Source organism: Phalangium opilio, unplaced genomic scaffold (genome assembly GCF_054372755.1).
Source record: "Phalangium opilio isolate 3A_F unplaced genomic scaffold, DU_Popi_V2 ptg000246l_1, whole genome shotgun sequence".
Lineage (NCBI taxonomy): Eukaryota > Metazoa > Arthropoda > Arachnida > Opiliones > Phalangiidae > Phalangium > Phalangium opilio.
The window spans coordinates 6,304,843-6,376,931 of NW_028324225.1; the positions used below are offsets into that span (position 1 = coordinate 6,304,843).

At 36.8% G+C, this 72,089-nt stretch overlaps 6 protein-coding genes and 1 pseudogene across 6 annotated transcripts; 2 read left to right on the top strand and 5 right to left on the bottom strand.

Moving 5' to 3' along the window:
• Positions 1-22,338: 22,338 nt before the first annotated feature.
• Positions 22,339-23,115, bottom strand: LOC149612294 (uncharacterized). Its single transcript, XM_089858567.1, has one exon. It carries the CDS (start codon positions 23,113-23,115, stop codon positions 22,339-22,341), a length of 777 nt encoding a protein of 258 aa, XP_089714693.1.
• Positions 23,116-24,211: 1,096 nt separating this feature from the next.
• Positions 24,212-25,677, top strand: LOC149612295 (uncharacterized). Its single transcript, XM_089858568.1, has 3 exons — positions 24,212-24,483; positions 24,627-24,709; positions 25,585-25,677. The coding sequence occupies exons 1-3, from the start codon at positions 24,249-24,251 to the stop codon at positions 25,675-25,677; spliced, it is 411 nt and encodes a 136-aa protein (XP_089714694.1). The 5' UTR covers positions 24,212-24,248.
• Positions 25,678-26,459: 782 nt separating this feature from the next.
• LOC149612296 (uncharacterized) lies at positions 26,460-27,017 on the top strand (annotated as a pseudogene).
• Positions 27,018-28,269: 1,252 nt separating this feature from the next.
• LOC149612297 (uncharacterized) lies at positions 28,270-29,574 on the bottom strand. The gene has a single exon (XM_089858569.1). It carries the CDS (start codon positions 29,572-29,574, stop codon positions 28,270-28,272), a length of 1,305 nt encoding a protein of 434 aa, XP_089714695.1.
• Positions 29,575-35,085: 5,511 nt separating this feature from the next.
• Positions 35,086-35,677, bottom strand: LOC149612298 (uncharacterized). The gene is made up of 2 exons (XM_089858570.1): positions 35,434-35,677; positions 35,086-35,368 (listed from the first exon to the last, which is right to left on the bottom strand). The coding sequence occupies exons 1-2, from the start codon at positions 35,675-35,677 to the stop codon at positions 35,109-35,111; spliced, it is 504 nt and encodes a 167-aa protein (XP_089714696.1). The 3' UTR covers positions 35,086-35,108.
• A 260-nt stretch (positions 35,678-35,937) lies between these two features.
• On the bottom strand, positions 35,938-37,117 carry LOC149612299 (uncharacterized). The gene is made up of 3 exons (XM_089858571.1): positions 36,561-37,117; positions 36,339-36,506; positions 35,938-36,166 (listed from the first exon to the last, which is right to left on the bottom strand). The coding sequence occupies exons 1-3, from the start codon at positions 37,115-37,117 to the stop codon at positions 35,938-35,940; spliced, it is 954 nt and encodes a 317-aa protein (XP_089714697.1).
• A 2,625-nt stretch (positions 37,118-39,742) lies between these two features.
• On the bottom strand, positions 39,743-40,318 carry LOC149612300 (uncharacterized). The gene is made up of 2 exons (XM_089858572.1): positions 40,098-40,318; positions 39,743-40,037 (listed from the first exon to the last, which is right to left on the bottom strand). The coding sequence occupies exons 1-2, from the start codon at positions 40,316-40,318 to the stop codon at positions 39,743-39,745; spliced, it is 516 nt and encodes a 171-aa protein (XP_089714698.1).
• Between the last annotated feature and the right edge of the window lie 31,771 nt (positions 40,319-72,089).

Below are 72,089 nucleotides of genomic sequence, written 5' to 3' on the forward strand. Positions count from 1 at the left end.
CCATAGACCCGTCTGCGCGTGGTTACGTATAAATAAAAAGCCGATGGAATGTCTTAACACGTTTGTGTGAGTCATAACTCAATCTAAATACAGATTCCATTGATAACAATACAAATGGTGTACCCTCGCCCCCTTTTAAGGTCCTAAACCACCTGGCCAATAAAGGGCAATAAAAAAAAGAAAAGCATCAGTCAATATACCCTCAGGCTAATTATCAACCCCGCACTCAAGAAAATCACGCAATAAAGATCATTCAGCCCTCAGCTTTTAACCCGTAAAGACCTCTCGTAAGAATGCCCACCAAGATCAGAGATTACCGCGTGAACGCCCGTGTAAGACTAAGTAAGAATGTTATGCCGTTTTCGGGGTCAATGGTTACGAGCCAAGCCTACTTTTGACAAAGAAGGATGGAACAATTCTCACCATCTCGGAAGACGTTTTGAAGGAATTTATGGAGGAGTGGACGGAGATCTATTCAGCTATGGAAACGGGCGACTGGGGTAATTATCGTTACCTAACTTGAAAATAAAAATAACCGTTATGGAGGGGAATATAGTATTCGACGATGGCAGCGTATTCACTCTAACAAAGGCCGAAGCAGGGAAACTGAACGAGAAATTTAGTTATATGAGATTTCACTTCAAGCTTTTAAACGATCAAGCCGAAGTTATTAAATGCATGTATGAAGCTATTGTAAAACGCATGAATGATATATATCAAAAATATTATGTAAGTCGCGGTACTATGTCTCACAATGATTACGACCGTGTAAAAAATTTCCTAGCAGCGTGTATAGTTCCTTCGAGCATTTTCGAAGATTTTTGTAACTTGGTTCGTGACAAAAACTTGACGCGTAAACTACAATTATATAATTTATTCTACATTTGCTTAAATAACGACGCGTACATTCGCGAATTAATTGGAATTGATTGTGTTCATTAAACGTTTTTGACTAAAATTCTGATTCATAATTATAATAAGCCTAGAATAACCAAGCATAAGCCTATCTTTCAGAATCTACAATACCATAAGCCTAGCATAAGCCTATCCCTACAAGTACCAGCCACGTGACGTCATAAAAAATTTGCCATGACGTCATGCCAATACACTAAAAATAAATTCAAATTTCCCGCCAACACCATCACGTGACGTCATCAATTTCCTCCCCCCCCAACACCACGTGACATCATCAATTCCCCCCAACCCATGGTATTATAAGGCCACCCTTACTCTCTCATTAGGCTAAAATAAAGCCATACCATTATTATACATGGAAGCTAAGCCTTTGCCACATAGCGCAAAAATGTGGTGTTTTGGACATGACCTGTAATAATTTTGACAAATCTCTAGCATCCTTACTCTGCAACGTAACCAAGAGTTAAGAGAACAAAGGATAATAAACATGAAAAATCAGAATTATGTTTACAAAGGTCTTCACAATTATGCGCCGCTTCCCGAATCCCCAGTGAAGGTGAAAAGCTACTATACAGTGGTCTAGAGCTCCCTACATTCTCCTATTTCCAAACAACCAATGAATCAAGAAACATTAGCAACGTCACTGTGTGAAAAACAAGTTGGGCGATATTTCGCGGCTAGTTTGAATTTCAAAATATCTAGCGTACTTTTCTTAATTTTAAACGTTTTAATTCGATTTTTTTAGCACACATAATTTTAGGCACATTTTTTACCTAAAACTGCCCTCATCTTGTACTAGTCAGAAAACATTGATTCTATCCCTTTAATTAAGTATAATTAACGTGAAATTGAACCAAAAAATATACATTTTTCTCGATAAAAACTGAAATAACTTTTAAATAAACTTTTTAAATAAGATTAAAACTACCGAAGCCGTTGGTAAAGCCAAATGTTTTCTATTTCACGCTTAAATTAATTTAAATTTTAATTAAAGTACTTTATTAAGCGTGAAATCCAAAAGTTTAGGGTAAAATAGATAAAGTTCGGCAAGAATCAAAAACGACACCAAACATTTCAGCCTGTTAAGAGTTAAATACCGCCTTAAGACTGAAGTGACAGATATTATACAAAAATGTCTTGGTTTGAACCAAGGCCGAAAAACAAACGATATTAGTGAGGTTTATCAATTGACCGAAGTTCAGATATTGCAATTTTTCTTTAATTAGTAGTATTATTGATTTAATCCTTAATCACAATTTATTTCTATCAACTGATTTTACTGTTAGTCGATCTATTCCATATCTACGCTTTTTCAAGAACAATTCCATTTTTCGAAAATATTTTATCATGAAATTATTTTGAAGGGATTTCGTGCCGGTGTTCACTAACATGTAAGCACCTTGCCGAACATAGTTTTAAATGTTATTGGCTTGACAATTAATCTTCAAGTGTGCACCACTAGTAGATTTTTCAACGGTTAAAATTTGCAGAGAAGACGGATATTCGATAAAATATGATAAGGAGAATTTATTTTGCACGGACTAATTAATTAAATATTGCCGTTTACTTAAGACATAGGAACAACGTTTGTCCCTTGTGCATTCTTTTAGTAGGTAGCGCTTCTTTCATAGACTGGAAAAATATTATATAGGCATAACCAAGGTTAGGGTAAAGATTCCATAAAAAGGAAAACGTCTCAGTACCAATCATATTTATATTCTTTTCCTTCGGAATTAATACACAAACCACTCCAGTCTAAACGAGTTATGCGAAGGAGGGCACACTAAAGCTCGCCCCTTACAAAATTTTCTTAGTATATAAAATTTTGCAATTATCAGTGCTTGCAGTGTATGGGTCATCAGAGCCGTCTCAAAACACGCGGTCAGATCCAAATCTTTCCACAATGTAAACGGTACGTGACTCTCTGGACTTTCCTGCCAACCTTAATAATCTATGACTACAAATTGTTTGCTCTTTTTAGGGAGTCAGCAGAATATTTCAAATATTCATTATTGATCCCTCAATACGTATTCCCTTCAAAATATTTAATTTCATGATAAAATATTTTCGGAAAATGCAATTGTTCTTGAAAAAGCGTAGATATGCAATTTTTTGAATAAATTTACAGGGAATAAAGCGATTAACAGTAAAATCAGTTGATAGAAATAAATTGTGATTAAGGATTAAATTAATAATACTGATAATTAATTGCAATATCTAAACTTCAGTCTACTAATAAACTTCACTCATATCGTCTGTTTTTCGGCCTTGGTTCAAAGCAAGACATTTTTTTATAATTAAGTGGATAAGATTCCTTTAGTTACTCACTTTACAAACCATTGTTGCACAATTTACCAAATAACAGAAGTTACGTGTGACAGATATCTTCCTGTCGTACTCCTGGAATATTGTATTGCCAAGGAACTTCTCCATCCTTACTGTTGAAATAGTTTGTAAATATCTCCCTAACATTTGCTGCTTCCAAACCCAAGTTTTTAGCATTTGTTGGAGTTAAGTTTCTCATTGCGGTAGAGGGTTGATTTTAGAGTTCTTCGCGCCATATTCCATTTGTAATAGTGCCTCTTTCGTCGCAAATATCAGCAAAATGAGGCGGGCAATAAATTATCCTGTTACCTTCTTCTGAAGCTTCTTCATTAAGTAGGAAGTTGTGTAAAACAATAGTCGCTTTGAAAACATTTTGTGCATTTTCAGGCTTCATGCAAATGGACTTTGTAAAAACTCGCCATCTGGCCGCAAGAATGCCAAAGGCATTTTCGCTGCATCGCCTTAATTTAAATTTAACGTTACTATAAATACCTTTATTAAAAATGCGCGAGCCAACCAGCAAGAAGCTTGTACCCCCAACGGCAGGTATCAAATCCCAGATATTTCCAACTCCCAACGGAAGGTATCAAATCCCAGATATTTCGAGCCACCAACGGCAGGTATCAAATCCCAGATATTTTCAGCCCCCAACGGCAAGTGATCAAATCCCAGATATTAGAAGCCACCAACAGTAAGTGATCAAATCCCAGATATTAGAAGCCACCAACGGCAGGTATCAAATCCCAGATATTGCCAGCCCCCAACGGCAAGTTTCAAATCCCAGATATTCCTAGCCCCAACGGCAAGTTTCATATCCAAGATATTAGCAGCTCCCAACGGCAGGTGATCAAATCCCAGATATTCGAAGCCACCAACAGCAGGTGATCAAATCCCAGATATTAGAAACCCCCAACGGCAGGTGATAAAATCCCAGATTTTAGAAGACACTAACGGAAGGTTTCAATTCTTAGATATTAGCAGCCCCCAACGGCAGGTGATCAAATCTCAGATATTAGTAGCCACCAACGGCAGGTGATCAAATCCCAGATATTAGAAACCCCCAACAACGGGTGATCATATCCAAGAATTATTAAGCCCCCAACGGCAGGTATCAAATTCCAGATATTTCCAGCCCCCAACGGCAAGTTTCAAATCCCAGATATTCCTATACCCCTATGGCAAGTTTCATATATAAGATATTAGCAGCCCCCAACGGCAGGTATCAAATCCCAGATATTTTCAGCCCCCAACGGCAAGTGATCAAATCCCAGATATTCGAAGCCACCAACAGCAAGTGATCAAATCCCAGATATTAGAAGCCACCAACGGCAGGTGATCAAATCCCAGATATTAGAAGCCCCAAACAACGGCAGGTATCAAATCCAAGATATTAGAAGCCCCCAACGGCAGGTATCAAATCCCAGATATTTCCAGCCCCCAACGGAAAGTTTCAAATCCCAGATATTCCTATACCCCAACGGCAAGTTTCATATATAAGATATTCGAAGCCACCAACAGCAAGTGATCAAATCCCAGATATTAGAAGCCACCAATGGCAGGTGATCAAATCCCAGATATTAGAAGCCCCCAACAACGGCAGGTATCAAATCCAAGATATTCGAAGCCACCAACAGCAAGTGATCAAATCCCAGATATTAGAAGCCACCAACGGCAGGTGATCAAATCCCAGATATTAGAAGCCCCAAACAACGGCAGGTATCAAATCCAAGATATTAGAAGCCCCCAACGGCAGGTATCAAATCCCAGATATTTCCAGCCCCCAACGGAAAGTTTCAAATCCCAGATATTCCTATACCCCAACGGCAAGTTTCATATATAAGATATTCGAAGCCACCAACAGCAAGTGATCAAATCCCAGATATTAGAAGCCACCAATGGCAGGTGGTCAAATCCCAGATATTAGAAGCCCCCAACAACGGCAGGTATCAAATCCAAGATATTCGAAGCCACCAACAGCAAGTGATCAAATCCCAGATATTAGAAGCCACCAACGGCAGGTGATCAAATCCCAGATATTAGAAGCCCCAAACAACGGCAGGTATCAAATCCAAGATATTAGAAGCCCCCAACGGCAGGTATCAAATCCCAGATATTTCCAGCCCCCAACGGAAAGTTTCAAATCCCAGATATTCCTATACCCCAACGGCAAGTTTCATATATAAGATATTCGAAGCCACCAACAGCAAGTGATCAAATCCCAGATATTAGAAGCCACCAATGGCAGGTGATCAAATCCCAGATATTAGAAGCCCCCAACAACGGCAGGTATCAAATCCAAGATATTCGAAGCCACCAACAGCAAGTGATCAAATCCCAGATATTAGAAGCCACCAATGGCAGGTGATCAAATCCCAGACATTAGAAGGCCCCAACAACGGCAGGTATCAAATCCAAGATATTAGAAGCCCCCAACGGCAGGTATCAAATCCCAGATATTTCCAGCTCCCAACGGCAGGTATCAAATTCCAGATATTTCCAGCCCCCAACGGCACGTGATCAAATCCCAGATATTCACAGCCCCCAACGGTACGTTTCAAGCCTCAGATATTCACAGCCCCTATCGACAGGTTTCAAATCCCAGATATTCACAGCCCCCATCGACAGGTTTCAAATCCCAGATATTAGAAGCCCCCAACAATTATTCAGCCCCCAACGGCGGGTATCAAATCCCAGATATTTCCAGCTCCCAACGGCAGGTATCAAATCCCAGATATTAGAAGCCCCCAACGGCAGGTGATCAAATCCCAGATATTAGAAGCCCCCAACGGCAGGTGATCAAATCCCAGATATTAGAAGCCCCCAACGGGAGGTGATCAAATCCCAGATTTTAGAAGCCCCCAACGGCAGGTGATCAAATCCTGGATATTCCCCTCCAACAACGGCAGGTATCAAATCCCAGATATTCACAGCCCCCAACGGTACGTTTCAAGCCTCAGATATTCACAGCCCCCATCGACAGGTTTCAAATCCCAGATACTAGAAGCCACCAACGGCAGGTGATCAAATCCCAGATGTTAGAAGCCACCAACTCCTCGTGATCAAATCCCAGATATTAGAAGCCCCCAACGGCAGGTATCAAATCCCAGATATTCCTAGCCCCCAACGGCAAGTTTCAATTCTTAGATATTAGCAGCCCCCAACGGCAGGTGATCAAATCTTAGATATTAGAAGCCACCAACGGCAGGTGATTAAATCTCAGATCTTAGTAGCAACCAACGGCAGGTGATCAAATCCCAGATATTAAAAGCCCCCAAACACTGGTGATCAAATCCCATATATTTCCAGCTCCCAACGGCAGGTATCAAATCCCAGATATTAGCAGCCCCCAACGGCAGGTTTCAAATCTAAGATATTAGCAGCCCCCAACGGCAGATATCAAATCCCAGATATTCACAGCCCCCAACGGCACGATTCAAGTCTCAGATATTCTCAGCCCCCAACGACATGTTTCAAATCCCAGATATTCGTAGCCCCCAACGGCAAGTTTCAAATCCCAGCTATTAGATGCCACCAACGTCAGGTGATCAAATCCCAGCTATTAGAAGCCACCAACGGCAGGTGATCAAATTACAGATATTAGAAAGCCCCATCGGCAGGTGATAAAATCCCAGATATTAGAAAGCCCCAACGGCAGGTGATAAAATCCTAGATATTAGAAGCCACAAACGGCAGGTGATAAAATCCCAGATATTAAAAGCCCGCAACAACGGGTGATCATATCCAAGATAAATGAAGCCCCCAACGGCAGATATCCAAAACCAGATATTTCCAGCCCCCAACGGCAGGTATGAAATTCTAGATATTTCCAGCCCCCAACGGCAAGTTTCAAATCCCAGATATTCCTATACCCCTACGGCAAGTTTCATATCCAAGATATTAGCAGCCCCCAACGTCAGGTTTCAATTCTAAGATATTAGCAGCCCCCAACTGCAGGTGATAAAATCCAAGATCTTAGAAGACACCAACGGCAGGTGATAAAATCCCAGATATTAAAAGCCCCCAACAACGGGTGATCATATCCAAGATATATGAAGTTCTCAATGGCAGTATCAAATTCCAGATATTTCCAGCCCCAACGGCAGTTATCAAATTCCAGATATTTCCAGCCCTCTACGGCAAGTTTCAAATCTAAGATATTAGCAGCCCTCAACGGCGCGTGATCAAATCCCAGGTATCAAATCCCAGCTATTAGAAGTCACCAACGGCAGGTGATCAAATCCCAGCCATTAGAAGCCACCAACGGGAGGTGATCAAATCCCAGATATTAGAAGCCCCTAACGGCAGGTGATCAAATCCCAGTGGGTGCTAGCGATCCGGTGTCAGGCGCAGAGGGTGCTGGCGATCCGGTGGCAGGCGAAGAGGGTGCTGGCGATCCGGTGGCAGGCGAAGAGGGTGCTGGCGATCCGGTGGCAGGCGTGGAGGCTGCTGGCGATCATTAGTAATTATTAGTAATTTTTAACAATGTTCGAGGTTGCTATACGAAATACTTCTTACAATTCGACCGCGGTGAAGTCTTCAAATTGGTTGAAGCTAGTCACAAGTACCATGGAAATACCAATTTAACAATAATTTAAAAATAATGCAACAAATTTCTTAACTGGCCGCGTATCATTGGCTTCGACACGCGGATGCGGCTTAGGCTTAAAGCGAGTAATATGGTGAAGTATGGTTTTTATAAATTTAGGAATAATTCGAGACACAGAAAGGATGTACGCTTTTATCCTGTGCCTAAACCAGGAAGGAAATATGTTAACATCGATGTATGCAAAAGATGAGTTCCAGTAATTAATAGATAAACAACAACTTAAGAAGTTAAAACCTCATCACTATGTTTGCAACTTGCATTTCATTGATAAACAAGGGCCTACGAAGGAAAATCCATATCCTTTAGTAGATGAAAAAAATTTATGAAACCAGCTGGCCTAAAAGCTCTTATGGAACTTGAAGTCAACAAAGTCAACAAATTTCGAAGTAAAAGTTTTTCAAAAGAGTTGATTGCGACTGATAAATCCTTTAAAATGGATTTAAATTTTACGTCATTGACAGACGCAAAACTTTTTTATTTTGCTATTTAGAACCAGTAAATAATGTTATGTTTAAGGATAATATTCCACAGCATGATTGCCAAAACCGTACTGATGAGTTAAGTTATTCCGAAGCCTTAAACTCTTTCCCTGGTCAAGAATCTGTGAATGAAAACGGTGGTGTTAGCAATGAATTACCCCTAGATTTCATGAACACTGCTGATGACATAACAAATTGTGAAGTAGTCGATTTGAACTCTTGCTTGGGTCAAGTAACTATGGATGGGAAATGAGATATAGCTGATTTGCCTTTAAATTTCAAAGATTCAAGGTCAATTTTTCTGAATACCAAGAAAGCGAGAGACAATTTTCGTGGTCAGTTTCATTTGAATCTGACAAACTAATTTTATACAAACGTCGTCTGATTATTCCCATAGTTAGACTGGAAATTTTTTAAACAACAACATTATTGTTTTTGACAGGGAATTGTAAACCCAACATTCCTTTTATGCCAATTATGGTACAAGAATTTGTACTTTTAACGGGTTGAAAAACATACTAAACGAGTTTGATTTGAGATATCGCGTATACTAGGGTATATGTGGTCCACAATTTGAACCATACTTTCATTCTAGCCCAATCAATCAAACAGCCTCCGTTCAAATAATTGTATAGTTTTGAACGAGAAAGCTAAAGACGTGTCCAAGGTGGAATTTGGTACGAATTCAATTTTTGAGGCGTGTCAAACGCAAGAAACCTAACGTCATTATGGCGAAAAAACAACCCTACGTAATTGGATAGGGAGCAAATAAGTGCTAAGCAAGCAGCTTTAAATATAAAGAACAAAGTTCTAAATCTTAAAAAATCAATCATTGTTGAGGAAAATTAACGGCTCTATTCAAAAAAAAATGGTGTTGAATTAAGCGCTGAAGAGAATGAAGAAATAATAGAAACAATAGCGGAAAATCCTTTTAAAACTCCTTGAAAGTGCCAAAGATTTTTCCTTCAACAGCAGCTCCTCTTTCCTAGATCCAAAAGCTCCAAACCCAAAAAGTGGCACCCATTTATTATTCATTGATGCATTTTTCTTAAAAGTAAATCAGCCAGTGCATACGAGTCGTTACGAGAGGTAGTAAGATTCCAGCTCGAAGGACCTTATACAACTATTCAAAAGATCTAAGAGCTGACAGTGGAATTAAGAAAGAGACCATTCAAGAAATGAGAGACGCAATGAAGTATGAAACACATAAAGACCACCAAAAATACTCTCGATTATGATCGATGAAATGAGTATTAAACAGGACCTTATTTATCGTGTTAGCACAGGAGAGATTGTTGTCTTACTAATTCCAAGGAAAAGCACCAAAATTAGCCACGCACGTTATGTAAATAGTGATTAGAAGTTTAACTGGGAACTTCAAGTATCCTTAAGCATATTTATGTTCTGATACAATGAAAGCTCATGAGATATATAGTATCTTATGGGAAGCTATAGAAAACTTGGAGCTTGGAGGCTTGAAAATTCTAAGTGTAGTCTGTGACAAAGCGGGCATTAACCAAAAGTTAGTCAAAATGGCCAGCTGCTCCAGTGATGAAAACCCTTCCGAAATTGGGTACAAGACCAAAAATCTTTATTCAAAAGGTGACTACATATATTTCTACTCCGATGTCCTACACCTCTTGAAAACTTTGCGAAACGGACTGGAAACAAGACAACTTTAACTCCAAAAATACAAGGCTGCTTAAAAAAATGGAAAACATTTACTATGGTCGCACGTACAAAATACATTTAAAAGAGATACCGAGTTATACTCTGGATTGAAACTTGCCCCAAAAAGATAATTATGATCACGTGTTTCTATCATCATTTTCAAGAATGAAAGTTAATTGTGCTGCTCAAATTTTAAGCAAGACAATGAATGTGGCCATGAGAGGCTTGTTGGTGAAGAAGCCTCTGAAACCGTAAAATTCATAGAACTGGTAAATAATTTCTTTTACGCTGTTAATGCCCGGTCCGTGACATTTAGGCGCCGCCACTTAGGCGCTGGTTATTTAGGCGCCGCCATTTAGCCGCCAAGACAATTAGGCGCCGTGACATTTAATCGTCGCGACATTTAGGCGCCGTGACATTTAGGCTCCGCGACATTTAGGCGTCGAGACATTTACGTGCCAATAATTTTTCCATTATTTCTTCTAAAAATCCGTAATGACCTCTCAATTTGGCAACCCGTGTGCGTCACTGCATGACTATGTTCGCAATCCCCATTAAAGGACACGAAACCTTACTTGTTTTTACAAAACAATCCTAAAATAATAAAAAAACATAACCTAACCTAACCTGAGTTGGGAAGTCAATAAAATAAACAACAATATTTTGGAAAAGGCAAATTATTTTGATAAGTCAAAGACGATAAACAATAATTTGGAAAAGGCATATTATTTTGGGAAGTCAATGAAGATAAACATCAACATGGTTGAACTCTGATGTCAGTTGAGTAAAAAGAATATAAGCCTAAAAGTACTTGTCTTGTTCCTTTATAAAATATCTCAAATCTTTCACGAAAATTTTACGGCAATGTCGCGGCGCCTAATTGTTTCGGCGCCTAAATGTCTCGGTGCCAAATTGTCGCGGAGCCTAAATGTCTTGGTGCCAAATTGTCGCGGAGCCTAAATGTCGCGGCGCCTAAATGTCCCGTTCCGGTTAATGTCAGAAATTTGACTGAAGGAAAACATAACAGGGACAGCTTCCAGGATCCCTATGCAAGTGTCAATGATTGGAGATTTCAATAGCTAAAAGAAACCTTCTTACCATATTTTATGAGTGGGAGGCTGATGTTAAAGCTTTGGTACTGGTAAAAAGTTTGTTTAGTTGAGAAGGGTTTGATTTTTTAGCTTGGTTTCCAGGAAGAATTGTAGGTTATATATATTTTTCTACCACCATCCTTTTTCAACAACATTTTTAAATTTTTTTTTTGCAATTTCGTTGCTAATTAGCCTACTATTAAGGTGCATTTTCATGCTCACTAGTAGCGGATAGATTTAGCGCAAGCGTTCAAATTGCACGGGTTTTTTCTAGCCAGAATATTTAAGTTTCCCTTCCGCTAAGCTCTGTTTGAATTTCATACCTAGGAGGATATAGGGGTGAAGGAGTCTTCGACTGCCCGTTCTTAGAGCTCAGGTTTCAGCCTCTCCCATGTGAGATTCGTTCACGCGCACCTAGTGACCTTGGTGACGCGCATCACGTGACCACGCAAATCCCAATTCAAAAAAGAGCAGGTTTTTCATTCAAGCTTAGGCCTTAGAAGCAACGCCGCCTATATGTAAGCGGCGTTATAAAAAGTAAGAGATTTGGGGAAAGAATGATATTTTTTAATGTTATCGGGTGTTAACTCTACTCTCCCACAGGCTTTAATCCACCTTAAACACTTTTTTACTTAAGTTTTTGGTTTAGGGATAGAGTAAAAAGCGTTCCCTCTACAACAGTTTTATCAAAGAACCATAATTTACAATTAATAAAAAATTAAATAATGATAAATGTTCCGTTAAAGCACTAAAAAATGCTGCCTTTACCAAAAATGAAATCAAAAGAAAAGAAGACGCCCGATGACGATGTGCGCGGAACTAGTTGCGAGGCTATAAATCTCCCAGAACGAATGAAAACGCGGGAAACCACGGCCGATTATCTGTAAGCGCGTTTCAATGGGAAATCGGGCAGTCGAAGACTCCTTCACCCCTATATCCTCCTAGTTCATACTTGCTGACACAGCAGACAGTGCGGAGAGGCACTCGGAATTTTCAGTGTCTCTTTAGAAATGACGGTGGCACCAAATTGCTTGCTAAGCGGACGCGAACAAGGCTTAAGCCTCCTCTATTTTCTGCTCTTCCTCCAAACATTCATTTGCGGAAAGTACAACCCTTTCCTTAAATGGTAATGCTCTTTTCCTGCTTTGCTTAGGCTGTGGCTCAGCTATAAGAAAGTTTACACGTGTTATTAATCCGACACAAAGCAAGGCCGTGCATACAGTAACAATAGCAATAAAGGATGAAATATAGAAAAAACTTAAGTAAAGAATGAAAAGGTAACGGCAGAGATAATGCAGAAAGTCTGAAAGGATATCAAACCATGAACAGTAAGTGGTGGATGGCTCGCGTTTCGGCTCGTGCTGATGAATACATTTAAAATTTTACTACCACGACGTTAACTTTGACAATCTTGTTGTTTTTAGAAGAACGAACGTAATCGCGACACAACACCGCTTTTTATTCAAGGTTTGATAAGACCCCAGAGTAATTGTGTATTAACACCAAGCTCTGCCATAACATTATTCTGCCGTTTAAGCGACACTAATTACATGATAACTCACTAAAAACCTTACAAAATTTGCCCCATATCCGTTATGGTTTGTTATATGATGACTTACATTTTAGGGACAGATGATGGACCATCCAAAGGTACCCTAAACTGAGATGCACCGAAATCGAAGCCTTCCATCGACATCCCTTCGGAATCAAAGAGGCAACCTTCAACTCATTGGTGTCAATGGCTGCATATTATTTGTCCCCCACCAGTTTTACGGGACTCCCCTTTAATGGTTGCCACCTTCTTTATAACTTCACCCTTTATGGTGCTGCATTTTTTTTTATTCTTCGGGAGTTCTGTTTTGCTGGTGGACTTCACTTACCCTATTAGTTATTTGGTGCCACATCGTTCTCCTCTCTTCGGGCGTCTTTCCAAAGTCGCTCAGTACCAATGAACGTGCGGACTCCAACTGAGTCAGTAAGGTTTCTATCTTATCTTGAGAATATGGCGCCTTTTTCAGTTTTTTTAACTGGAAAAATACTTACAAAATTAAGAAACCGACTAAAACCAAATATTGTGGAAAACGTTGCATTTTTGAAGGGAAATGTTAAATTGTGGGAATAAATAAATTTTGTGTTATTGGTTTCAATTAGTATTGATTGATTACCTTATATATTGTCATGTTTCTGCCGGAAATATCGGTTTACATTAAGCCGATATTGGCCGATATATCGGTGCATCCCTAGCCGATACCGATATGAAAAAGATAGGCCGATGTATCGGTGCATCCCTATCCCTGGCCATTTTTTGATAGTAATAATAGTAATTCGACAGTTACCGTGCAAAAGTATCACCTGTGCCCAACCGGGCACATCTTGTTCGAGAATAATTCACGGCTTCCGCAGCCGTTTTTCGAGGGCCTAAAAGCATAAAACTTTGCATTACCAAAGTAGGAAATCCATGGGCACTTTTATACTTTTATGGTTTCTTTTTTACCTTAATTAGTCAAGTAATTAATTAGAAATTAGTAATTCTTACTAATTAGTTTGATAAATAGATGCCTAATTTCTAATTGAATTTAATTAGTTTCTATGTCTAATTGTTAATTGGCTAATTAATTAGTTCGTAAATATTTATCTATTTGCTCATTAGCACAGCTTTGCATGAAGGTAAAACAATACGGAAGATTTTATGGGTAATTTCTAAAACATCCGTGTTACTGAAACCATAAAAAATAATTTGAAATCAAGGTTTTTCCAAAGAAGAATTAACTGTTGTTTAACTTACCATGTTCATTGCGGTGCTTTTTCTACAACTAAAGATAAAATCAAATTTAGCTCCATAAAACTATTGTTTACAGCCATATCTAAACTTTGTGGAAGCTTGGAATCGGATTTGAAACAGTCTGGATCTACCATTTCATTACGAGTCTTTGGAATAGTCTTGATAATTGACAAGATATTCCAAACAGCTAGATTCACCTTGGAATATGTTAATGTGAATTGGCGCTTTAGTTTTTCAGTGCGAGCAAACTTGGAACATGTTCTATAAACTTTGGCGCACTGATTCAAATCTCTGGCCCAATAAATTTTGGAATATTATCTTTATAACTGGAGGGGTGGAGGAAAGGAATGATCCAATCTGTTCATCTACTACAGGAAGATTATATTGCTCTTCCTCTGTTTCTCCTTTGGAAATTTTATCAATAAAAGCAAACCAAGAGGGTCGACTTAATGCTTTGGCCTATTATAAACGATTTTCAAAACGCGACCTTGGTGCCCCTTTTTTTCGTACGGAAAAATGGGTGGTATTAAGACTGGAGAATCTAGTCTCTCGGCCCTCCGCAAATCTAATTATGTTCCGTAAGAAAACTTAAGGACGCTAGCACTAGCTTCTGCGACGCTTCTGCCATGCCTCTACCCACATCCTACTCGCTCTACCGGACGGTAACGGAAACTGTCAGAGTCGATACTCCTGGTTTGCTCTTTTCGTTTCTTTTTCGGTTTCGCTTACGAATTAGGGCTATCCAGCCATAACAGCTCTGTTGGGTAGGAAAAAATAATGGATTATTAAATTGACATAGTCGTCAAGTGATTTTTCAGCTTAAATTTAAAAACTTTCATGGAGGAAGAATGAATTACGTCTGAGGGTATGATGTTCCAAAGGGAAACTACCGATAAAAAATGAGTTTTTTACCACATTTAGTCGTGGTCGCCTAGCAAAGAATTTGAGCCAATGGCTACGCCTGAAGGAAAGGTTAGCTTTGAAATAGGTCTGGACGGGATCAGACAAGATATTGTAGAGAAATACAAGATGGACTATGGCCCAGTGGCAGGATAAAGTAGGGCCTAAATCTTTCTCAAGGAAGGGAGAATCTAAGTTGTACGGGATTCTAACGACACTAGGGGCGAAAAGTCTTTGATTTGATACGGCCGCCATATACTCGAGGAATATTATAGAATGGGTCGAAAATATTGGTTTTAGTGCTAGTCTCTTATTGTCTAAAAACTTTAAAATTCGGCGAAGAGCCCCGACAACACTACTGGCGCGGGAAGCAATATTTTCGCAATGCTTGGAGGATGAATGATTTAAGGAAATTATAAGCTTAAGATTTCGATGCTCAGAAATCGTGAACCTTCCAAGAAGAACGGCGAAAGCTGATCAGTTGAGGATTTCGACGAAGGAGAGAGTTCTAAATGTTATGATTTTATGGCGTTGAAAGGCAGACCATTCAGGGAAGCCCACTCGCGAAGCCGATTAAGATCAGCCTGCAATGCTTTTACACTCTCATAAGTTTTGATCACCTTGAACAGATTAACATCATCGGCGTAGAGGGCTATAGAATAAAGTACCTCCCTGATGTAAGTTGAAAAAGTAGAAGTGAGGCGTTTTAAGAGGAGACGGATCTCAGATCTTGAAGGAGGGCTGAAAACAAATTGCTCGGAGGGAATTCCGGAAAATTGGAAGAGGGTGTGCAGAGATAAATTATTGTAAATATTTAAGGAATCGAGAGCTAAATATATTCGCGGATTCAGCTGAAGATGGAACAGAGCCGTATGGTAGTTTAAAAGCAGGGAAAGTATAAGGGGGTTTGATACAGTGATATATAAATTTTTAGAAGAATGCTGGATTGGAGCAGACTTGTTTTAATTGTTTAATCTTCGGTTATCGTGTCGACGATTAGATTTGAGAATTTCGGCGGTTTTCTTGGAATAATGTGGTACACCTAGAAAATTTGCCTAATCTTGAAAGAGCGCCATTTTATGTTTCGTCTACGTATAATCTCAGGATTCGCGGAGCTATTTCCTCTAAGCTCGGTACGGACTATACGGAAAGTATGCTCTCATCGGGAACACTTCGTCGGCTATACCAAGGAGAATGAATAAGAGGGGAGGCTCGTTCTGGAAAGGGGGAGGTAAAAGAAACGAGGCAGATACCACATACACTTGTAAGCAACTTTGACGCGCTGGCCGTTAGTAGAGACGCACGTCAGGTGATCGTTTTTGAAAACGAGGGATATTTAAAATTATTAACAAGCTTATGCAAGGAGCCGTGCCGAGACCAGCTGGCTAACAGCTCTTAAAGTTATAATGGTGTACCACCAGAAGTGTTGTTATGACAACTGTACCAGCAACACCAGATATACAAGCGCAGAAGTAAAGCTTATAGCATTACCTAAACTTAAATCTAAATTGGAGGAATATAAATGATGGATTGTTGTTTGTGGAAGAAGTGATTTAACCCCTGAAAAAAATCAAAGAATCACAATACGTTTGAGGCGTGCATTTTTTGGGTGGAAATGGGCCAACAGTATCGAACGCGACGCCACTTCCCAACTTCGGCATTCCAAATTTCCTGGTATAAAAATTTAATTATATTTTTGATATTTATTGGTTTAAATTACTTGGTTAAGGGTTATTATGACTACCAAAGCGAATGTCCGTTGACTTGTCGAGACAACTAACACAACCTCGCGTAAAAAAAGAAAAACCCAAGCTATTTTACGCTCAAAAATTTAAATCTGCAAATCAGTGTTATAATAATTTAATATTGTTATTATTTTTAATAATTATTCCAAACCTTATCATAAATTTAGATTTTAATTCAAAGTTTTTCCTGGAGCATGGGATACAAATCTCAGAGGCAGTCTCAAAATTAATGGCTAATGTAAAATTTGATGAACAAATAGATTCAACTTTGATGCTAGTCATAAATAATCATTTCCAAAACCCCCAAAAATTATCTTGAGCCCGGCTTCACTTAATATTCTTTCTAAATTAAGTGGAAATATAATATTTAAGATCGAGCTACACTCGCAATCGATAGCAGAGTTTTAAGATCATCGATGATCCTTCGAAACTAAGCTGGAAGTCATGAACAGTTTAAAATTGGCAGAAAGGTAAAGCATCTTCGATAATTTTGGACAAGAATTGATTGCTAATGATTGGATGAGGTGCTTTATGGATGAAGTTTTCTTAATGTGGGTGAATTTGAAAGCAGACATTTCAGTTCCTGAACGCAAAGAAGCTAGAAAATTCCTTACACCATTAGAAGAATCTGCCAAAGTTCAAAAGGTGATGCATCATATTGATGGTTTTATAATAAGGAAACTGATTAACAAGTTCGAAAGACCGAAATTATTTGAAAACTGTATTTTGAAAATTGGAACTAATCAGTCTAAAATCAAATATAAATCCGAAGCATACGTTAGTTGGTCTGATAAAATAAGCAGAGGCGGGCTTATAACTTTAACACCGAATGGTTTTGAGTTTTTCAAACATAAATACAACCACACTGAACACATTTTCAAGCAAACGGTCTTAATTTACAATGCAATTAGGAAACAATTGAATCTAAAAAGGCTTCGTGAGGTTGGTGAACTTCAGAAATGGGATGCGTTATGGGAAGTAGGTAACACAGAGCAACAGAGCTTCACGTGTACCTTCGCTAATTGTAGAGGCATAGACCTCCGTTCATTTAATCAAAGGAAATACAATGACTTTAAACTCAAGGACTGTGGTAAACGCATGGGTTGGCAATCCATGAAAAATAGTTGCTCAGATAGCATCTTCTATGACAAAAAGTGATGTATTAATGTGATAATGTTGCAATATTTAATGGTTTGAAATATATCTATTTGTACCTGTTTTTTTGATAGTAATTCAAAACTTACTACCTGGTTTTTTAAACGACCTCTGACAATAGTAGTTAATGGAATATTTATTGGAAAATAAAGTTCCTCATGTTGTAGAAATAATTTTAGAAAAAAAATTTACTACAATTTATTTTTATGTTTTAATTAAGTTTTTTGGACAAATTTTTTTCAACACTTTAAATTTTGAAGTGATACCATTTTTTGGCCCTTTTACTAAGGCCGTCAATATTTTTTATATCCATTCATTATACCCATAAATAATTAGATCAGGGTTTTCGTGGCATCCAACACCTCGCTTGTGTTTGCCAAAATGATGTTCAAGGGGATCTTGATTGAACTTTTCAGTTAATACAAATTTGGCACCTATACTTAAAAGGAATTGAACGGCTCCTATTATGGAATAAACTAAAAAAATTTAAAATTTGTTTAAGTTTTGAAATGGCGTTTAACTTTCGTTAAATTTGAATTTATTTTCAAATACCAATTGTATGAATGCCTTCTAAAGTTTCTCTGCTTAGTTGCATCTTATTTCTGCCCTCTGGCGATGCATTTGCATCTGTTTGTGCTTGAATTTTCCACTCTTTGAGGTAGCCCAAACGGACATCTTCACTGTTAGAAAAAACCGACCAGAACTCATCCAAGTTTGGGCTTTTTCGACCAAAGGTGGCCAGATCCCAAAATGGTCTGCCAAGTTTGAAAGAGTCTTACCAAATTTGCACATATCCCAAAATGGCATACAAAGTTTGCACGTCTTTGACCTAGGTTGCACAAATCCCAAAATGCCATACCAAGTTTACACGCTTTTGACCCAAGTTGCACAAATCATAAATTAACAAGCCAAATTTGCACACTACTGACAAATTTTGGCCAGGGAAGAAAATGACCTGCCAAGTTTGCTATAAAATTGCACAGATCGTGATACACTCTAAGAAAAAAGCATTCAATGGGTATTCAAACTTGAAAGCAATAGTTCATTCTTGAACAGTTTGGAAATATTATAAGAGAAAAATGTTCCGCTGAACTATTTTTCACTAAAGCCCTTCAAAACGGCCACTCTAAGCTTTTCAAGTTGTCATTTATACCATGCAAAATTGACACATTATGTGTGTCAAATTGTCGACTATACTGTTCAATTTTGCATCCCTGAGAAGAAATCCTACCACACACAGTGTTCAACAATGAGCATGAAAATGCTCAACCTAGCACACCGTTTTGGTGTTCAATTTTGGTACCTGTATTTACTATTCAAAACTGAACGCAAAAGTGTGCTCCCAGTGTGTTGAGGCTTTCCGCAATTATTTGTTCAGGTTGGAACAAATATTTCTTAGAGTGTAGGTTTTTGCATTCTCTATCATTCATGTGATATTAAACCGCAAAAATGTCTACAAACCAAAATATTTCTTCGTAAGTAAATTCGTTAAAATATATTTAGTTCAGAACTAAAATTCATTGTATTTTTGACAAAAATGTCATCGGTCAATTCGGAGACTTTTTTCCCGCAAATCTAAATTCAATATATGTCGCCACCCGCTTACTATTGTTTATCAAACTACCGAATGATAAAACAAAGCGGTTTCCTATTCAACAGAGTAGTATCACAACTACCCATAAGCCAAAGGCAGGGAGACGAAATTACTCTATTATTGTGCCACCTAAAATGTTATAATTTTAAACAATTCAATTTTATCTTGACTATTTGTTAAAGGGCGAGAGTGTGTTGAAAGTTGGTTTTTCGTAATATTGAAAATCAACAACGAAAGCATACATTTAGAACTTATTTAAAGAACTGGTGAGGTGCAAGGCAAAGGCCTATGCAATAATATATCATAATTCTTAATAAGCCTCTAGATTCTACTCCTTATTTCATACTCCCTTCTTGTTTTTACCTTGTGCTGGTATGAAAAGAACTCTTTCAAAACCATAAAATTTACGTTTTGCAAAATATTAAATGAAGATATTGTCAATATGCTTCAGCATTACGATTCTTTTAGTGGTTTTGTAGCTATAAATTTCTCATTCATTTCGATATTCCAAGAAAAACTTTTGATATTAGTATTTTAAATGGGGTGTTTACGTTCTAATTTAGCTTTACTACATTTATATAACGTGTAAACATAGATTTCAACTTCCCAAGAAACAATGGTAAATAATTCTTAACTTTAGTTTTCCATGAGGTGTTATATCGGTTTTATTGAATGCACCGAAGGACGAAGCCAAAATAGTTGTTGCTTCGCGACCTTTCTGAGGAGGTCCTAACGGTTCAGAGTGAACCGAAAGTTAAATACACATTTAAGCCATTCCTTTATATGCACCATGAAGACTGTGCCCTAATGCATAAAGCAATATCTCACCAAATTGTCCTATTGTCTGATTTATTTTTGTTTAAAAAGTATAATAATTGGTTAAAAATGTTGTCTGCTTTACTATATATCCTTCATAGAGGTGGGGAGTGATATAAACGTGGCCATCGTCGATATTCCATGCAAAAATTGTCGGTCTTCCAATTTAAGATATTCGAAGTATAAGCCGTCGATGGTCGGTTGTCCGATCCAAGATGATCGATATTCTGTTCAAATATGGCCGATATTCTGTTCAAATATGGTCCGTATTCCGTTCAAATATGGTCGTATTTCCAGTCTAAAGTGGTCGATGATCGTGCCGTTGATGGTCGAATGTGCGTTCAAAGATCGTTGATTTTCCTGCCGTTTATTGTCGGTAGTCCGTTCAACGATGGTCGGTTGTCGGCTCAAACCTGGCCGTGTTTCTGTGTAACTTCGCGCAATCAAATTAAAGTGCACATTAGCACATGATTTAATCTGTGCTGTCTCAGAGTCACTACTCTGCACATGATTTTGTCCAAGATTGAACAGTTTTTTTTAACAGTGTACCTACGACGCGCGGCGTTTTGCCAGTGGTTTCTGCCTCAGATAAACACCATTGATTTCCCGCGTAGTCTGTTAGTCACAGACGAAGTTAACCTTTCGCGAGATGGTATTATTAACCTGCATAATAAGCATCAATGGTCCCAAAGAAACCCTCAGGCAACGTTCGTTAAATCTCACCAGGTACAATTTAGTTTAAACGTGTAGCGGTATTGTAGGTGACAATTTAATTGGACCTTATTTTCTACTGCCCAGGTTAAACGGAGAGGCGTACCTACAATTCTTACAAGACGTTATACCGGAATTACTTGACGACGTGCCCTTAGGTTTGGTGCACAGAATGTGGTTCATGCATGACAGTGCACCACCACATTTCAGTCTCGCTGTCAGGGCTCACCTAAACGCGACGTTCCCTTTACGGTGGATAGGTCGAGGTGGACCCGTGGAATGGCCTTCTCGATCACCCGACCTTAACCCGTGCGATTTCTTCCTTTGGGGGCACTTGAAGGACACAGTTTATCAGAGTGAAGTACCTGATGTGGACGAGCTTCGTCGACGAATCGTTAATGCCTGTCAAACTATTCGCGATACTCCAGGCATTTTGCAACGTGTTAGGGAATCGTTTGTAAGGCGTGTTCAAGTTTGCCTTAACGCGGGTGGTGAACACTTTGAACAATTCTTGTAGTAGTTATTTGTTACAGATTAAGAATAAAGAACTAATTAAAAATACATTTACATTTGGATCATATCATGGCGTTTTCTCTGTGACACATCAAACACTAACGTAATGAACAAACTCAACCTTTTTTTTTTACTGGGTGCTGAGAAATCTTAAAACACTATGACACTTGGTATTAGCTTTACATTACCGCCGTACGCGTACTTCTACCCATTTATACCCTTCTGCTATCTAAAGTTACAGTAGTGTTTCTCAATTTCAAGGCTATTGAAATTGTCTATGACTTTGAATCAAGTTGGGTAATGACAATAACCCCTACTCCACATTTTGGGATATTTTCTCGTTTTCGGGGCAAATGTTTGGGGGGCCATATCTCCGAAACTAATTGTTGTAGATCCCATGTTCGTTGATACGTTTCACTCAGTTTGGTCCAATAAACACGCTCCTTAATTTGTGATGGACCTTTCAAAAACACCCTGTATATGGCATCACTAAACCTAGGAGAACAATGGCGGGGACAATTCCATATTCAGTTTCCTAGTATTATAACTGAAGTTCCTTAAAATAACCAACTAACTAATATCATTTTCGAGCCGAGCCGAGCCGCCATTTTTTGGACTCGAGCCGAGTCGAGCTTTTAAAAAGCTCGCGCAGCTCGGCTCGTGAACAGTCCTACCCATTGGACCGAAACCGCTTTTTGGTTTTTTATGGTGAATATATTTAAATTTCCAGCCCAATGGCGGGTTTCTGCTGAAAGGGAATTTATTTGAAAGAATTAGTTAATTAAATGTCTGTGAGGATTTCGAATCACCGCAGCAGCATGGTTGAATATCAGGCTTTTAATTCCGAGGCTCGGGTTCAAACCCAGAGAAGGAAATTGTAAGTTTGGTTAGGTTAGGTCAGGTCAGGTTAGGTTAGGTCAGGTTAGGTTAGGTAAGGTTTTTGCGCTTTACAACGATAAATAATAATGTTAACCAATTCTTCAGTGCTGTGTTAATTTCCAAAACATTTTAAGTTACAAAAGCAAATAATTTTTTTTATATTGTAATGTGAAAATTCGTAGCAACGGCATCAAGTAGAGCCAGAGCGATTTCAACTTTTGATAAATGTGCGTTTTTCAAGGATTCGTTGAAGATTATAATGGAATTTGAACATCTCAAATTGAATTCTGCATATTTTTTCATGGGTGGTTTTAAAGGCTTTCCTACGTCTCGATCCAATTTGCATCCATGATATTCAACTTGTAGATCCTGAATTGCTTGAAGAAATGGGTAAAGCGAAGGCTTGGAGTTGAATTTCTGATTAAGCTTGTGATGAAATCCTTCCAGATGATTGTTTGTTCTTAATTGGAAATTGGAAAAGTGGTTCCACATATTTCGGGTATGCTGTTTGCTATCCAACCACGTTTCCACGAAATAATTGAGGAACCTTTCCACGTTCGGCTTCTTTGTTGGAAAATCATTTTGAATAAGTAGCCAGAGATCATCCTGGTCGTCTAGTGGAACTAGTGCAAATGCCATCAACCGTTTTACCATTCTTCGTACGTCCTCATCGCTCTTGTAAAGGGTGGATAGGCCTTTAGAATTAATAACTCGCCCCACGGCCTGAGTGAAATGGAAATAACAACCATTGATAGTAGCACCGGCGAATTTTTCGGTAACACTTCCAATCATGGCGCTTTCGAAGTCTATCTGGAATTTCTTTGGGTTGAATGTAAGGCGACGTTTAGTTGTTTCTTGAGATATAATATCAAATAGCCTATTAAACACGTTCTTGGTGTGTCCAGGTAGAAGGGCATAAACCAAAAGAAGCATAATTTGGTTGTAGGATTTCAACTAGAATATTAATTTTCGAAAATCAAAAATTTCACTTTCAACAAGATGATTTTTAAAGTTACGCAGTGATAATGCGGAGCGTTTCATCTTTTTCAACATTAAGTTTCATAAAATTCCTCCTTCATGTACGTAACCAGGAAAGGTTCGGCTCATCGAACATGGATTTATCGTGCAAGATATTAATCGTAACATCGTTCCAAGACCCTCAATAGAAGACGAGATCTAACGGATAAAATATATAAAACCGCAGTATTAACATATAAAATTCATTCATGTCGTAATAATAACACTATCAAGTAGATATTTAAAATTTGGGAGTATTATATATTTTTCATTGGGTCATTAAATTTATGGAAAATTGGTATTCAATTGCTTTTGGAGAGACAAAATAAATTGATTTGAGGAATTTTTCCGCTATAAAATGTCGGAAACCTCGTCGTCAGACGATGATATCAAAGAAATCTATACATCTACTGAATTTCGACTAGAGCTATGCTATACGATAGATAAAACATCAAACCGTATATCTAGAAAATATAAATACGTTTTAACCGAATATAAGGTTAAATTCCGTAACTTAGAAGAACTTAAATTAATAAATATTCACGATCCACTTTCCCAAATTTTGAATTCTCTAATAAGTCATGTTACGCGAAATACTGAAGAATATAATTGAATAAGATTCGCACTAGCCTCTGACGCTTTGGAGAACCCTATCGATTTAAGATTCTTGGCTATAAATGAATTATTTTCTGATCGGTTACTAGCTACTGTTGAAAAGGTGGTGCAGTCTAAGCGTAATCTTATACTAGAGGGTTCTCCAAAAATTGATGTCAATATTCTAAAATGTAATCTTCCAATGGCAGGTATCTTCCATATTTAGTTTTTGGTCTTATTTGTTATGGATATTTAAGCTATCAACATAATTTGATGAACGGCGGTATTTCATTGAACTGACTTTTAAGAAATGACTTCAACGTTATAAGGTATTTATCCAAGAGAGGTTTAAGTGATAAAAAGAGCCGACAGGTGTTAATTAAACAGGTAGGAGGATGCTGGCCAGCGTTGCTTTTAATGGTTATACCAACAATAGCTTCGGCTTTTATTAGCTAATGAAAATGTGCGTTTTAGTACCAGCAGCTTTATTGATGGACAATCAAAAGGAAGTTAACAGTTTAGACAACGCCATTAAAGAGATACTGAGAAAACCTGGTTTTGCCGAGGATAAATTGGAGTACCATTTAACTCTACAAAAGTTTTTATCTTTAAAGAGTTTAGCAGAGCTACCAAGTGTTTCAATCTTGCCACCTATAACGAACTCGTCGTTTCCAGCACCCGCAGTGTCGAGTAAAATATCGCTTCTAAGTCCTTCATCCTCTCCTTGGATTCGTCCATCGTGGCCTACCTCTACCCTGAATATATCTATTAATAACTACTTCTTCCCAGAATATATCTTTGCGACCCTATCTTCTAATTTCGCTACCCCACAGCCCATACTGAACAGTACAACAATGGGTCTAACACCGGCGATGTCGTTTCTCTCGCCATCGTCTCTCTCTCTCTCGAATTACCAGTATGCCAGTTTTAACACCCATGGTTCCGAATAAGCCCGTGGCGTCTCGAATTCAACGGATCTTTTCAACGTAAGGGTCTTCTGGATGAATGTTCCGAAAACTTAATCCTAAGGATGCGGCTTGGTCGAAAAAAATGACTCGAGAAAAATCCATCTACGAAATTAAAACCCTACCTACACAAGCCAAAATAAAATAGATCGTGCTAGTTTGAAAGAGTTTCAAGCTAATATCGCGTGGGTAAGTTGTAGACAGCTTATATATAAAAGCCTGTTTCTGATTATATATAAAAGCCTGTTTCTGATTATATATAAAAGCCTGTTTCTGATTATATATAAAAGAACGTATCTGACTATAACAATATTTCCAATTAATAAATACTTTTATTCTCGTAGTCAAAACACATGTCTCTGATTATTAAATATTAATTACAACTTAAGAAAATATTTTATTGATTACATTTTTCATATCTATGTCTGAACAAGTGCAGATATCTCTATAGAGATATGAAGTCGTTAATTTCCGTTTTGTTTTCATTAATTTTCATAACGTTTTTAACCAATTTTCTATACTTCTTTGAATTAGAAAAAATATACAATGAACAGCGTTGGCAAGTTTTAAACAAATTGTTCTAAACAGCCATTAAAAAGACCAATTTGTTTAAAACGTTTTAAAAAAGTTTAAAACGTGTTTTTTTGTGGAGAGAAATTTCGAACTCTTTTTATTTGAAAATGAGCGAAGTGAATAAATAACAGAAATACAAAGCTTCATTCAAAACCTTCCAACAATTCGACTGTTTCATATGTGTGTTTAATTGTTTGGAAACCCTACCAGTTCTTTTTCGGTTTGGGTCGCCATGCCGCGCGGTTTGGCTCAGTTTGCTGCGGTGTCCGGCACTGTCAAAAAGAAACGTAAGAAAAAGCCCGTCTTAGGGCCAGCATCGAAACAGCATCAAGAAAGAAACAGATAGTAGAACTTCTTGCCCAAGCCAGTGTTAGCGACGGAGTAGTGAGAAAAGGGGGGTTCTAGACCAGGAACCACCATGTTAAACCTATGGAGTTTTTCACAGTACCACCATGTTATTTCCCATAGGGAACCCATAGGGAACCCATACTAGGTTCTAGACCAGGAACCACCATGTTAAACCTATGGAGTTTTCCAGAGTACCACCATGTTATTTCCCATAGGGAACCCATACTATGTATTTTCTATGACGTCCCCGTTTTTTTTTATGACGTAAAGATCGGGGGGGGGGGTAAAATGGACACGTTTGATTTCCTGACCTATAAAAACCAAAATGCGGGTTATTTAAGTATTAGAGGAGGGAGGGGATGTGATTTAAAAAGAATTTTTTTTTACGACGTAAAGATCAGGGGGTGGTGTGAATATGTTGTGTCTGGACAGTTCGATTTCCTGACCTATAAAAACTAAAATGCGGATTATTTTTTAAAGTATTAGAGGAAGAGGGGATGTGATTTAAAAAGAATTTTTTTTACGACGTAAAGATCAGGAGGTGGTGTTAGTGGTAAAAAATTAGTTGAATATGTCATGTCTGGACAGTTCGATTTCCTGGTCTATAAAAACTAAAATGTAGATTATTTTTTAAAGTATTAGAGGAAGAGGGGATGTGATTTAAAAAGAAAAAACCCCTCTGGGAATACGAGACATAAGAAAATTTATCTCGCGATTATGTATAAATACCATCCTACTCGAGAAAATGGGAAAATTTGTATTTAAACTACAAACGTTGAAATGAATACGTTGGAAGTTGTTAAGCTCTCTCAAGAAGCGATTATTCCAACTAGAGGGTCTGAAAATTCAGCCGGACTTGATTTGTATTCTCCTCGAAATTATGAAATTCCTGCTCAATCAACTATGTTGATAGAAACAGATCTTCAAATACGTGCTCCTTCAAATTGCTACGTCCGCATTGGTATGGTTTTAATTCCCGAACCATCATCCTAAAAAGGGGTGTATTTTTAAAGTTAATTAAATTTTTCAGCTGGACGTTCGGGTTTAGCGTTGAAAAACTCAATTTCCATCGGAGGTGGAGTTATAGATCGAGATTATACTGGTAACGTTGGGGTTATCTTATTTAATCATTCAAACGAGATGTTTATCGTTGAGAAGGGAGATCGTATTGCTCAACTCATTTGTGAAGTTATTGTGTCCCCTGTTTTGTTAGTATGTGAGGTAAAACTACTCGTTTTGAAAACAACTCGATATTGGAGTATAACCTTATTTTCTTCCCTCAAGTCTCTCGAAATGACTGCCAGAGGGATGAACGGTTTCGGCTCAACTGGAAAATAACGAATTTAAATTCATACGAGAATCGAATAAAAAAGCGTCCCCCGTTTTTTTTTTATGATGTAAAGATCGGAGGGGGGGGGTGTTAGTGGTAAAAAAAACTTTATGGACCACTTAATATTAATTATCTGCAAAACTTGTAATGTGTTAAATAAAGACAAAAATATTTCAACCAAATTTGTTTATTTTGGAATATGAATTACAAATTTGTTTTTACTTTAAAACTAAAGATAAATGTTCGTGGTAAAAGCTGTCCGGGGTTTTAATATCATTCATTTGTCGCATCACCCAAAGTAAGTAATTAGCCACGTGCAATTTCGCCTTTTCCTCCAGAAGTTGCGACGGGCTGGGCATTTTGAGGGTTTCAGCTATGGTTGCATTAAGTCCATGACCCAAACGAGTGAAGATTTCTCCATCTCTGATATTTTCGAGAATGATGGTACTTGCGGGGTGAATAATTTTTCCAATTATTTCTTCCTGGTCTCCGTACTCAAAATCCCTCGTCCGAATCATCTTCTCATCAAATGGAGGTCTTTGTTTCGTTATTCGAGCAATTTTTCCTTTCTCACTCGTTTCATGTTCGAAGTAAATGGTAAACATACATGGCATTTGAAGACAATAGATTACCATGTACTGGAATTCATTTCTCCCCTCAAAACGTGTGTATGTAACGATGTAATGCATTTTTCCCGAATGAATTCGAAGCGATAGAGTAGATGGTTCTTATAACAAAATCTAGTAATCAACGACGCTTTACGGTATTTTTTTTAAAACATTTAAAACTTTTTAGTATTTTATAAACGTAATAACAAACTAGAATATCGTTTAAAACAGGATATGTTGTATAGGATTTAATAATCCGTTTCAGACTCCACCCTTTGTGCATTTTATGAATGAAATCAATTGAGTATAGTCCGCATGTTGAAGATCTAAAGTCTTGAATTTGTTTATTTTGTATTTGAAACTGACGCGCTAGATGATGTATTTTCAAATTGTACGATTCGGGTCTTAACCCAAAACTATCGAAAAAAATCGCTTTTCCCCCTTTTTTATTAGCTTTGACACCCAAGCTAATCCAATGTTGTCCAGGCTGATCACTCGTTTGATTGTTAAAAACTATATAGTAATCACCTTTCCTTTTTTTAGCGATGAAATTGGAAGGGAAAACCCCGTAAAATTTTCTACCGCAAATTTTGGAAAGAATAGATTCCAACTGTAAGGTATCCATTTTCTTTCCTCGGTTATGAGGGGTTGTCTAATTATACGTAATACCTCTGTCTCTGGATATTTTCAATGTTGATTCGAATTCGGAAAATAAAATGACTGTTATATTGTCAGTTAAAGCCGCTTTAAATTTTAAAAGTAACTGTAAAGATCCCGTCTTAATCGGCTCTAAATGTTCTAAACCCCCTAGTTCATCGGCGGTTAGAGGGATGACGAAAAATGAATTTCCACTAACGTATTCGTCATATGTTATATTCGATCCGGAATTAATATTATAATTATTAGATCCCGTGAATAAGCTGAGATATTCTCTATGATATCTTTTCTCAGCGAAGTTCGGGGTAAATGCGGGGGAAGGATACCGACGAGTATCTATTATACACTCTAAGTGAGTGAGACCGAAATGTTCGAATGTGTAAGGCGATGTGTGTATATTACCATTAAAATTAGTGGACTTACACATTGCGACAATTAATCTGTTGGGTAGGGTACCATTAAACACCATGTCTCTGTACGTTTCGATAGTCCCCTGAGGTAGAGTGAAAAATTTGACCTCACTGCGGTTTAGGTTATAGACAGCCGGTCTATGTTCTAACGTTAACATGTGCCCGAGAACCAAATCAGGGTTTAATTTCCATTTTTTAACATATAGACTACTATCTACAATTTCGATTTTATATTGATCGTTATTGGTCGAGGGTGTCATTAAAACAAACTCATCGGGGTTTCGATTAAATTTTAATCGAAGCGAAACCCCATTTAATAGGGCTTTATTCATATTGAACAGTTCATGATAAATTGGGCCGAAGACAGTTACAATTTTCGACTGAGATATAGTTTGCATTCTCCTTTTTAAACCGTTTGAGGTGGTAGAGTTAAAAAGGTTATCAATATCTAAACCTTCATTTTCATGCGTATATAATCTAGTCGACATTTGAGTTCGTTTGGTTTCTCTATTGAAATTGAGATGATCTGTTATGTATCCTTTATAACTATACGTCGGTAGACCGCTACTCAAACTGACCTCATTCAAGGCTACATCTAAATTAGAAAATAAAGCGGATAGACAATTGTTAACAGTGACCACTTTAGCATCGTTAGGAAGGTTATCACCGTCGGCTTTAACTACCTTAAAGCTTACTGATAATAAAGTATCATCTAATTTTAGATAATGATCGGCTGAACCATGAACGAAGAATTCTAACGGAACTCCGGCGGTAAATGAATTACTCAATGGTTTTATTAAAACGCATTCACTCGCGTCCAAACAATTATTTGTAGCCGGTTCGGAAAAAAAATCGAGCGAGCTCATGAGTAACGTGGTATTATTGACCATTTTTGTTTTTTAATCCAAGTAGTCTGGAAGACGTCTGGTTCTTTTTCTCTTAGGATTAGATGTGGTGCTACGACGTTTTTCTTTCTTTTATATACACCCTTCCCCGATTGAAGATTATTTATAACATTCATCGCTGATTCTTTCAATCGTTTAACAGCGGCTTCTTTGAAGTTAGCGCCTTCGGCCAAATCTCCTAACACATTCGAAGTAGCACGTAGCGCCTCATTTTTTAAAACTCGACCAATAGGTTTGTATATGGGTTTTAAAAATGAAAATAGTGATCGAAAAACCGAACCAAACGAACCACCGTGTTGATAATACGGTACGGAACTAAAATATGGTAAATCCCCTCCAGTCTGGTTATTATTATGGTATCGTGAAAAGTATATTATATAAGGATTGTCGCTAGAATCCATTACGATTTTTATGTACCGAACACACTATGAGTCATTCATGAATTAAATAGGTTTATGGAAAGACAAGCCTTTTTATATTCAAGAGGAAGGTTTTCTTCTTATGTGGAGTTTGAGAATGGTTTTGCCCTTTAAGAATTTTAGAAAGTCACCGTAACTAGTTCTAATATTGATTTCTATAGCTTCGAAAGAATTACATTTTAAGGGATAATAATCGGGGAAATCGTAACTTTTCACTAAAACCTCCTCCCTTTCGAGATTTCGCGGGACGGGAACGGTTCGTAAAATTGGAGCCATGGTGGAGGCGTATAAGCTTTCTTCGACTAGAGATGAGTAAATTAGGAAATTTTGAATACCGGATCGCACATCATGTACCTGGTTTGATCGAATTAGACCTTCGAGTTTCACGTTAATCTGATCCGAACTGAAACCTAAAATGTACGCCAAATTAGGGTGTGATTCGGGGAATTTTATAGAGACGGGTTCGCTATTAGCTATCCGTGTTTTCCCATCATACCATTTAGATATTGTTACTTTATTTCTAAATTCGCGGGGAATTACCTGGATCATGGAGTTATAAATCTCTTCTATACTAACATAGTAGCCGGGTGTGATATTGAGTTCGAGAGATTCGTCTATGTGGGAAATTTTCTGCGTTTCGCAAATTAATGACGTTTCGGAGTTTATAATTACCCCCGGTTCCATGTCCTCAACATGCGGTAATTCATCAGACCTAACTATCCCCCGAAACACGACCCAACCCTCATTATCCTCTTTACTCTTAAACCGTAATAATTTAGCCAATTCAGGACTAAATTTAACCAAAACCCCATTTGAAACTTCAATTTCAGCGTACATTTTCATTATAGTTTTAATCTCTTTAGAATTCGAATCTGTAGTAAATCTTTTACTTTCAAAAAGTCTAAAATTGAATCGTCCATCGGAATTACTGTAGCCGAGATTGTGAAGCCATTCCTCTAAAGTCTGTATAATTCATACCCCCCGCGGACCGTTTACCTTTCCCAAATTTTTCCCAGTCCATGACGTTTGTTGAGGAATTTTCAATAACTTTTTCAGATGAAACTAAGTGAAAATGGGTACAGTCATCCGGGACATTTTCATATTGCAAAGGCATTATCAACTCTTTCAACCCACATTCATAGTTCCCGTGTAAATGTATTTCTTTTAGTAATAAAATCTTAAACTTACTACTAGAATTGTCATTGAAAACATCCAAAGACGCGGTTGATATACAATGAATATAAAATGCGTCCATTATGATGAGAGTCGTATCATCTTATGATCAGGATAAATAAAAAGAGTCGTCATATATAGATTTCAATATGTTTTGATATAAAACAGACACCAAAATTTTTCCACAAGGGGAATCATGATTAAAAAACCTAAATAAGAACCGATATTTTTCCCCGAATTGCAAATGTAATATCAAAAATATAATTACGTTGTTATAAAACCAACAAACTTACAAAACACAATTAAAAATTTAAAATGGTAATTAATACTTAATTTCAGTTTTATAACTAGTGAAGAAGCGAGAAGAAATTTTAACTTGATTATTTTTTTGATTCATGAGGTCGGTTTTAAAGTGTTGTAACTTTAACAAAATATTAATAATGTCGATAGTTTCTTGAGCGTTTCCGGGGGCGCGTCTTAAAACTCTTTGGTTAAATTTAATACTTCGCTCATCTGTAAATTTTGAACGGCCTGATCATAGAACGAAGAAACCCTACCACTCCAATCTAGGGTCACACACAGATGGCACAGTTGGTTTTCGTAAGAGTTTTGACAACCAACACATGAAGTCTCCGCTATTTTATTTATTTCCCTTATGAGAAGATACGCCAACGTTTGTTGGGCTTCAAAGTCTTCCGTCAATTTAGGTGGGAAAAATATGAAATGTATAGTTGGAATTAAATATTTTAAATAATTCCATTCGTCAGGGGTCATCATTATCCCGGTTATACTACACGATTTTTTTTTCTGACGTGTTATAGCGACATTATGTTCAACACCCGCGTTTAAAACAGTTAACCACGCTCCATCGTTATTATGGTCCGACAGTGGGTATATTAATTGAGCGGGTGTCAAAAGTAAATTGTTATGACCTCTAAATGATTTAGAAAGTCTGATATTTTCTTTCGCTTCATTAAATTTCGCGATGTGTGCTTCGGTCAAAACTACACCATCATGTGTTGGTAACCATCTTCCGATTTCGGACGAATAACGGAAAGAGCGTATGTTTAAGAACATATTCCCATTGTTGTTTTTTCTGGAAATAGTAGCGTATTTGACCAAAGTTCCATCTTTCTTTCTATATGTTGATCCTAATGGCGCTTTAAACAATATGTCAAAGCCATTTTATTGTCATGAAACACGGGATCGGCTACGTCCATGTTGTAAAAATCGGGGCTGTAATTGGACGTCAAATCATTAACACTATAAAAAGCTATATAAATATAAGAGATTATTCGGTAAAATGAAAAAACATCCAATTACCAAATTAGAGAGTCTCTAGCCGTTTTTAGCGTTGTTCGCGCGTTGAATAATTGTAAAAGACTGAAAGCTTCTAACCGCAACCTTTCCTCTTATGTGATTTTAGTTTCGATTTACTGGACTCTCAAACTTTTTTTTTTTTTAAAAATCGGACCCAACTTCGAATTCGTGGTGGAAATAAGCTGCTTAAATCTTACAACATTGTATAAGATCCGGGCTGTAATTGGAAGCAAATCATTAACACTATATAAAGCTATATAAATATAACAGAATATTCGGTAAAATGAAAAACATCCAATTATCAAAATAGTGATTCTTGAGTCATTTTTAGCGTTGTTCACGCGTTGACTAATTGAAGAAGAATGAAAGCTTCTAACCGCAACCTTTCCTCTTATGTGATTTCAGTTCCGATTTCCTGGACTCTCAAACTTTTTTTTAAATCGGACCCAATTTCGAATTCATGACGGAAATAAGATGCTTAAATCTTACGACATTGTATAAGAAATAGTTTATTCTATTTTCACGTTCAATATAATATATTACGGATATATTGTCGAAACGAACTTTTTTCATTTTAATAAACGTCAAAACTACATGCGAGGACGTGTTTTCGAATTAATCGTTGCGGGTGAATTAATAATGGATAGTTATTTCTTCGGTTTTTAATGTATATCAGATATTTTATGAAGTCAAGTCCTACATGATCTACCATAGAAACTAAATATCCTATTTGACCCACATACGAAACTAGTTCGAAGTGGGATTATCTAGTGATAAAAAAGTTCCATCGTAACTAAAATACATCAATAAGGATTATAGGTATTGTCGTGGGTGAGTTTGAATTCTTCCAGATTGTATATGTATTATACTATACTAATTTATTCGTTCCGGTGATAGTGTATAAAAGTATCGGTCCTTCCTTCTAGAACCATCATTCTCGAATACTATTTTCAGAGATAAGCAGCATTTAGGAAACAGAAAATTTCGGAGAATCAACCGCATTTGAGAATAGAAAATGTCTGCGGGTCTACTTGCTATTGGTGAAGACGTTAGAGCGATCTTGCGATACACGGCCGTTCTAGGGCCAATACCTGGACGAGATGAGCTCCCAGAATTTACCTTCAGAGATTTAGAGGTAAGAATTTAACAAATTGATTCATTTTTATGTTAAAAATAAAATATCACGACAACGTTTTTATTCATTTGTTTAAGGTTTTGATGCGATCCATACACATTGGATTCGTCATCCGGTTTGATCTGAGACCGGAGATATCGTCCATAGATGTCTCCGTGTCGTATCATCCAAATCTGGAACGTCTCGTGCGAAAAGTAGGGGGCGAAAAAAGCTTCGTGCAGGTATGTTTTCTCTCTCTTTCTCTCCCCCGCTTAATGACATCATTATTCCATGTTTCTTTTATTTCTTCACTAGGTGAGGAAGTTGGAGACGTTCATACTGCCCCACGAACGGGCCAGGGCTTTAATTTTTAAAGACTTTTTCGAGAGTCAGAAAAGCAGCAACGGAACGTAACAAAAACAAATTAAAATTAAAAAAAAATATAAATATAATCCTTGAAATAAAAATTAAAAAAATATATATATATAAAATAAATTGAATATTGAAATAAATTAAATATTAAAAAGCAATAGAAAGTCTCTATTTTTTTACAATATTTTATTTTTAAAAATCTTCATCGTCCCAATCAATTAAAATTGGAGGTGAAGATATTGCAACTTTTTTTTCTGTTTTCTTATTAACCATAGTCGGGGGTTTCTTCTTCTTTTCCAATAACTCCGTCTGGCTTCTAGTTATAATCGGTTCTTGACCGGTATTTCTATTCAATTTACCCGAGACGTTATATTTTCTTGATTTTTTTAAGATTGGTTTTGCGTTAGTGGGAGTAAAAGTCGAAGCTGCGGGGGTTTGAACTGCGTTAGTTTGAAATGTTTGGGTTTGAAGGGGAGGAGTTGGAGGTGGTGTATAGGTGGAAGGGTTAGAATGAATAATTATAGGTGACGATTGTATATTCGGTGGGGTTGATGGTAGATTGCTAACGCTAACCGTTTTCGGAACAATGTGTTTTTTAGAAAACTGATACTTTTGAAGCAATTCTTGATACCGTCGAGTTTTTTCTCTCGATGTAAGACCTTTTGTTCGAATTACCGCGAACATTTCCCGGTCAAGGCCCGTCATTTCATTGTTAATTAGATCTTGATTTGATCGGATTTGATCATATGGGACGAGAATTAATTTTTGAAGAGTATTCATTGTCCGAGTAATGTTGAAATGCCACTGATAATGCTCGGTAGAAGCGTCGAGATTAATGGAAAAAAATCTCCGTGTTGTTTCAATTTCAGAAGCGACTTCTTTCTTTTTAACGAAATATTTTTATCAGCTAGTTTACGTATCAAATTCCTGTACTTGACTAATTTTCTCCTTGTTTTATTATCTATGATAACATTTCCTTTTTTTAAGTTGCTTGATAGTTGGCATATGAATTTAAGTTGCGGATCGTTTACACAATTTACCCCTCTTAGAGGAAGGCCGTTTAGACTACTAAATCTCTTCAAAGTTCTCGACATAATGATGAAATTAATTGTTAAATATAGCTATTTATAAAATATCATCGGTAGATCTTCCAAAATTCCGTGTCCTCTTAACCTCAAATCATCGGGGCAATCCACTCTGAGATCCAGAATTAGATACGCGTACGGCGATAAACTAGTCGCATCCTCATACGCCAACAGTAATTTATTGGGTTTTTTGGGAAAGACCTGTCTCGAAAGCGTAGCAATCTGATTCTTATCACGCATCATTCGCTTCAAAATTAAATAATGCGTGTTCAGGCTGATATCTCTCATTACAGAACCTTTAAAAATTAGACATATTCAAAGTACGGTAAAAAAATATATGCAAATAAAATCCATACACAACCTTGCTTGTACATATTTTGACTTAATAATATGCAGCTGGCGTTTTTATGGTGCGCATTTTTAATGAATAAATTTCCGACAGTTTTATTGTCTTTCAATTCGTTTAGAAGGTCATCGATAATAATCAAGTTATTTACATTACAGTCTAGTAAATTTTCAAGATCATGGGGGATTCCCTTAACAAATTCCAAAATTGGAAGTTCCTTTAGTAACTTTTCAAACTCGGTTTGATACGAACCGTACATATAAATTATTCTCTGTATTTTCGGAGTTATGCAAAACTCGTGATTACGTAGTAATTTAAAAACAAACCTGCTTTTACCTGAAATAAAGTTTTAAAGTTAATAACTATCGTATTAAATATAAAAACAACGAAATTGATGTAACCTGATAAAGTGGGTCCGTAAATAGCGTAGTTGCTAGGGTGACGAAACTTCAGATAGCACGAGTTCATTTTTAACAATGGATGGAATGATGTTCCGTATCTGATATTTATACATGATTATTATTTTTTCTTTATTAAATCGATTTCGCTAATCCAAGAGTTGAAGGATTCGTCATACGAATACCATTTAACGTAATGTTCTTTAGTACCATCGGATTTTTTACGCGTTTTTAAAATTTTTTCAAGACGGAAAACGCAATCATTCAAATCTTTCCCCACGATTTGCATTTCCGGTTGAAAGAAAGTGCCCTCGATCAACCGGGAATTCAGATCTTCAATCTTATAGGTCCTTGGTTGTGTATTCAAAACCTCAAGCACTCTAAATAGTTCATCACTCCATCTTGGCTTGAATTTTTTATTAAACACGTTTGTTTGTTTGGAAATTCTAATAATGTTTCCCACGTATATATCTTCTGAATCTAAAGGGGGGGCTGAAATCGATTTTACCAAATATTCTATACCAAACTTCTGCCGAGTTTTCGCTGTTGACTTCATTGGGATTCATTCCGATTGTTCTATGGAAACTGTCGTTATAAGCCTTTACCAAATTCGGTAATACATTATTGTAGTTAAACGTGTTATTCGCTGTCATATACTGGTAAATTCGATGTTTCATAGTTTGTATAAATCTATATAAAAAAACCCAAGTTAGACGCTTCCTTCCATTTAATAAAAAGCCTCACCTTTCGCATATGGACGATTTCATTTCCGAAAACGTTGTATAATATTTTATACCCTTACTTTTTAAATATATCTGGAAACGAGGACCGAATTCCGAAGCTCTATCGCTAGTAACTAATTTAGGTTTGTGTCGATTGCTTTTTAATAGGATATGTTTAAAAGCTTGAATCACCGTCTCCACCCTCTTATTTTTAATCGGAACTAACGAACCCCATTTTGAAAAATAATCCACGCAAGCTAAAATATATCTGACCCCTTTATTATACCTTTTTAAGCTTTGCATATCAATTAAATCCAAACCCCAAATTTGATCAATACCAAATGAAATAACTCGCGGTCTCAAATAATTAATTCTAGCTGGTCTGTGTAGAGTATAAACATTTTGTTGTTTGAGAAATTCTTTAACATCCCGTACCCTATAACCAAACTTCCTCGCTTCCCTAAAGAGAGCAGCGACACTAGCGTAGGAACCTGGGCTTTTACTATTATAATAAATGCTTCGAATTTTCCCCCAATCTTTCCCCTTGTTTCGTGTCTCCTCTGCTCTACGCTTTTTCATCTCGTATCCTTTTCACAACCTAAAAAAAATCGCCGCCTAAACTTTCACCTTTCTTGGTCTATTCACTCTCTTTACTGTCTTTCTCAAATGTTTATTCGCATTCCAAAACCTTTTCCCCCGTCTAACTACCCTCCTACCTGATAGAAGTTTCCGAAAACCTTAGACGGGACTATTATAATTCTCTTACGTAACATCATGGATCCAAATTCTGAAGAAGTATGGTTTATTCATACACTTGTTATTTATAGGAAAATAACGCAACTAGGAATAATAAACATCTTAGTAATATTTTTTTATTATCACACATTACAAAATAGCGTTATTTTTCCGCTATATCCTTATTCCCGTAAGGTAATGAAGTAACACCATCTTCCAAAATATACCGTTTATCATCCTAACACGATAACGCGGCTTTCTGAACTTTCAAGGTATAAAGTTCATGATTCTCAGACTGGAATCGATACATGGTCTCCGACGTACGTTTCCTTTTGAAAAGACAATTTTTATAGTCATCGTGTCTTATTTTGTTTTTCACAACAGTTTTACAAATCCCTTTCAACGTTTTTTTTTCTTCCGTTTCACTCAACAAAAGACTATAAATTTTACTACGGAGCCCTACGTATTCGTGAATGGGCTTCCCCGAAGTTTCATCTTTGAACTTCCCCAACGCCTTTTTATTGACCTCATTGTAGAGAAAATGGTTCTTAGGATAATTGCTAAAGTCAAATTTATCACCGTGTCTTTCCAAATCTTTATACACGTTTTCCGTTTGAACTTCAATACAGAATGAATCAGTGTCGGTGAATAACAATTTCACACGATCATTATATACTTGCTTTAAGAAATTGAAGTAAAAATCGAACATGAGATGTTTTGATAATTCAAGAACAGAAAACCCTATGTAAATTGGTCTATTTAAAGTAATTTTTTTGGGGCGCATGGAAACACCCACTAAATCTTTGTTAAATACCGTCACACTTTTAAACGAGGGTTGACTAACTTTCTTTAACAATGTTTTTTTCGTGTGAGCTAAATGAAATACTATTCTTTTCCTTAAATTTTCCATTGATTTACCAAATAACGAATTGACAATTAGCTTGAACAATGATTGTGTAAATTCGTCGGGCGCTAGCTTCCGCTGTTCGGTATTGAATTCGATAAACGGTCTAAGCCAACGCTCTTGTCTGAATTCTAACGCTCTATGTATTTTAGTTAAGACCATACCTTGTTGTAAGTAAAGTTTTAGATTTCTATAATGGAGAACATACTTCGTTTTAGACATTTGGTTGGGAATTAATTTTGGGTTTGATTCTTTAGGAGGTATGTTAAATTCTGCTAACACATCTTGACAATATGGTGAAAGTTGGGAAACCTGAACGCTCAACCTTTTAGGAGCCAAAGGGAAATCCAAAGTAAAAGCATGAATTTCCGGGGGGTAAAGAAGGTCGCATTCGATGATGTATCCTAGATTATTATCATCAGGTATTTTGGGGATTTTTGTCATTAAACTATTTAATTCCGATTCGGGGACCCACTTAAAACCATCAATTGGTAAATAATCGCTTAAACTTGTCCCATATCTGAAATGATAGACTAACATTATCCCCTTGTAATTATTTTTAAAAATCGACAAGTAACTCACAGATTAATACAATCCAGATAGAGAATGTAACTCGTTGGTTTATCATTAACATACGTTTGAGGAATAAGCGGGTTATTGGCAGCGGCGTATCGGTGCATTATCATAGAAACTCCTCCACGGATTTCCGATTCTAGGAAGAGATACTGGTCGATGTCTAATAATAACTCTAGTTTCACCCCAGTTTTGAAAAGCATCGCTTGCCAGGCGTAACCTGGTACTGTTGAAATATTACTTTCTAGTATTTAAGAACTACATTAACAACACCTTACGTGTGAACGAATGTAGAACATCGAGGTTGTAAAATTGAAAACATTTGTCTCTAAACTCGTTAAAAACATCACATAATTGAACACAGTCGGTAAGCACGTATAGATCATGGAGGTCACCTAGATATTTAAATGAATCCTTTAAAAACTTCAGCCTTTAGATTTTCTTGTTAGAAATAAAAAGCTATTACCCATATTTTTCAATTGGAATGTATTCCAAATTAATTTCACGTGTTCATAATCCTCTTCATCAATACTTTTATCCGATAGAGTACTGAAAAACGCTTCTTTATCCGGAAGCGCTGTCTCATCGAAAACCTTCAAGGAAGTTACGTATTCGTATGGATACGGTAATTTTTTTAATAGCAATTTCGCTTTGTCCTCTTCAAATAGGTTATTAAGAACCTTAAATTTCCCCGCCCCTTCTTTACCCAAATTCATCACGAGATTGGATAATGAAGTGTTTAGAAATCTAAAAACCATTACTATAATCACTTTTACCGGAGTAAAATAATGAAATATCTTACCTAAATGAGTCAATAAATCGGATATTACTAAACGTAAACGAAATGTAACGTTCCGTGTTTGAGGGGATGCAGGACAGTTTTTCATTTTTGAAAGATCCAGCCTTTTGAAGAATTAAATGTAAATCATAGCTGAAAAAATAGTGTTATGTTTTTAATCCTATTTTAGAATTTCATATTCAAACTATTACTTTTAGAGATTATGAAAAATACATGGTAGATATTTAGGGGGTTTGATTTTCCAATGACACGACGAATGCGCCGCTCCACGAAACTGACCAGTTAAATGACAATGATCACGTACTGGTCGGTCATCATCATCATCATCGGTGAAATTCTTCTTACAAACCCTACAGTGACTTGAAAATTGAAACTCTTTCTCCTGTTTATCCGTCATAATTAGTGGAATATTTATAGAGAGCATGTAACTATTAATGTCAGCCTCTATTAGCATTCGTTTGAGAAAAACACTAACAGCGTCCAATCCTCTGTTTAAAGGGGGCTTCAATTAGAACCGGTTAAAAGTAATTGGAAATTAAAAAATGTACCTGTAAACAAACGGTTTTGATGTTGTACCATCGCTATTCATAACGATGTATGCAAAACCGCAAGTGATATGTTGATTAATTTTATGCGTGTGCGAAACTTTGTTATCTTGTTCGGGGCCCGCAATCGGAGATAGAATAGATTCGAAATCGGCAACAACGTATCTCGGTATTTTTTCCCTCATTTCATAATTCTTAAAAGTAAATTCTTGTTCTTCCGGCATTTCTATTAATGTCGGCGCGTGTTTTTACAGCCGTCGATGTGTTTATCCCTTAATGTTTGTTTCGAAAATCTGTGTAGACATCTCCGACAATAAAATGCCGCGGCTTTCTTTTTAGTTAAATTAGAAAGAAGTCTCGATAAACTTTTAATCAGACAGAAATGTTTCTTTCTTCCTTTAGAAATTAGCAACAGGTCTATTTGACGCCGTTCTTCACATTCGTATTCACTGATGAACAAAGGGTAGAAAAACTTTTCGAATCCAAAAATATTGATACTTAAATTGTTACGCTTTTCGAAGGAAATAAGCTCACTCGGTGAAACTTTGAATGGACTTTTAATATTTCCCATGTCTATTTCATCTAAATATCTCGCGTAGTTACTAACTCTTTCAATGTGTAATTTAGCAGGATGTAATTTTGCTAGAATAGACTATTCGAAACATCTCTCATCCTTATTTCGAATATTTAGCAACGCTTTTTTCGATTTCAAAAACGGTGGTAGCTCGAAATATGACGCTGGTCTTAGCGGATGATATGATACGATATTTACTTGTAAAAACAGAATTTTGTTCAAAACCCAGTTGCTACCACCTGTCTGGAATTGTTCCAAAGAGTTCATAATTTTCTGAACACTTCTCTCTATTTGTTCATAAATCTCATCCTCGCTTAAAGTTGTATTTGTATAACCACGAAAGAAGGGAAACTCTAAGACTTCCTGCGTTGAATTAACTAATTGTCGACTAAACTGGACATTAACCACAATGTACCATTTAATACCTCGTCTTTCAGTCAAATGTTTCTTCAAATACACATATATCGCTTCTCTATGTCTGCTAGTAAACGTTAAAATATCAACTTCATTTTCATTCGCCTCTATCCGTGTCGTTACTAGAGCGTTACGTAAAATCGGAACTTCATTCGACTCTAAGTCATTAACTCCGGATTGATTTAAATTCCTTTCACTCGATGTGTTAGCACGTGAAGTACTAGGTTGATTCAAATTATCACGTGAAGTACTCGGTTGATTAGTTTTGCTAGATGGGTCCGCATCATCCTTCCCTCGATCGGGGTAATTCTTTCTCAGTTGTTTTAATCGTTTTTAAATGGTTAAATGTTTTTCTAATCTATAACAGCGGGAAAATGTCGCGCCACAAACTTTACAAGTTAATTTGTTTCTTTGATGAGCTTCACGTATATGTCTATTTAACGTTTTCTTATAACTAAACTCTCGATTACAATCCGGACAGATGAAATTCATGATGATGACTGAAACTTAAAGTGTGGGTCTTTTCTCGAGTAGGATGGTATTTATACATAATCATGAGATAAATTTTCTTATGTCTTGTATTCCCAGAGGGTTTTTTTCTTTTTAAATCGCATCCCCTCTTCCTCTAATACTTTAAGAAATAATCCACATTTTAGTTTTTATAGGTCAGGAAACCGAACTGTCCAGACACGATATATTCGACTAATTTTTTTACCGCTAACACCACCCCCCGATCATTACATCGTAAAAAACCTTAAACTTTACACAAACGTGGGTACCCTATACATTGGATTCTCATAACCGTATTGTATTCCTAGAGGGGTTTTTTCTTTTTAAATCACATCCCCTCCCTCCTCTAATACTTAAATAACCCGCATTTCAGTTTTTATAGGTCAGGAAATCAAACGTGTCCATTTTACCCCCCCCCCGATCTTTACGTCATAAAAAAAACGGGGACGTCATAGAAAATACATAGTATGGGTTCCCTATGGGAAATAACATGGTGGTACTCTGGAAAACTCCATAGGTTTAACATGGTGGTTCCTGGTCTAGAACCTAGTATGGGTTCCCTATGGGAAATAACATGGTGGTACTGTGAAAAACTCCATAGGTTTAACATGGTGGTTCCTGGTCTAGAACCCCCCTTTTCTCACTACTCAGGTTGCTAGTGACCGATAACGCAACTTGCTTTACCAGCCAAGAATTTGCGGATTTCACAAGAAGCAACGGCATTCAACACACAACAACTGCCCCTTATCACCCAGCCTCCAACGGTCAAGCGGAGAGAGGGGTACGGACGGTTTGAAGATGTCCTTAGAAAAATAGCTGGTCAATTTGGTTCCCTGGACGAACGAATCGCACGCATTTTAATACAGTATCGTCGGGCTCCCACCAGTTCCAGAAAGTCACCAGCAGAATTAATGCACGGAAGACAGATCACGACACACTTAGATTTATACCATCCAGTGATCTTTGCCAAAGACGCCAAACCCCGACACGAGCCGTTATAAGAAATAGGGGACTCCGTCTATGTTCACAACTACGGAAGAGGAAATAGGTTGCTCCACGGAGTCGTCACCGCACACGTAGGTCAGATGATGTATGTCATAGCAACTGACCCTGGAGAAATTCGCCGTCATCAGTACCAAATGAGGATCCGTTGAACCGAGGACGTATCTAAGCCCATAGCTGTGCCGGACGACGATTACTTACTATGGGAAAACACACTCAGAGACCCTCTTCCAGCGCATTGCACATCCGTTGAGCCTCTCGAAGCCGTTCCTACACTCAGACCTCAACGCCAGAGGAGACCTCCGGAACGATAAGGAATCGACTAGTTTAACGAACGTCATACGAACGAGATAACTCAAATTTAGGCTTAGCGTAATCATGAAAATAAATTATGGGATTTTAAAATTTTAATGTCATGAAAAATGTAAATTACGTTTTGGATTTTAAAATTATAATGTATGAAAATTTATGCATTTCGATTCCTTGGAGATATGTAATGTAATTGGAAAAAAGTTTTACGGGAGAGTATTGTTACGTACATAAAACAAATAGACCAAATGTTTTAATAGGCAACCGGATAAGAAAAACAATGTAGTCTATTTTACATCTACTAGATATCTATCGTTATCTCCCACCAACCGAGTCAACCTAGAGATTACCCCTCGGGTCGATAGGCATTCCAGTTCCACTCCTCGGCCCGAACACAACTATTGTACGCGAATACTGTCTCGAATATTCATATAATAAACTGTTCGTTTTAGTTAAATCTGTTGGTTCATTTATTACACAAGAACTCAACAAGTGGGAAAGAGTACGGCAAACCGGGAAAGGTCTCGGTTTGTCCTATTATTTATTCCTTTCAAAGAAAAGGTCTTTGATACCCTCGTGCTGACAGGCAACACCAACTTTAAAAATTCTTCAGGGTGTGCCTGGGCCTAAACTCAAGTCCACGCCCCAAGAAATATCCCTAAACCAAAATATAAAACAGCGACCATGGTGCCACCGATTATTTCATCACCAAAAAATAGTTTTCCGTGAATATATAATTAAGAAATAAATATAACTCTATAGTTGCAAGAAACGAATGTATTTAGACTAGATAATTTTAAATTTTAGTTTTGAAAACTGGTTCACTGGAAACGAAATTAAATTGGAACTGAGTCTCCTTTAATTATAGTTAATAAAATAATTTTAACTAATTAACTGAACCAAGTCCAATTCTCAATTTTATATTGGGAACAAGCTAAGGTTTCACTAAAAATTATCGAGGTAACGGTTTGTCGATAGCTTCTTTACTTTTGAAATAAAATGGGAACTAGTTTGCTCTTTTTTGGAGTACAATCGGGAACTTCTATCTTAAGGCCTTTTAACGGGAACGAGGGCTTATGAAATTTCTGAATCAAAAGTAGCCGCGCTTGATGGTATGTAAATTTAATTTGATTTTTGAATTAAGATGGTTATACGATTTTAACGAATTCATTTTGTATAGTCTTATGTTCAAAAAATGAACAGCAATAAATAGACTTGGAACAAAAATAGACAACGTTTGATTAAAAGGAATGATTTGACATAAATATGAAAAGTTTGAACAATAATATGAAACATTTGAGCCATAATATGAAACGTTTGAATAAAAATATGAAAAGTTTGAACAGTGATATAAAACGTTAGAACAGCAATATGAAAAAATCAGAAATGACAAAAGTTTGAACAGTAATATGAAAAGTACAGATATAAGAAAAGTTTCAACATCAGTGTGAAGAGTCAAGAAATTACAAAAGTTTGGTCAGAAATAAGAAATCTTTCAGAAGAAATGAGAACGGTTCGAACAGTAATTAAGAAACATTTCAAATTGTAAAAGTTCGAGCTATAATAATAAAATTAAGAAGAAATAGCAAACGTTGGAACAATAATAATAGAAGTTGGAGCATAATACCAAATTTTGAGTAGTAGTAGGAAATTTTTGTACAATAACAAGAAAGGTTTGAGCAATAACAACAAACTTCTTAACAATCATTGCAATAATTTGCACTTTAATAAGGAAAATGTTGTACAAAAAGGAAAATTTTGTACAAAAGATGAGAGGTTTATACAGAAATAGTAAAATTTTGAACATGAATTAGAAATGATTGTACCGAAGTGGGAAAAGTTAAAAAAATTATGAAAGTTTCAACAGAAATAAAAAAGTTTGGATAATAATAGACTTTGAACAAAAATAAGAAAAGTTTTTATAATAATAGACTTTGAACAAAAATAAGAAAAATTTTAACAGTAATATGAAATGAAGAGCTTTAACATTAACATGGGAAGTTTCAGCAGGACTAAAAATTAGAAACGACTCGGCAGAAAATAGAAACGACTCGGCAGAAAATAGAAACGACTCGGCAGAAAATAGAAACGACTCGGCAGAAAATAGAAACGACTCGGCAGAAATAAGATACGTTTCAGCAGAAATAAGATACGTTTCAGCAGAAATAAGATACGTTTCAGCAGAAATAAGATACGTTTCAGCAGAAATAAGATACGTTTCAGCAGAAATAAGATACGTTTCAGCAGAAATAAGATACGATTCAGCAGAAATAAGATACGATTCAGCAGAAATAAGATACGATTCAGTTCAAAAGAAGAAACGATTCAGCACAAAATAAGAAACGTTTCAGCAGGAAAGAGAAAAGTTTCATCAGAAAAAAGAAACGATTCAGCAGAAATAAGATCATAAGTGCTTCCAATTTCTGTACCGAGTTCAAGGCTTACAGAAATTTAGAAAATCTATATCGCAAAAGGTTAGCTATTTCACCTAAGTCCAAGGTATACATTTTCTGACCATTATACCATCATTAGTATAGTTTTCCCTCCAATCCACATAGACGCCAATCAGTATTTTTTATCCTCGAATATTTACCCACGAAGTTGTAATAGTCAGTTATAAAAAAATCTTTTCACTGAAGGCAAACCTTGAAGCACATTCAAATCTCCATCTTAGCATTTCAACAATAACAGACCATAAAACAAAGCTGCATTCCCAAGACCAAATTGAAATCCAAATTTTCGCAAACCGTTTTTTCATAATATTCGTCCAGCTGACAATCAACATATACAAAAACCCAGTTCAGAAGCTAACTGGTAACTTCTCATTTCTCATATTGGAGGGTGGAACTTATTTTCCTTGTTTAAATATAATTATTCCTCTCCATGTGGCGATGTCGTCAGGGAGAGGCACGCTGGACGTGTTTGTGTCACCGCGTTCGCAGTTGGCCAATCGGAGTTAACATCCTCACAATTTCTGTACCGCGCTCGCACTTCGAAAATTCTACTTCATTATGTCATCTATTTCATATCAGTTCCGCGTGTTAACTAGCCATTATCCCTTCATCGGCAAACTATCCGCCAAATCTTTCAAAATTTTCCATCTATACCACATACATACCAATGTGCGCATACTGGCTTCTAACAACAGGATCATGCAATAGTCTTTCGTGCATACCACATATACATTAATCTGTATTTATTGACTTCTAACACCACCATCTCCTGCTCTTTAGTCTAAACTACATATACACCAATCTGAAGTTATTGGCGTCTAACAAAACCATTTACTGGTCTTCCATTCATAACAAATAGAATCCATCCTGAAATATTTGTTTCTACTTTATTATCATCGTTACTGTTAAGATATACGCGGCGATTAGCTAGGGTTATGAGAAACATGTAGCCTCCCAATGGTAGGGCTTCCACCAAAGATTCTCGCAATTGCGGTTTTTCTAATCGCTTTCTATGAATCAAGCGCTTTATATAGCCTTAATTTATAAAACTTGTGAAAAGGGTGTTCTCTTGAAATAAAAAGAACAATAGCGAAGTTTAATATGATTTAGGAATAACGTTTCTTATAGCTACTTAACTTAAATTAATTTAAAATACTGACGTTTAAGAGAATTTATGTAAATTACATTTATTTAGTTGTTGAATAAAAACTCTTTCTTCCGAACGGCACCGGTCAAAGTTTCTAGAGTAATGAAGATTGCATCTGAAGTCAAAACACTATAGGCATTTCATAGTTAACATGAAGCGAATAATTAAATCATGAAAACTCAAATAAAAGTTAGTTTTTATTAACAAAAAGTTAATAAAAATAGAGAAGGGAAGTCGATTTAGGATAACTCTATTTATCCGTAATAACAAGGATGTAATTGATATACCCATTCGGGAATGAAGATTCCCTACAATAGTATTTTTCAGTTTTTGCTATATTTCGATTAATTAAAATTATTGATATCAGTGTTCTATTGATCTAGTACGAAGTTGAAATATTTTTTAAAAATATTGCATTTTATTTTCAGAAATTGCGTCATAAGATTTTGCTTATCAAACAAACCTTTCTATTTATGGACAAATATACGTTTAAAATCTCAGGCGATGTGTTTGAAATTTTAGTTAAATTTCAGAAAAATGTTTAAAATTAGCAAAAACTAAATCTCAATCTAGTTTCGGTCTACGTTATAACACATAGCTCAAATCAATTTTAGAACATAGACATGCATTGGATGTAGAAAGATGGGCGTTACCATTACAGAGAATTTAATACGTACTTTTATCCGAGTTATTTCCATTCCGTAAAGATCGTCAGCTTCTTCGAAACCCGAACAGGAAATAAAAAAAGTATCACAACTTTTAGAAATGCATGGCAATGTAAGCTTAAAAACAAATTGGATGACTAATATGAATGATAGAAATATTCCCTTTCAATTTTTAATTTAATTGTAGAGCGTATTTCTCTTGGTGGCTTCCATTTTCATCATTTCTTTTTGTTTGTCGCTAAGAAAATCCGTCCACTTGTATTTGTATAATTCAAAACGACGAAGACCAAAATTTCCAAATGTTATCACGAAAATCTTCACTAATTCTTTCGACAATGTCTGGAACTTGATATCAACATTATTCTATGAACGTAAAGTATTGTTATTTAAAAATATTTATAGCCTCTGGAGAGATCAAACGCGATATTTCATCGGTGTATTATGTATAAATTTGAAAATTGGTGGAAAGCTTTTAGTAGAAACGAGATCGTAGGTTTTTGACAAAGTGGCGTAATCCGGTAATTTAAAACTTTTTAAGCCATTTATGGCGTTATGCAAATAAGTAGAGTTTTTTGGGATTGAATCCCTTCAGTTACTTGAAAGCAAAACGCTTCTTCCTGTTCTTTCTTCGAGAGCTGACTAAGATCTAAACGTAAAAATTTAACATTGAAGCTCATTTCCTCCGAACGTCTCTCACTCCAACAAATGATTCTATATTACCATGAAACAAGAAAATTACAATTTTGCAAACTAACTTCACAATATTTTTCAGCTTTTCCGAGGAAAAAACAAGGCAAACCGTTTGAAGAAATAACTCTGGCAGTTTGGTTATTAGCCTCTACAGTTATCCTGGCATATGTTGGCGCCACCATGCGAGGTCAATTTTCTGAAGTAAACTACATAACCCTGGATAAGTTTACTGATATTTTTGCTAAAGATGGAACTGGACCGAAACTTCAAGGTTATATCACTGACCGATCATTTGAACACGGTTACTACCGGCAATGGGTGAAGATTTATACTATTTAAGTTCTCTCTTTTCCTTTATTTTCAATATTCGCTCATTGGAACAGGTAAAGGAAAACCCCTTGCTTAAAGGGGTTCGAGATGCGATATTAATTCCTTTTAATAGCAAATGTGTTGTGAAATTATTGAACGAAGAGCGTGGTGCTTGCCTCATCAAAGAAGGCGACCTAAAATCAAACATGGAAATGAAATCATTCATAGCGAACTATCGCAACAAATGGATTTACTCCGAGTCAATTCACATTAAAGAATAACCACCGTACTCTGAATTCAGATACATACCGCTTTCGAGTCAGAAGAACGACACCGCCAAGATGGAACTTCTTCGAAAAGTGTTAGTTCCGCTATTCTCAATTGATTCAGTTTTTTTAAAAATGTATTAACCAATTTTCAGATTGTTATTTAACACGGAACACCGATTCTTTCGCTGGACGAAGCCTCAAACAATCGCGATGTTGAACCTCATTACCTGGAAAAAACCCGAACCGAAAGTGAAGTCGTTAAACTTTAGCACCGTTTCACTGCCTTTCGCATTTTGGGTTAAGGGTATAGTCGTCTCTTGCGTCGTTGTGGGATTGGAGATTTTGTCAGCGTGCATGATGAAAATATGAGAAAAGTAGAAAATTAACCCTAGTACTCTTGTACATTTTCTTTGATGTAGAATGTATACAAACGAAGGTATGTTAGGATACGTTAGGTGCCTATTAACACCAGGCTATCCTCCTAGTTTGCATAACTGTCTGTGAGCATTACGTAGAAGAAACATCCCTAAACTTTAGGTGTATTATTTGTAGTCAGTTTGGTAAGCGTAAACAATATTTTTCAGGTGGAAATCCTATATAATTATTTTTAGATTATTTAATGCAATTGCATGCCGTTAAGAACGTCATCATACTGTTACACTTTGGCCGTAACTATGATAATCAACTACTAATACGAGAAATCATTAATCGAGATGAGAAATTCGTTCCGTCTTTGAAAATAAACGCAACTTGAATTTTAGAAATGAAATTGTTTAACTTGTTATTTCTGGATTCCTATAATTTCATCCCTGTAGATTTAGCAAAGTTTCCCGTTACTTTTGGTATACCCAACGAAGCCAAGGGTATTTTCCACATTTTTTTATGTAATAGATCACAATTTTGATGTTAATAATCAAAACGGAACCAATTTTGTTTTGGAAAGTAATCTGCCTTCTTAAAAAGGCATAGCTCCGAAGATAGTAAAGGTAAATGTTGCATCTTCTTGAACGAACTCAATTATTACTGCAAGAACGACACGGTTTTACTATTCCTAGGATCCATAAAATTTCGTGCATTACTCTTTAAAGTAACGGGTGTAGATCCATTTAATTGCCGCTCAATTACTCTTCCCGGCGTTTGCTCTCATGTATTTTGCATGAATTATCTTAAACCCGATACTATAGGTATCATACCGGTTAATTATTATAGCGAAAATCAGTCCATAGGAGCCATAGAATGTCTGGAGTGGACAGCATACAAACGAAATATATCTATTCAATTTTCCTTTAGAGGGAAAGAAACCAGAATACAAAAAATAATGTAGATGGTTTTTGTGAGATCAACCAGGAAATATTTAAGTACTGGGGCTGTTTTTATCACGGGTGAAAAATACATTTTTCTTTAAACAGAAACACTCCTTTACACGGAGACCCTGCCCAAACTTTTAACTATAAGATATATTAGAAGCATGAACGTGTTAGCTAAATTAGAATCCCTCAATTATACAGTAAATGTCAAATGGGAGTGTGAATGGCAAAAGGTAAAAAACAATGAAACCAGAAATAGTCGAGTTTTTAAAACATAATGCCATAAGGCAAAAACTAGTGAAAAGATTAGACCCCCGTGATGCATTCTTCGGTGGAAGATGTTGCGCAACAAAACTATATCATAAAACAACAGGATCGGAGCGTATTCATTTCGTCGATTTCACCAGTTTATACCCTTTCATCAAAAAAAACCTCCAAGATACCTATAGGATATCCCGAAACAGTATTAGACAACTTTCCTGACATATTTTCGTTTGATGGCCTTCTTTAACGCGACGTATTACAGGCCCGAACCCTAATTCATCCCGTTTTGCCTGCTCGTATTAACGAGAAATTAACATTTCCTTTATGTTACACATGTTGTAAAACCCAGTTTCAAGGTGATTGCGAACATACTCCAGAACAAAGAGAATTGCGAGGTACATGGGTAGTCGACGAGTTATGTCATGCAGTAGAAAATGGTTGCACAATAACATTAATGTACGAGGCTTGGTCATACAAAGTGACACAGTACGACCCCAAAACAAAACAGGGAGGACTGTTTAAAGATTATGTTAATACCTTTTTAGAGTATAAAACACTGGCTATTGGCTTCCCTGCAGATTGCCACACTCAAGAAGATAAAGAGAACTATATCAAATATTTCAAAGACGTGGAGGGTGTAGAATTAGATATCACTAAAGTAGAGAAAAATGAAGATCTCATATACCTTAACAAATTTATGCTTAACTGTTTTTGGGGTAAATTCGGCCAAAAAACCAGACACACATCTACCGAAATAATCAAAGATCCTTGCCGACTATATGCATTAATACTAAATCCAGACTTGGAGGTCAAAAGTCAATTAACAATCAATGAAAACACAGTACTAGTAAAACATGAAAATATTCTAGAAAACGAGATCATACACAAACATACAAACATAGTTATCGCTTGTTACACAACAGCTATGGCACGATTACATTTATTAAAGCACCTTGAATTAGTCGGTGACCTTTCTTTTTATTTTGACACGAATAGTTTAGTAAACCTCTCACCAGATGGTACGCATTTGCTACACACTGGCGATTATTTGGGGCAACTAAAAAATTAACTAGAACCTTATGGACAAGATTCTTATATTTCCGAATGGCTGAGTGCTGGACCCAATAACTATTCTTTGGACATCCTAGACCCTAATACGGGCGTAAAAACTAATATCATAAAAGTTAAAGGATTTTTCTTAAATTCATTAACTGAAAATTATATAAATTTTGAATAAATGAAGAAACTAATAGGCGTAAACAATGAAGGTGAACCCCTAATGAATTCGGTTCAAGTCCCTATAAGCCCTCAAATAAGACGTCTACAAGATCACACACTGATCATGATCAATCAGACCAAAACATATCAGGTCGTAGTGGATAAAGTTAGAATTCTACCTGCTTATAAAACTGTTACCTACGATTATATTAAATAGAATCAATGACATTTTTTCACGTAAATTACTTGTTTATATTTTTGATATCCAGTATCAGTATTTTGATTAATATTCAAAGTATAATTTTTGGTAGTGCTTGAAGTATCTTTTTCAATAATATTTGCGTATTACAGCTATTAGCATATAACAATATTTTAACGAATACGCAGCGTTTTTAGTAATACCTGTATACTAATTCAACCGTCCACAAAACAAGTATTATTTCTATTTACATAAACAGCTTACTCTATGTTTTCTAGACCCTTGCCCATTAGTTCCTCTTCTTCCACAGTAGCCATTCGATTCTTATTTTTATCTTCCAAATAATCCTCACCATCATTATCGTCATCATTATCCTCATTATTTATACATCTAAGGTTTTAACAGAAGTATTATTTGTACAGGATTGTTTGCAGATAGAGCTAGGGTTGCGGGAAACTCACATTGGTGACAAATTCAAGTCCATTTTGGCCCTTTTAATACTTTTCCTAAAGTAAATTGGTGTAGAATATTTCTTTGAATCTAATTGAAACTTTTCAGGGGTTTCGCAATTTGGTTCTAAAGCTACACCATATTCTAAATGTGGTGGTAACTCTATTAAAAAATATAAAATACGATTACTAGACTAGAATGGGATAAGACAACCTAAACAAGAACGTTGAAATTTTTTCGAAAAGATTTTAGGTTAAGGTAACTATGGCTAACTTGGCTAAGTTCCTTGAATAGTTCCAATTACTCAATTACTCACTTAAAATCTTTCTATAATCTACAATTATGTCCATACAAACTTACTGAGTTTGAAGTTCTTCAATATGGGAACCTTTAACACGAATTTGTCGTGCTTGAGACCTTACTTCTTCATGTAACATTGAACTTTGCTTCTCAAGCGAAGCCCGCTTTCCAACGCTATCTTCTAATTCATGAATTAAACGTGCCATCTAGAATTAAGCAAAACAAAGCGTATAGTTGAACTGGATAGTTAACTCCGTGCTGACGTCCCCTTAGAATAGAAATCGATAGTAGAAAGTTGAGGGTATAGATAATTTTGAATTCGAGTGGTCGCGCCACCCCGCGACCAAATGACCAATATTGAAACTTGTTCTATTTTGTCAATTTTATGTTGATGAGCGCACCTAAGACCACAGAGCTATCTCAGAAGCCTTGGTGTGACGGCACTCGTAGAACCAAAGCGGTAAAAAAACATGGCCGCCGCTCACTGAAGAAACTAAGCCCTGGACGTCTCACCTAGGCACTGACGTCACAACTGAGACACGAGGCGTGGTTCATTCAGGGCAGCTCCTTTCAAGCGTCACGCCCCGACCAATATTGAAATTTTTTTCGACTCAAACCATAACATAAGGGTTATGAGTTGAATTAAGTTTCGGGACTCTCCCGCTAGGGGCGATCATACCAATAGATGAACGGGGTCCGTTTTAGCTTACAATTTGTTCAGCTCATCCGTGTTCAATGGTCTGAGATATAAACAACCGAAACATATCAACTTACTTCGTGTTGTAGATCATTTATCTTTGAAGTAAGGCCTGTTAAAAAATAGAGGCAGTTACGCTAAATAATTTATAACCTTGAGTAATTAAGAATCTCCGTTTTTGACTTACTTTGGATTGCAATGTCCTTATCTTCGATTTGCTTATGGAGCCGTGTGACCTCATTTTTAAACCTGACAAAGTACATAAATACTATTAAGGCGCCAACAAAAACCGCTATGCTCATGTAAAATCAGTTTTTTATAAGCATTTCTATGCATGAAACCGTAACGGTGCGTGTTACTAATTTTAACCATTCGTTCATAAGATACGTTACAAACTGGAGTTTGTCATGAAATGACGCGGGTCATGATAGATTCTCGCGAAGTGATGCCCGGTGAGGCGCTGCTATCAAAGGCTTAGTAATGCTGACTAAAGCTTTGTCCACATTGAACTCGCGCGCCGCTCGCGTGTTCGCGCCTTCGCAACAGATCACGAAAAACATTTGCACTTCTGTTCTGATACACGAAAAACATTTGCTTTTCCCATTCTGAGAGCCAATAAAGTTTGAGCAATCATTGGGCCATCTCCCTTCTCCAACGACGTTGTCCAAAGAGAAAAACGAAAATAATGGCCCCAGCCTTCCTCTCCCCTCAAATCTGTCACGTGACCCAAAACTATCTACCACCAAACTCAAAATTCAGTCGTAGTGTGAACGGTCTACCGCCAGAAGTTAAAATTTATACCGTCGGCTGCGTGATTTCCGCCGGCTTTTTTCGGTCGAGTGAGAATCTAGCTTAAATTGGAAGATGGACTACAAAACCGCGTTTAGTCTGCAAATTATCGAACTAGCTCTCGGTAAAGCATGGTTTTCACTTGGCGTAAATCACGACTTTTCGCCCGACGTCAAGCGACAACCGAAAATAGAAAACATATAGTTACGCTGTACAGAAATTACGTTGAGTATGGCGATATTAGCTCTCTATTTTTTCGGCCGCGTTCAACGTTAACGCTCTGCGCGAGCCAATCAGCAATGGGCTTGATTCGTGACGTCATTTTCAGCCACGCGTGTTCGTAAGAGGACGTCCGCGGTCCGCCATGTTTTTATTTATCTAGTTCCTAATCGAGTCACTTAAAATCCTTGAGAATGCCGAAGTTCAATGCTAAACGTTTTATCATAAGCATATCAAACCACCCGTAAGCGTGAATCGGCGGAAAATTAGCCACAGGCATTGTCTAGGTAAAACTCGCGACACAAGTCTTCCCTGGTGGCACAAAAGGGAAACTTTATTCAAATCGCGCAAGGGATGCTACCGGAAGCTTGTGAATAAATACAAGGATTAATATATATCTTAAACTTACCTATTATAAGCTCTACCTCTATTAATACTTGTAATCATAACAAACATTGTTGTCTGCTAGTGGGGCTAAAACGTGGATTTGAAGGGATGCGGCAACCTACACTTTTATCTTTTGTACTTATTCTATTCATAAGAAACCAGTTGTACTGTGTACACTTATCACTAAGAGTTCTTCCCATTTTATTTAAAAATTCGAGATAATTTGCTGTTCCTAACAACTTAAGTCTTAAAAGCCCGTACTAAACCGATTACCGCTGCCATTTATTGCAGAAGCAGACTACTGCTTAGATTTCCGCGTTATAAGGTGGTAGGGGGAATCGAGAAGGAGAGATTTGCTTCGTTTTCCCTCTAGGTGGCGTAGAACCTCAAATTTCTCTCTGGCGCCCCTGTACAATGGTGATTACCCGTGGTATTATTGTGAATTCACGCTTACGGGTGGTTTGATATGCTTATGGTTTTATCGAAGAGGTTCGGAACCATCCTTATCTTTATGATATGGGACACAAATATTATTAAAAAGACCAAAAAAGAAAGGCAATAGATGGGCCGCAATTAGTGCAATGTTCAGTTTATCTGGTGAGCCTTAATTGGTTCTGTTACACGCGGGAGCTACGCCAAGTGAAAACGCTATAACGCTGCCGCTGGGCGACAACTTAAAAAACGTATCTGACATTTGACGCAAAAGCAATTTTTTTTCGGTCAAGTGAAAACCATGCTTTAAGCTCTAGCATTACGAAGTATAGGAAGTGTCATACTTAATCATATAAACTTATGTTTTAAGCCATTATTTCACTTTTCAGGTATTTAAAGGGGCTGTCCGGAGCTGTTGGGGTGAAGGGGGAGTCAAACTGTTGGTTAGCATATAGAGCTATTTCAGAGGGGGTAATGGCTACGTCACCAATGCTATTTGCCCATAGAGAAAACCCTCATAAAATGGCCGGCCGCCCTACACTCAAAGGCAGGCCCAATTTTCGTAGCAGACGAAATTTTTCCCCCACTGAAATAGCTCTATTGCTTACCCGCCCACCGCGACGGTGGCGCCATTTCTTATGGCCAAAGAGTTGGGTGTTTTCCCCCTGAACTAAGGGTGGTCTCCCCCCAACAGCGCCGCCGAGCCCCTTTAAAAGCCAATTACTTTCTAACTATATATAAAAAAACCCAAGCTACAATCAACCTAAAGCAAATTGATGTTTTCTAAAATCCATTATATTAAATATCATCAATTTCAAACTCATTAATTTTATGAATTGCGATTCAAATTAAGATATTAAGATGAAGCGCACTTACTCGGCAATCTTTTATTCCTTTTCTTTTCGAATGATATCCAATTCTTCCATAAGTTCCTTGACTCTTTATTTAATTAAAGAAATATTTTAATTAATGTATAACGCTTAGATGAAACTAGAAGCTAATATCATTTGAATTCCTGTGCATGAAGTCAGGGTTGGCAGGTTTTTCCCAGTGCCGGTTTTAACCACGGTTTAAACCGGTTAAAACCGTCCTGGGAAAAACCTATTTTCCCCAGTTTTTTCCAGTGGCGGACTGGTATTAAACTTTTCCTTTCCAAAAAAGAAAGACAAGGCTCGTTTTATCGTTTCAGACCCTTAGGTTTGTAAGATTTTTTAGTCTTACTTTTAGTTTTGGAAAACTGAACTTTCAATATAGTTAATAGACCAGCCTGGGATATAGGATGTCTTATGTCTGGGTTGTAACTGTAAGACAGTTTTAACAGATTTTCTCGCCGTAGATGGTTTTGACCAGTTACAACCGGTCAAAAGGTGGGGAGAAAACTATTTTTTCCCACTTTTCCCCAATGTTCCTGGGAAAAACCCAACCCTGTGTGAAGAACATATTAAACACTCAGATGGACTGGAAAAATAATGGCATTGGCTGTCAGCAGCGCCCCTAGCGGGAGAGTCTCGTAACTTAATTCGACTCCTATGTCTTTAGTTATGGCCATGGTTTTAATGGAAAAAGTTTAAATATCGGTCGCGGCGCGGCGCTAGAGAGGCGCTGCCCTAAAAGGAGCACGCGCCACCCGTATCTCCATTCCAGTCCATCCGTCTTTAATAGTCTTAGGGCAGACTCGGGGTTCGGACAAAATCTTTATATGGAAAATCCCCCACTTTTCACGCAGCTTATCCCTGACGGCCCATATTTATTTAGCATTACTCGAAGCAATCGTAGTATGACATACCAAACGAAATCCCTGACCTATCCCCGACTTTTTTTAAAAAAAAAACAGCTTTAAATCCCTGACTTTTCCCCCATTTTTTCATATCCCTGACTTATTCAGGTTCTGTACGAACCCTGGAACTAACTTAAAATCTTTCTATAATCTACAATTATGTCCATACAAACTTACTGAGTTTGAAGTTCTTCAATATGGGAACCTTTAACACGAATTTGTCGTGCTTGAGACCTTACTTCTTCATGTAACATTGAACTTTGCTTCTCAAGCGAAGCCCGCTTTCCAACGCTATCTTCTAATTCATGAATTAAACTTGCCATCTAGAATTAAGAAAAACAAAGCGTATAGTTGAACTGGATAGTTAACTCCGTGCTGACGTCCCCTTAGAATAGAAATCGATAGTAGAAAGTTGAGGGTATAGATAATTTTGAATTCGAGTGGTCGCGCCACCCCGCGACCAAATGACCAATATTGAAACTTCTATTTTGTCAATTTTATGTTGATGAGCGCACCTAAGACCACAGAGCTATCTCAGAAGCCTTAGTGTGACGGCACTCGTAGAACCAAAGCGGTAAAAAAACATGGCCGCCGCTCACTGAAGAAACTAAGCCCTGGACGTCTCACCTAGGCACTGACGTCACAACTGAGACACGAGGCGTGGTTCATTCAGGGCAGCTCCTTTGAAGCGTCACGCCCCGACCAATATTGAAATTTTTTTCGACTCAAACCATAACATAAGGCTTATGAGTCGAAAAAAGTTTCGGGACTCTCCCGCTAGGGGCGATCATACCAATAGAAGAACGGGGTCCGTTTTAGCTTACAATTTGTTCATCCGTGTTCAATGGTCTTAGATATAAACAACCGAAACATATCAACTTACTTCGTGTTCTAGTTGATTGTTCTTCGAAGTAATACCTGTTAAAAAAGAAATACAGTTACGCTAAATAATTTATAACCTTGAGTAATTAAGAATCTCCCTTTTTGACTTACTTTTGATAAGGTTGTCCTTATCTTCGATTTGATTCCGGAGCTGTCTGCCCGCATTTTCAAACCTGACAAAGTACACAAATACTATTAAGGCGCCAAACAAAAAAAAACCCCTATGCTCATTTAAAATCAGTTTTTTTAGAAGCATTTCTATGCATGACACCGTAACGGTGCGTGTTACTAATTTTAACCATTCGTTCATAAGATACGTTACAAACTGGAGTTTGTCACGAAGTGACGCGGGTCATGATAGATTCACGCGAAGTGACGCCCGGTGAGGGGCTGCTATCATAGGCTTAGTAATGCTGACTAAAGCTAGATTCCCACTCGACGGAAAACCCGGCAGAAAGGGGTTCGACCAAAAAATCTTTACGCCCGACGAAATTGCCGTTTGGCCGGGTGTAAGTGGTGTTCTATTTTTATCGGTGTCGCAGCCAATCAAATTATTCCACAGACTACGCCATTAATTTCAAGAGCGCACGCGAACGCGAGATAGATTTAAAGACGTCATTTTTTTGTCGTTGACTAAGGCTTATCGGAAACATGCCTCCAAGAAAGAAAAATGAAACTAATGGAAATAAAAAGAGATTAGAGGTTAATAACGAAGACTTTATTGAAGAAGTTAGAAAATATCGCTTCTGGTACGTTCTAGGCGACAAGGGGGGGGAGAAAGATAACAATTCAGAGTGCAAAATAGAAACCACTCAAATCTGTCACGTGACCCAAAACTATCTTCCGCCAAACTCAAAATTCAGTCGTAGTGTGAACGGTCTAACGCCGGAAGTTAAATTTATACCGTCGACTGCGTGATTTCCGCCGGCTTTTTTCGGTCGAGTGGGAATCTAGCTTAAATTGGAAGATGGACTGCAAAACCGCCTGTAGTCTGCAATTCTCGAACTAGCAGAGACGCGGCCAGTAGATTAACCGGGATAGCCTCGTTCACCAACTCGTTTTCAGCTAGATTGCGATGGACAGTCACAAGAAGCACAAGATCCAAAATTGTTAACACAGTTAAAGAAATGGTTGGGTTAAATAACAAAGAAGACGTCACTTCAGAACTACGAACGTCCAGAATTTTGAAGGACACTAAAGACCTGAAAACTATGTTGAAATTTGCAGACTCGGCTATTAACCCATTCAGTTTAGACGTGTTAGACGATAATCTTCATAAAATTTGCACAGGAAAAGCAGCTACTTCCATTACCAAAGATTATCTTCTCAATGTAAGAAACTTGGGACAAAAACTACGCCTTGATTTTCAACGTGAATGTGAAGAATCTCCCTCGCGATTTGAGAAACCCATCAAGCGTCAAAAGATTCTGAACTTCGCATCGGAGGGAATATTGGCTAAATGTCGAAGCAAAAACCGAGTTCTGGAAGTGAAGATGACAAGTGGCATTTTCGGTCGAATGTGCTATTTATCGCTAAAGCAAAACCTTGATCTTTCACTTGTCTTACAGTACCCTCTCTCACCTATACCATTGTCACTTGCGCATCTCGATGGTTCACTTAAGAAAACTGACAAATCGCAGCTTTTGCTTTCCCTAGAAAAGCGAGTTGAATCAGAAGGCCCAACACATATTGATTTAACGATAGTTGATGGCATGTTTTTCCTCCATTCTCTTCCACCAAACCTACCACTGACCTTCGGAGATTTATCAAGCAGTATTTTGATACGGCTGTGCAGTTTGGAATCTTCTACAGTCACAATAGTATTCGATACTTATAAAAGTCCTTCAATAAAAGATTACGAAAGATATAAAAGAAGAGGGAATTATAATCAAGAAGCAATGGCCACATACGTTATACGAAGCCCAGATCAACAGCGTCCCAAAGATTTAAAAAAGCCTTTCAAAACGATAGTTTTAAAGAACAGTTCATTAATTTCTTGGTTGAAGATTGGAAATTAGAAAAACATAGTGAAACTCTAAAGAATCGAGTGTTACACGCTGCATTTGGTGAATTGTGTTACGAATATTGTTGGCAAGGAAATGCACTAAGAAATGATATGTTTTGTAAACATTAAGAAGCAGATTCTAGAATGTTTAACCACTTTTCCCACTTTTGTAAAGACCAAACGGGAAACGTAGTGGTGCGATCATCAGACACTGATGTCATTGTGATTTTTCTGGGGAATTTGCATCCCATAAATACTAAAGTTGCAGTATGGATGGATGTTGGTGTTAAAAACAATCGGAGAATTGTCGATTTAACACAAATAGCGAAGAAAATGGGATCAAAATTATGCAATTCGCTTCCAGGGTTCCATGTACTTACAGGATGTGACTACACTGCTTCTTTCGCGCGTAAGGGAAAAATACGACCACTCGGTCTTCTTGAAAAGTACCCGGACATCCAGGAAGCGTTTAGCTCTCTTGGAACCGCAACTGAAGTGGAAGATTCTGTTTTGAATCAAATGGAAAGGTTTGTTTGCTTAATCTACGGAGAACGACGTTGCGATTCAGTAAATGAAGCGCGAGTTAATGTTTTTCACCGCTTGTACGCTCCGAAGAATGTTTTAAAACCATTTGACAAAATACAAACTGCCGAGGCGAGCTGCTTTCCGCCATGTAGAAAGGTTCTGAAGGAAAAAGTGAAAAGATGCAATTATATTTGCAGGATTTGGAACAATCCAGAAAAGCCCAATCCTGTTTCTCCTTTGTTGCCTACTGATTGTGGTTGGGAGAATACCGAAAATGAAGGATTAAAACCGCTTTGGTTTGAAGGTTCGTGCGCGCCTCGAACTTTGGAAGAATGCTTAACAGACGACCCGGACGAAGAAGTTACCGAACAATTAATACATTCGGACTCTGACGAATCAGATTGTGACTAACTTTCTTTACTAATTTTTTGGTCTATTCTTTGAAGTATTGCTTTTAAGCGTTCCTAGGAAACTTTTAAACAAACTAATTTCATTTCATTTAATTATTATGTTAACATGGTTATTACAATTTGAAATAAAAAAATCAAATGTTGGTGAAATATCCGCGAACATGTTTCACCGTGAAAGGAAGTCAACGTTTACTTCCTTTGACTGTTGCATTAGGTTACACGGAAAATTTCGAGGCAGGTGGGTAAAATACTTGTCTTAAAGCACTTAATTCCCCGAAATTTTTGTCTTACTCTGGTGTTTCTTATTTCTGGTGTCCAGACGATCATTTTAAAAAAAAATTGCGTATATATCTTATGGGAAAAATTTTCCTGACAAATTAATTTAAAAAAATTATCTTAAATTGTTTAGGTCTCCGAAATTTATATCTTATTATTTCGCATGTTATTTTGGGGATTCATACCTACAATTTAGAGAAAGAAAGCCGCATATATCTTGTGGGATTAAATAGCGCAGAAAGTAGCCCTGCTGAAATGGGTGACAGGGGCGTACGCCCCCGGTCCGCCAAGTAAGACAAACCTTTTTTTAAACCTTGTGATAATACCTTTACTATACACCAGTAAATATTTTTATAGACTATGACGTTAGTTTTTCGATGCTAGCTCCCGGTCTATCTAGCCTCCCAATGGCAGGGCTTCCACCATCGGTTCACGCGAATGCGTTTTTATCTATTATTGGTTTCAAGATATACGCGGCGATCGGCTAGGGTTACGAGAAACGTCTAGCCTCCAAATGGCAGGGCTTCCACCATCAGTTCACGCGAATGCGTTTTTAGCCATATCGTAGTATACGATAGGCTCTTAGTTTGACCCGAGCCGTAGTAGTAGTAGTAGTACTAGTAGTAGTCGTGGCCGGAGTTTTCGCTTTCGTTATCGTCAGATTTTAGCTTAAAAGGAACTTTATATTACCACAACCCACCCATAGGGGTTACTGGGCTCGGTTAGAGATTTAATTTTAGTTAAAATTTTTTCAGGTCAGACCCGGGATTCGAACCCGGGCCGCTGGCGTAGGAGACAAACATTCTACCCACTCAACCATGGAGACTTGATAGAAACCTCGAGTTTTTTATTATTTATTCTTATCTCTAAAATGTCGGGGTGATGTGGGGTGGGGTACCTCTTAATCTGTGGGGTCGGAAACTTTTGAATTTTTATCTGTGGTGTCGGATACTTATGAATTTGTATGTTTGGGGTTTTTATATTTATTTTCTTTTTATGTATGTGCTAATTAAATAGATAACGATTTTCCCCGTTTCGTTCTCGTTCGGTAGCTATCGTCATTTATGTTATGTTTGACTGGAACGTTTTGGCGGTTAATTCAAATGTGGGTTTAGATAGAGCTAACATAGTGTTAAATGAGCGTTATGCGTTTGATCATTTTAGCATTGCTAAAGGTAATTCGAGGGGATAATCACTAAAATGCGTAATCACTATAACTAAACTTTCTCTTTCAAAAGTTTCTGGGCATAAGTCCTTGTTAGAAATTTATAAGATGCGATAAGTGTGCATCGGCATAATTCTATGTTGTAAACTCATCGAGGGGATTATCACTAAAAATTATCTGTTCTTCGATTCGCCGGAATATTAGAATTACAGCATAAGTAAATTTATACGGTTATAATTTAATCACTGTTTAGAGTAGGGAATCGAGGGGCTATTCACTCTGATTTTATGCACGGTAAATCATTTAAGCATTGAAAAAGATAGCGCTATTCACTCATTAGGGTAAGGTATAGAGGGGTTATCCACTCATTAGGGTAGGGTATAGAGGGGCTATTCACTCGTACGATATGGCTACTATTACGAGCCCTTGGGCCGTCTTGTTATCTATTATTATAATGGAAACGAATCGTATTTATACCCCAAAATTTTAAAAAAGCGGGCAAGAGGGGTACCCTTCACTTTAAACGTCAATATTAGCAAAGTTTCGAAAGATAATAGGAACAACTTTATTATAAACCATTTAACTATTTTTAAAGTTATTTACTGGCGATTAAAATAATTAATATCATTTATATTTAATTAATTATTTAAGATAAACTATTTCTATGTAATGACACAAGTGAGAGTTTATATAGAACGAGTAATGAAGATTGCATCCGAATCGAAACACTACACGCACATCAAAGTTAAAATAAAGCGAGTATGATGATAAGATCTCTTACAAAACGATAACATTTCCTTTTTGCAGAATATTAAATGGAAATATTTTAAATATTTTTCGGCATTACGATTTTTTAAGTAGTTGTGTAGCTATAAAGCTCTGTTTCATCTCAATTTTCCAAGAACATCTTTCGATATTAACATTTCAAATTTGGTGTTTACTTTTTAATTCAGCTTTACTTCATTTATATATAGTGTAATCGCATTTTTATATTCATTATATAATGTAATATGGTTGTTAATTCTTCATCTATCCACAAGTATTGAAACGATTGGGTCTGTGAAATAAGATACCCTAGATTTAAACTAGAAATGACCTTGTTTCGCCTTCTCTTATAGGAGGTGTTAACGGTTCAGAGTGAGCCGAAAGTTAAATACACCCTTCAGTGATACATTTAGGTCCTCATTATAATTATTGAGGATACAAAGGAAATTGTTAAAGACCCTGGCAATATTTCGCCAATTTGAACTATGTATTTCCGGTTTTTCTCAGTGGTTGGTGGACCTGTGTTTAGAAAGTAAATTCGTCTCGGCTCGGAGAGGTTTATTTTGGTTTCCCAACTTGTTTATAAATAAAGGTCCAACTAAAGGAGCGTCTGCTCAAAGGTTCAAAGCAGCTGCACCACGTGACGAAACACTTTTTAGTGCCTTCCCCCCTATTTGTTTCCCCTCCTAATCTCTTTTACAATCCCCTATAGGGCAGTGGTAGAGCATTCCAATGCAGATCGAGGGGTCCTTGGTTCAAACCCGAGTTCCCCCTGTAATAGCACGGATCATTGCGTTTATTTTAGTTAAATCGACATTACGGCTATGAAGAAGGGGGAATAGCTCAGTGGTAGAGCATTCCAATGCAGATCGAGGGGTCCTTGGTTCAAACCCGAGTTCCCCCTGTAATAGTACGGATCATTGCGTTCATTTTAGTTAATTCGACATTACGGCTATGAACAAGGGGGAATAGCTCAGTGGTAGAGCATTCCAATGCAGATCGAGAGGTCGTTGGTTCAATCCTGAGTTCCGCCTGTAATAGCACGGATCATTGCGTTTTTTTTAGTTAAATCGACATTACGGCGATGAACAAGAGGGAATAGCTCAGTGGTAGAGCATTCGACTGCAGATCGAGGGGTCCTTGCTTCAAACCCGAGCTCCCCCTGTAATAGCATGGATCATTGCCTTCATTTTAGTTAATTCGACATTACGGCTATGAACAAGGGGGAATAGCTCAGTGGTAGAGCATTCCAATGCAGATCGAGAGGTCCTTGGTTCAAACCCGAGTTAGGCCTGTAATAGCACGGATCATTGCGTTTATTTTAGTTAATTCGACATTACGGCTATGAACAAGGAGGAATAGGTCAGTGGTAGAGCATTCCAATGCAGATCGAGGGGTCCTTGGTTCAAACCCGAGTTCCCCCTGTAATAGCATTCAACATGCTGCGGCGAACATTCGAGAACATCCGGAAATGATAAACAGTGTGCAAGGGTCTTTTAGACGTCGGGCTCAGGCATGCATAATCGCCAATGGTGTTCATTTTGAGCAACTTCTTTCATAAGTCGTTGAAGACCTTTTGTTGCAATTTAATTCTTTTGTTTCAATTTAATTCGTTTGTTACATCGAAATAAAGAAATATCCAAAAAAAATTGTTGAAAGTACTTTTTATGCTTCGTCTGAAGAGGGTGGAAAGCTCTAGCGGAAGCTTGGAGGCAAAAATGTGAATTTGAAATTAAGAACTTCTCAAATTGGCAATCACCGATAATAGCTCATTTTAAACTTCTTTCTTCACCTCTTGTTTAATACCCTCTTCAGACGACACCTTAAAACTAAAGGCTTGCTTGAGAAAGATAGTGAGGGGCAATGTTAGATATCGCATGTTTCTTCAGAAAACATGAATTTCGTTTAACCAAAATCGCTTTACGACCTGTTTGTTTGTTTTTTTTTCAAAAGTAACAAGAGTATTAAACAAGCTTTCTTATTAGACCAAGATTTTGCGGACCGTCTGAAGGGGGTATTAGGGCCCAAATGGGCCCGGAGTTTAAGGGCTTGTAACTCTGTAACGATTCGGTTTAAACCAAAACGGCTCAGGATAATTCGACTCCAAATTTTGCAAGGAATCTACTGTTGCAAGGAACGCATACATCTCTGAATCACCCTGTATATTCACGAGTGAGATTAATGATGTTTCAAGTAAGTTAATTGTAATAAATAATGAGGTTTCAAGTAAGTTAATTGTAATAAATAATGATGTTTCAAGTAAGTTAATTGTAATAAATAATGATGTTTCAAGTAAGTTAATTGTAATAAATAATGATGTTTCAAGTAAGTTAATTGTAATAAATAATGATGTTTCAAGTAAGTTAATTGAGGAATTTACTTTAGATTAATTAATATTATACTATAATTTAATTACTATTATACTTTAATTAATATTATACTTTAATTTAATTTATATTATACTTTAATTTAATTAATATTATACTTTAATTGAATTAATGTTATACTTTAATTTAATTAATATTATACTTTAATTGAATTAATGTTATACTTTAATTTTATTAATGTTATACTTTAATTTAATTAATGTTATACTTTAATTTAATTAATGTTATACTTTAATTTAATTAATATTATCATGATACTATAGTTTATGATAACTTTACAAATAATGATGTAGTTTAGATAAGTTTAAAACTAACCAATTGAGGAAGTTACTATAGGGTTGGTACTGGTAATTGTGAACACTTTTTGCAAATCTTTGAATAACTTCCGTGGAGCTAACGTTAGACACCGGAAACTTTCAGGATATGAAATATTATTCTTTAGACAAAATTCGCTGTTTTCAGCTTTTTAACTCTCTTAAATTTTGCACAATATCCTATTTCCCAATCCCCGTAGAGGACCCCAAATGTGAACAATCGCTGGTAAATGTAAACACCCTGACCCTAAATACTGAAGGAGGTAGTGACTGAACACTGGACCCAAATGTGAACAACAATGATAATCAAATGGGAGGAATAAAAAAGGCCCTAGGAAAGGACAGGGTTGCCACAGGACCTGGAAATCTTGGAAAATCTGGAAAAGTGTGGGAATTTAAAAATGGGCCGAAAAGGTCAGGGAAAAGTCAGGGAATTTGATTTTAGTGGGTAAAACTTCTGGGAATAAGTCTTTATTGAAAGAGTAATGAAAGTTTCTCCTCATGCTCTCTCAACACAGAAAATTCTAGATTAATCCTTAAAAATGTCTAGAATTGTTTTTGTAAAGTAAATGCTCTCTTAGACTGTTATTTATAGTTAAAATGTTTCTTATTTGTTTTGGTGCAACAAATACATGGGTAAACTTAATGTAGAGAGTTTATTTAATTATAAGCACTTAAAACGTGCTGTAAACATTCACACTTTCGGCCTAAAAGGTCAGGGAAAATCTGAGAAAAAGGTCAGGGAAAACCTGGAAAAGTCAAGAAATTTGGTTCTGAAAATTCCGTGGCAACCCTGAAGGAGCTACCATTACGTAGGGCCTAAATTCATGCACCTAGATTAAAGTTTACGCAGATGTGATAAGTGGTAATAGGATTATATAGTTAAAACAATAGCCGAGTCAAAATGTTCAATAATTTTTTTTTTCGATACCTCGCATAACAGCTGTCTCGTTTTCTCGCTTTCCCGCCCAATAAGTAGTGGTAGCTACCGCCCTCTTACCGCTAAATTGATAAACTTACTAATGGCGCGAAATTTGAGTCTTTTTTAGGTCAATGATGTATTTTAAAGTTAATATTATCCGAACGTAGATTTCATACACCACTTTTACTTTTTATTTTTTAGTAAAATAGCTTAAAAAGGATTCTAATTAACCTTGAAACATTTGCAATTTTTACTTGGTTTTTTCCAACTCTATTTAAAAAATCGAATTCCGAATCGAAACCACAGATATTAATATCAATTTTATAGTGAAAAACGTGTTCTATCTAACGATTAAAGGTTTGTTATCGTGGGATTATTTTAACTCTTGCTAAAGCTTATATCTACAAATAGAGCCCTTTTAAAAGGAATTTAAGCCGTCCAAAAATTAGCTACACAATTTTAAAGAAAAAATAGAATCGTTCACATTTACCAGTACCAACCCTAGTTTAATAAATATTATTCTGTAATTTAATTAAGATAAAGTTCTGTAGGTTAAGTTTAAAATGAACCTAATGAGTAAGTTACTGTAGTTTATTACTAGACTGATTTTATTCATAATAGGAATGCTATTTTATAAACAATGAAAAAAAACCCCGAAATTCTAAATTAGCTGGGGTCATCTTATAATGTATTAAGTAATACTAATTCTTGTCACTAGAAGGCGGTAAAAAGTAATATGACTGGGTCATCTTGTTCTTTTATTCTTGGAATTTTTCTTTTTAGCCACATCGTATATATACGATGAGGCTATTAGTTTGTCCCGCGAGCCTGTGGTGGTGCTAGTGGTGGTGGTGGTGGTGGTGGTGGTCGTCGTGGTAGTAGTTTTTCGCGATTTGGAATGTGGTCAGAGTTACCCAAAGAAATGGTTATGTCAGAGCTAACAGTGGCGCCGCCAGGATTTTTTTACAGATAAGCTAAGGAAGATTTGGGGGCCCCTTTTAAAATTTCAAGAGAAAAATTTTGTTGCACAGCGTCGATAATATTAAATTAACAACTTTTTTCATATTATTCATATAGAGAAGTTTAATATACTAACGTTCAGTATTATCAACAATAAATAAACTATAGTTTGCGAAAATAATAAAAACACGGAGTCGGAGCGAGAGAGGGGGATTTTCAGTTAAGCCCTCTATGAGGTCACTGTGCACTGTCGATGTGGTGAAGAAAAGGGAAATTACTTTACCAAAAGGAGTCTCTAAGTTTTATGGGACCAGAAGGAACGGGAGAGAAGAAGGATAGGTAAAGAGCGCAAAACAAACAAGATGACCCAAGAGCTGGGCTTATTATTTCAGCTACATAGTAACAAATAGAAAATTTCAGTGAATAGCCCCTTTAAGTGTGATATAATGATTACTATTAATCCTAACTTCAATTCATTTTCTTCTGTTATAATTATGATGGTGCGACACAAATAGGAAACTTGAGTTAGTAGCCCACAATAACGCATACCTATACCTTAATTGAAGTACAGATAATCCAAGTAATTAGCCCCTCGTTTCCCAGACTTAAAAAATAATTACCTGGGCCGCAGTCCTTACGTTCATAACTTTACTTACGTTAAAATTGTAATACACTATATTAAATATTTAAAGATACTATATACTTACATTTGCTTTTAAAAATATTTTCACTTTCTGGAGAAATGCACGTAAATTCTGGGATCGTGATAAACACCGCCTTAAGACTATTCAAAAAATATACAATCACTATATGCTTGCTTTTGCATTTAAAGTTAACCTCGATTTCCTTGAATGTTTAAATAGAGGAGCGGGATTGAATGCGTGAAATCCTTATTGTCGATGGGTGACAGAAATTTAAAGGGAGAGTTTTAACCTTCCATTATAATAAGGCAATCCAATAATTGTTTCTTTCGCTTTAGATATACCGAAAAAACGTAAACAACAATTCACAATCATTAACCTCACTTGTACAATTAAGTGAAATGCTTAAACTTACTATTACAATCCCCATCCATGTAAAAAAAGAACGAAAAATATCACCTCACCACAATCCTCTTTCATTCACTGTCCGTCCCATGACGAACCAAAATTTTTTACACTACTACTACTACTACTACTACTACGAGAATGACAACAGGGCAGGTCAAACTAAGAGCCTCATCGTAGATGTACATCATACTATGTAGCTAAAAATCAAAAAGCGAGATAACTTTTCTGATTATCCAAAACCTTTAAAACACGATACTGTTAACCCATTTTGTAGAATATTGTAAAAATCAGATGCCAAAAGGTTCATCATCCTTGGCAAACTTTGTCTAAAGTAAATTGCCTTGCTGCCCTAGATCAAAATATTGTAATAATGGTATTTTAAGATTATGGGAACCTAATTTCGGGGCCCCTCTGAAATTTACGGGTAGGCTGTAGCCTACCCAGCCTAGCCCCTGGCGGCGCCACTGAGAGCTAACCGAAGAAATGGTTATTTTATGCCTTTGGCAGTATAAAATTTTTCGTTCGTCATTGAAGGGAGGGAGAGTGAACGTGAGAGAATTGTGGTGAGGTGATATTTTTCGTTCGTGTATTTTAAAAGGATGGGGATTATAATAGCATATTTAAGCATTGCATTTAATTGCACAGGTAAGGTTAAGCTTTGTGAATTGTGGTTTATGTTTCCTCGATATATTTAAAGCTAGAGAGAGGGATATTTTAGTATTGCCTTAATTTAAATGGAAGGTTTAATACTCCCTTTAAAATTCCGGTCACCCGTCGACAATAAGGGTTTCACGCAAAATTCAAAGAAATCGAGGGGAATTTTTAAGAAGCAAAAGCAAGTAAATACCGACGTTATATATAGAATGGTGTTTATTATTAGAATTTACGTGTATTTCTCGTCAAATCGAGAAGAATTTTAAAAGAAAGTCCGAGCAGGCTGGGAAATAGCACACTTCCTCTGGTCCAAAACCAGTTTATTAATTGCTTGGACTAGTTTTTTAATTCAAGAAGTGGGGGTTACTGGTCCTCGGGACCAGTTTATTAATTGCAAATCTATTGGAGAGCAAAGGCTGGGACCAGTCCGGAGACCAGTAAATGATTTCAGACACTAGGGGGTCACTGGTCCAATGGACTAGTTTAAAAAATATCCTTATTTCCCAGCCTGAGTCCGAGCGGGCGAGAGTTCTAGAAGCGCGCTTTGGAAATGTTTTAGTTTCTTCTTAGCTATAAGGTATCGATGGGACTAATAGTTTTACCTGAGTAGTAGTGGTAGTAGTAGTAGTATTAGTAATTTAGTAACGGGCGTTGGTGATATTTGATTCTCTCTGCCAAGCAGCCATTGAAAAATTATTCCCCCTGACCGGTATATTAGGGGATATATAGAAGTATATTTATTGTAGTAGGGATAGCGAGAGTACGTAAACGATGTGGCTTAATTATGGGCTAGACCATCTTGTTTTGTACTATGCTGTTATACAGGGTGTTTCTGGAAAGTCTGGCACAAATTAACAGGCATGTTCCTTGGGTCAAAAGGAGACCGAAAGGTCCTATGACGTTTTGGGGTAAAGCGCTCCGTTGCGACGTTATGGGCTCTCAAAAGTAAGCCGAAAAACAAGGAGATTTTGCAGAATTATAGCACTAGAATTGTGGTTTTGACCCAATTGTTTTCGATTATTGAGCATAAGGCAATGATCGAAATAAGTTCAAACCTAGTGGAAGACAATGAACATGTTAAACGACCAAAAGCGTTAATCCCTTTGTTTTAGTTAATGATTGTAATTAAAGGTAAGGAAAGTAGCTCAGATATCGGTTACTTGTTTGTTCAGATGTACTGGTAACAGACCAGGCTTTTATTCTTTATTTCAATTAGACACATTACTTTTACAATAATTCGAATGAACCCCATTACTTTTACAATATTAATTCGAATGAACCCCATTACTTTTACAATATTAATTCGAATGAACCCCTTAACCTTTACAATAATTCGAATCGAACCCATTAATTTTACAATAATTTGAATCGAAACCATTAATTTTACAATAATTTGAATCGAAACCATTAATCCAAAGACCATTATCCAAAGACCTCAAGACCCATTTATTAAATTCCCTGACTATCCAAAGACCTCAAGACCCATTTATTAAATTCCCTGACTATCGAAAGACCTCAAGACCCATTTATTAATTCCCTGACTATCCAAAGACCTCAAGACCCATTTATTAATTCCCTGACTATCCAAAGACCTCAAGACCCATTTATTAAATTCCCTGACTATCCAAAGACCTCAAGACCCATTTATTAAATTCCCTGACTATCCAAAGAGCTCAAGACCCATTTATTAAATTCCCTGACTATCCAAAGACCTCAAGACCCATTTATTAAATTCCCTGACTATCCAAAGACCTCAAGACCCATTTATTAAATTCCCTGACTATCCAAAGACCTCAAGACCCATTTATTAAATTCCCTGACTATCCAAAGACCTCAAGACCCATTTATTAAATTCCCTGACTATCCAAAGACCTCAAGACCCATTTATTAAATTCCCTGACTATCCAAAGACCTCAAGACCCATTTATTAAATTCCCTGACTATCCAAAGACCTCAAGACCCATTTATTAAATTCCCTGACTATCCAAAGACCTCAAGACCCATTTATTAAATTCCCTGACTATCCAAAGACCTCAAGACCCATTTATTAAATTCCCTGACTATCCAAAGACCTCAAGACCCATTTATTAAATTCCCTGACTATCCAAAGACCTCAAGACCCATTTATTAAATTCCCTGACTATCCAAAGACCTCAAGACCCATTTATTAATTCCCTGACTATCCAAAGACCTCAAGACCCATTTATTAATTCCCTGACTATCCAAAGACCTCAAGACCCATTTATTAAATTCCCTGACTATCCAAAGACCTCAAGACCCATTTATTAAATTCCCTGACTATCCAAAGACCTCAAGACCCATTTATTAAATTCCCTGACTATCCAAAGACCTCAAGACCCATTTATTAAATTCCCTGACTATCCAAAGACCTCAAGACCCATTTATTAAATTCCCTGACTATCCAAAGACCTCAAGACCCATTTATTAATTCCCTGACTATCCAAAGACCTCAAGACCCATTTATTAAATTCCCTGACTATCCAAAGACCTCAAGACCCATTTATTAAATTCCCTGACTATCCAAAGACCTCAAGACCCATTTATTAAATTCCCTGACTATCCAAAGACCTCAAGACCCATTTATTAAATTCTCTGACTATCCAAAGACCTCAAGACCCATTTATTAAATTCCCTGACTATCCAAAGACCTCAAGACCCATTTATTAAATTCCCTGACTATCCAAAGACCTCAAGACCCATTTATTAAATTCCCTGACTATCCAAAGACCTCAAGACCCATTTATTAAATTCCCTGACTATCCAAAGACCTCAAGACCCATTTATTAAATTCCCTGACTATCCAAAGACCTCAAGACCCATTTATTAAATTCCCTGACTATCCAAAGACCTCAAGACCCATTTATTAAATTCCCTGACTATCCAAAAACCTCAGAACCCATTTTTAAATTCCCTGACTTCCCAAAGACCTTTAAAACCCATTTATTAAATAAACTGACTACCCATAGACCTTAAAAGCCCATCTTTAAACTCCCTGACTACCCAAAAACCTTCAAAAACCCATTTTTCAAATTCCCTGACTTCCCAAAGACTTCAAGATCAATTTTCAAACTCCCAGACTACCCAAAAACCTCAGAACCCATTTTTAAATTCCCTGACTATCCAAAGACTTTTGAACCCCATTTTTAAACTCCCTGACTATCCAAAGACCTTTGAACCCCATTTTTAAACTCCCTGACTATCCAAAGACTTTTGAACCCCATTTTTAAACTCCCTGACTATCCAAAGACCTTTGAACCCCATTTTTAAACTCCCTGACTA

What these genes read in the sequence shown, in the direction of transcription:
- LOC149612294 (XM_089858567.1), bottom strand. Translation starts at nt 23,115, where the DNA reads ATGCTTCTTTTGGTTTATGCCCTTCTACCTGGACACACCAAGAACGTG.
- LOC149612295 (XM_089858568.1), top strand. Translation starts at nt 24,249, where the DNA reads ATGAAAATGTGCGTTTTAGTACCAGCAGCTTTATTGATGGACAATCAA. An exon ending in TCCAGCACCCGCAGTGTCGA is followed by an intron (nt 24,484 to 24,626) that starts GTAAAATATCGC and finishes GCTACCCCACAG; the next exon opens with CCCATACTGAACAGTACAAC. An exon ending in CTCTCTCTCTCGAATTACCA is followed by an intron (nt 24,710 to 25,584) that starts GTATGCCAGTTT and finishes GGTTTGGCTCAG; the next exon opens with TTTGCTGCGGTGTCCGGCAC.
- LOC149612300 (XM_089858572.1), bottom strand. Translation starts at nt 40,318, where the DNA reads ATGCCGGAAGAACAAGAATTTACTTTTAAGAATTATGAAATGAGGGAA. An exon ending in TCAAAACCGTTTGTTTACAG is followed by an intron (nt 40,038 to 40,097) that starts GTACATTTTTTA and finishes CCCTTTAAACAG; the next exon opens with AGGATTGGACGCTGTTAGTG.
- LOC149612297 (XM_089858569.1), bottom strand. Translation starts at nt 29,574, where the DNA reads ATGGTCAATAATACCACGTTACTCATGAGCTCGCTCGATTTTTTTTCC.
- LOC149612298 (XM_089858570.1), bottom strand. Translation starts at nt 35,677, where the DNA reads ATGTACGGTTCGTATCAAACCGAGTTTGAAAAGTTACTAAAGGAACTT. An exon ending in TCAAAATATGTACAAGCAAG is followed by an intron (nt 35,369 to 35,433) that starts GTTGTGTATGGA and finishes TAATTTTTAAAG; the next exon opens with GTTCTGTAATGAGAGATATC.
- LOC149612299 (XM_089858571.1), bottom strand. Translation starts at nt 37,117, where the DNA reads ATGAAAAAGCGTAGAGCAGAGGAGACACGAAACAAGGGGAAAGATTGG. An exon ending in AAATCGTCCATATGCGAAAG is followed by an intron (nt 36,507 to 36,560) that starts GTGAGGCTTTTT and finishes TTTTTTATATAG; the next exon opens with ATTTATACAAACTATGAAAC. An exon ending in GAAAACTCGGCAGAAGTTTG is followed by an intron (nt 36,167 to 36,338) that starts GTATAGAATATT and finishes TACACAACCAAG; the next exon opens with GACCTATAAGATTGAAGATC.